At 36.0% G+C, this 72,089-nt stretch overlaps 5 protein-coding genes across 6 annotated transcripts in view; 2 read left to right on the top strand and 3 right to left on the bottom strand.

The window, feature by feature from the left end:
* The window catches only part of Src64B (Tyrosine-protein kinase Src64B), a 20,668-nt gene extending 18,452 nt beyond the window's left edge, over positions 1-2,216 (top strand). Inside the window, exon 6 of the mRNA XM_074173535.1 lies at positions 664-2,216. Coding sequence (XP_074029636.1) covers positions 664-1,586 — 923 coding nt within the window. The 3' untranslated portion in view covers positions 1,587-2,216. The remainder of the gene's footprint in view (positions 1-663) is intronic.
* A 9,595-nt stretch (positions 2,217-11,811) lies between these two features.
* On the bottom strand, positions 11,812-19,732 carry Arl4 (ADP ribosylation factor-like 4). 2 transcript variants are annotated; one of them, XM_023168941.2, is made up of 3 exons: positions 19,435-19,732; positions 15,104-15,441; positions 11,812-12,554 (listed from the first exon to the last, which is right to left on the bottom strand). In XM_023168941.2, exons 2-3 carry the CDS (start codon positions 15,372-15,374, stop codon positions 12,136-12,138), a joined length of 690 nt encoding a protein of 229 aa, XP_023024709.1. In that variant the 5' UTR covers positions 15,375-15,441; positions 19,435-19,732; the 3' UTR covers positions 11,812-12,135. The 2 variants fall into 2 exon arrangements, with proteins under 2 accessions (XP_023024709.1, XP_023024712.1); XM_023168944.2 differs by having other exon boundaries at positions 19,456-19,731.
* Positions 19,733-24,338: 4,606 nt separating this feature from the next.
* Positions 24,339-26,628, top strand: LOC111512788 (RNA-binding region-containing protein 3). The gene is made up of 2 exons (XM_023168946.2): positions 24,339-25,333; positions 26,013-26,628. The coding sequence occupies exons 1-2, from the start codon at positions 24,533-24,535 to the stop codon at positions 26,559-26,561; spliced, it is 1,350 nt and encodes a 449-aa protein (XP_023024714.2). The 5' UTR covers positions 24,339-24,532; the 3' UTR covers positions 26,562-26,628.
* A 4,769-nt stretch (positions 26,629-31,397) lies between these two features.
* Positions 31,398-42,632, bottom strand: LOC111512789 (uncharacterized). The gene is made up of 3 exons (XM_074173701.1): positions 42,547-42,632; positions 32,633-33,011; positions 31,398-31,623 (listed from the first exon to the last, which is right to left on the bottom strand). Exons 1-3 carry the CDS (start codon positions 42,556-42,558, stop codon positions 31,526-31,528), a joined length of 489 nt encoding a protein of 162 aa, XP_074029802.1. The 5' UTR covers positions 42,559-42,632; the 3' UTR covers positions 31,398-31,525.
* A 5,170-nt stretch (positions 42,633-47,802) lies between these two features.
* LOC111516431 (uncharacterized) lies at positions 47,803-52,314 on the bottom strand. The gene is made up of 3 exons (XM_023172593.2): positions 52,162-52,314; positions 51,495-51,792; positions 47,803-47,945 (listed from the first exon to the last, which is right to left on the bottom strand). Exons 1-3 carry the CDS (start codon positions 52,225-52,227, stop codon positions 47,911-47,913), a joined length of 399 nt encoding a protein of 132 aa, XP_023028361.1. The 5' UTR covers positions 52,228-52,314; the 3' UTR covers positions 47,803-47,910.
* Positions 52,315-72,089: the final 19,775 nt, after the last annotated feature.

The raw sequence follows: 72,089 nt of genomic DNA, 5'->3' as shown, positions 1-72,089 counted from the left end.
TATGAGACAAACAAAGATGACATATTTCTGAGGCGTGCTGTTCTGTTTACTTATGTTCCGAGACATTCTGTGACATATGACATTTTGTGCACCTAACCTACCTTCCTCTATATAAATCTGTTTTAAAATAGAATATCTAGGTATGTATAAATTATTTCAACTTGATATAGGCGCTGTTGCCAATATGTGAATTAGACACAAATCACTTTAAACATTAAAACATCAATTTGAATACTTTTCGAAGTGAATTTGAAAAACTCATGAAATAAACTCAACTTTATTCTGTTCAAACTTGCATTTGCTGTAATAACCCAAATTGAGGAACATTCCTCATTGTTTGAAAATGTCCTTATAGGACGAAGCTGCAGTAACATTAGTTACAAATAAAAGTGGTGAAAACATAGAACATTTAATTTCTCATTTTTCATGTTAACATAATTATTTGCGGAATCGAAACAGTGGTAAAGCAGGAATTTTTTCATCACATTCTTGATTTTTTAAGTTCTATTGATTTGATAGAAAGGGCATTGATAAGACTGGCATTCAGAGAATTTTTACTGATAAATTCGCCTCTTCCATATATTTCTTTCAAGTATTTACTCCATTGTCGGAATAATACTTACCTTTCGAGAACCAAATTTAAATAAAACATTTTTATTTCAGAGAATGCTTATGGTTTGTGTCATGTCCTTGCCAAGCCATGTAAGAAACCACAACCTACAATGTGGGATTTAGGATCCACTTACAGGGACAAATGGGAAATTCCTAGAATGGAAATTAGTTTGATAAGACGTCTCGGGAGAGGAAACTTTGGAGAGGTTCATTATGGAAAATGGAAAGACAGTATTGAAGTGGCTGTGAAAACCCTGAGAGAGGGTACTATGTCTACTGCCGCATTTCTTGAAGAAGCTGCTATAATGAAAAAATTTCGCCATAAAAGATTAGTAGCTTTGTTTGGAGTATGCAGTGAAGAGGAACCTATATACATTGTTCAAGAGTACATGAGCAAAGGCAGTTTATTAGATTTTTTGAGGAATGATGAAGGAAAACAGCTGGAGTTTGAAGAACTTGTTTACATAGCTTTCCAGGTAGGAAGTGGAATGGAGTACTTAGAGTCTAAACAACTCATTCACAGAGATCTAGCCGCCAGGAATGTCTTAATCGGAGAAAATAATATAGCTAAAATTTGCGACTTTGGATTAGCCAGGGTAATTGAAGATAATGAGTACTGTCCAAAACAGGGCTCACGGTTTCCAGTCAAATGGACAGCTCCTGAAGCAATTATTTATGGAAAATTCTCTATAAAATCCGATGTGTGGTCGTATGGTATACTGCTTATGGAACTTTTCACATACGGACAAGTTCCCTACCCAGGACTTCATGGAAGGGAAGTTATAGACTTGATTGAAAAAGGATATAGAATGCCAAAGCCCACATCTCATCACGTACCAGATGAAATATATCAAACTATGTTGAGTTGTTGGGATTCTAATCCTGAAAAACGACCCACTTTTGAATTTTTAACGCATTATTTCGAAGGTTTTAATGTGACGTCTGAGGTTCCTTACAGGGAAGTACCCGATTAATGAATTTTTACACATAAGTGAACTCAGATTTAAGAAATAGTAAGTTTGTCACAACTTATCTTTTTCCCTGAACTGTATCCTTTCAGATCTCATTTACTTTTTTTTATTCGCTTAACTAAACCCTTTTTTTTATTAGAGTTGATTATATACTCATGCTTTTCAAAATTTTGTGTCAAGAATTCAGAATCCATCAAAAAACCATCTGGACAGTTAAGTGGAAACAATTCGTTTTTGTGATATTTGTTTTACTAGTCACTCATGGTAAAGTTACTGACAATTGTAGTTAGGTCTATGTTTCAATTGAAATCATTTTTATATTGATTATTATAGATAGCCTCATGCTTTTTAAAATAATATATCAAAACATTTTATACTCTTATATTATTACACCTCGTACCTTTACTGATGTATATTTTTTATTTCAACATAACAAATTATTTGTCACTTAGGTTGATTAGTATAGTGTTAACTGCCACAATGGTAGAATAGTACAGAGTCCTAGAAATATGCTCTTGTGGAATGTAACTATATAATAATAATGAAATATTTTGTATGTCAGTAACTTTTTACACAATATATCATGAAAATGATAGTGAATTGGACGAGGACCAGTAAATATTTTTCAAAACATGTTGAATATTTTGTTCTTACAGTAGGTCACGATTCTCACCTCTGCCCACTCTTGAATAATAAAAACTGAAAACAAAATTTTAAGGTGATGAAGAAAAGAGAATTGAAACTTTCTATGTTTTTTACCACTTTTATTTGTAACTAACGTTACAGCAGTTTCGTCCTATAAGGACATTTTCAAACTCATACATTAAAAGTTTAATATATAAGTTTGAAAATGTCGTTATAGGACGAAACTGCAGTAACGTTACTTACAAATAAAAGTGGTAACAAACATAGAAAGTTTCAATTCTCTTTTCTAACGTAACTGAAGTTGTTTCAGTTAGTTGTAAGTAACTTTACTGCATTTTCATCCTATAAGACAGTTTCAAACTTATTCATTAAAAGTTTAACGTATAAGTTTGAAAATGTCCTTATAGGACATTAAAAGTTTAATGTATAAGTTTGAAAATGTCCTTATAGGACGAAACTGCAGTAATGTTAGTTACAAATAAAAGTGGTAACAAACATAAAAAGTTTCAATTCTTTTTTCTAACGTAACTACTGTTACTGCAGTTGTTGCATTTAGTTGTAACTGACGTCACTGCATTTTCATCCTATAAGGACAGTTTCAAACTTATTCATTAAAAGTTTAATGTATAAGTTTGAAAATGTCCTTATAGGACATTGAAAGTTTAATGTATAAGTTTGAAAATGTCCTTATAGGACGAAACTGCAGTAATGTTAGTTACAAATAAAAGTGGTAACAAACATAGAAAGTTTCAATTCTCTTTTCTAACGTAACTGAAGTTGTTTCAGTTAGTTGTAAGTAACTTTACTGCATTTTCATCCTATAAGGACAGTTTCAAACTTATTCATTAAAAGTTTAACGTATAAGTTTGAAAATGTCCTTATAGGACGAAACTGCAGTAACGTTAGTTACAAATAAAAGTGGTAACAAACATAGAAAGTTTCAATTCTCTTTTCTAACGTAACTAATGTTACTGCAGTTGTTGCATTTAGTTGTAACTGACGTTACTGCATTTTCATCCTATAAGGACAGTTTCAAACTTATTCATTAAAAGTTTAATGTATAAGTTTGAAAATGTCCTTATAGGACGAAACTGCAGTAACGTTAGTTACAAATAAAAGTGGTAACAAACATAGAAAGTTTCAATTCTCTTTTCTAACGTAACTAATGTTACTGCAGTTGTTGCATTTAGTTGTAACTGACGTTACTGCATTTTCATCCTATAAGGACAGTTTCAAACTTATTCATTAAAAGTTTAATGTATAAGTTTGAAAATGTCCTTATAGGACATTGAAAGTTTAATGTATAAGTTTGAAAATGTCCTTATAGGACGAAACTGCAGTAACGTTAGTTACAAATAAAAGTGGTAACAAACATAGAAAGTTTCAATTCTCTTTTCTAACTTAACTAATGTTACTGCAGTTGTTGCATTTAGTTGTAACTGACATTACTGCATTTTCATCCTATAAGGACAGTTTCAAACTTATTCTTTAAAAGTTTAATGTATAAGTTTGAAAATGTCCTTATAGGACATTAAAAGTTTAATGTATAAGTTTGAAAATGTCCTTATAAGACGAAACTGCAGTAACGATAGTTACAAATAAGAGTGGTAACAAACATAGAAAGTTTCACTTCTCTTTTGTAACTTAACTGCTGTTGTTTCAGTTAGTTGTAAGTAACGTTACTGCATTTTCATCCTATAAGGACAGTTTCAAACGTATACAATAAACTTTTAATGTCCTATAAGGACATTTGCAAACTTATACATCAAACTACAGGACGAAACTGCAGTAACGTTAGTAGTAACGTTAGTAGTAACGTTAGTTACTGCAGTTGTTGCTGTTAGTTGCAGTTATACATCAAACTTTTAATGTATAAGTTTGAAAATGTCCTTATAGAACAACTGCAGTAACGATAGTTACAAATAAACTGCAGTAACGTTAGTTACAAATAAACGTAACTAACGTTACTGCATTTAGTTGTAACAAACGTTACTGCATTTTCATCCTATAAGGACAGTTTCAAACGTATACATTAATGTATAATGTATACAGTTTAATGTATACATTTGAAAATGTACTTATAGGACAGCAACAACTGCAGTAACGTTAGTTACTGCAACAACAACAGTTACAGCAACAACTGCAGTAACGTTAGTTACTGCAGTTGTTGCTGTTAGTTGCAGTTATACATTAAACTTTTAATGTATAAGTTTGAAAATGTCCTTATAGGACGAAACCACAGTAACGTTAGTTATAAATAAAAGTAACAAACATGGAAAGTTTCAATTCTCTTTTCTAACGTAACTAACATTACTGCAGTTAGTTGTAACTAACTTCCTGTCCTGTAAGGACAGTTTCTAACTTATACATTAAAAGGACATTTTCAAACTTATACATTAAAAGTTTAATGTATAAGTTGGAAAATGTCCTTTTAGGACGAAACTGCAGTAATTTTGGTTACAAATAAGAGTGGTAAAAACCTAGAAAGTCAATTCTCTTTTCATTATGATTTCCTACCAGCAACGGCTACATCCATCGATTTATTGAAATTCTAAGGTATTTTCACAATTTTCAGCAAAAGTAACCCTGAATTTATTAAAAAATGAATTTTGCAAACACCTGCTTGTCACACTATTTATTTTTCATTCAGGAATTTTCTACAGTATTACAAATATCTCGTTTTGAAATATTGAATACGATTATATATTATGAATTCTCAGCTTGGACGACTTTTGTAAGACTCATTTTAATATCATTCATTTTAAACATTCATTTTCTTAAAAGTTAGTGTTTTCTGGGATGTTGACTTGGAAATCTTGAAAAGTCGTATGAAAACATATAGCTTGTCGAGCTTCTGACGGATAAATTAATTGTGCCTCATTGAATAAAAGTGCCGCACTGATTGCCTTTTTACATTTCCAATTGAAAACTGCTTTCGAGTACCTGAAAAATTATCTCAATTTTGAAAAACATAACTTGAATAAGTTGGTTATTTTGTAATTTATGATCACACATGTGATTTAAATTAGGTAGGACGAAATTTGTCTTCATATTTATTTTATAAATTTTCATAAAAAAATCACTCTAAATATTTACCTAGTAGCAGCTAAGTCTATTCGACTGCACTGCAACCCCCGAGGTTTTATTGTGGCTCATATCTATTCAAACTAGACAAAATAAATCAAGTTTCTTAATGAAGCCAATTATTTCATTTGATAAGTAATCTTTCAGGTTAGCTGGTAACAGCAGGACCCTGCCAAAAGCTGGAAATTTGATCCTGTTCACGGTGGGGCAGGCACAAGGTATGTGTTTTGCTACCGTGGCCTGAATTTCCTGGTGAATAATAATTCCCTCAAAGTTTTCAAACCATGGTACGTTTTCCTTTAGTGATAGTAAGAACCTCCTAGGTTTTTCAAGAGTTGGAGAACTGAGGATCTCTTGGTCCAATGTTTCAGAGAAAACGGTTAGAGTCAGCTCAAAAGCTAGAGAACTGAGAAGCTGTCTCTCATGATCCTCAGTTACAGGAAGGGCAGATATGTCTCCTAGTGACCTTTTCACCTTCCTGGAAAGGGCAGGATGGACGATGACCTAGAAGGACAACTTGGGAGGATGTACAATGGGTCACATGTGGCCTAAGTGCTGTGGATCTACACTCACCCTCTCTAGTCTTCAGATTTAGAGACATAGGAAGGGCACTTGAGGTCGTTTAGTTGACGTCCACCTCCGTAGACTATGTGCAGGACTTGCTTAAGGGCAGATTAGTTCCTTCTACAAATCAGATTCTGCTTCTTATTGTTCAAGAATTAGGTGCGAAGCAGATTCTTGAAATATACTATAACTGGGTGGGTGGTGAACTGCTTACTGGCTGCATCACCAAGCGTCCTAGGTTTGTTCAAGAGTATGAGAACTGAAAAGCTCTTCGTCTTGTTTCTTTGTTACAGGGAGGACAGTTGGGGTGTTTATTCGACTCAAGTCATTCACAGGACCTGCTCAGGGGTTGACTATATCCTCTACTGATGGTTCAAAATTGAGGGTTGAAGAAAAAGAAAGCATATTAGTTGAAATTAGAAGAAAAAACAACAATGGACCCATCATATGTATAATTGAAAATGTTCATGTTCCACAACTAAAATGCAGTATATCTTCTGCTAGTGCCGTTGCTAATGAAGCCTTTACAGTAGTTGCAGACAAAAATAAATCAAGACTATACTATTGAGTATGAACGCGAGGAAATTTTTCCAAACTTAAAATGGAACTTCAAAGATGACATGGTATATACTGGATCAGAAGAAAAGAAGTATTTGCAAAATTGCAGAAGTTATTGGTTCATCAAAATGTTAATCAATGCTGGAAATGTTTGACAAGTTACAGAATTGATTCAGGTGAAATCAAAGAATTGCAGTATGAATCTTGTACTCATGGAAAACAAACCAGAAATATGTTTCCTGAATCTACGACGGTAACCTCTAAAACCGGAGAAATGATCCATGTCGACATCAGAGTCCACATGGAAGTGAAATCAATTGGCGACTCTTTTTTTTTGTTCCCTAGGGAGCTGTCTGACTTGTCCATTTAGTCCAAGTCTCCAGAAAACACTGCAGCCTCTTGGGCTTATTGCGTTTATTCTCCCATCGTCTCATGACACCCATTCCATCAGTCTCGTTCCCTGTACTAGTTTGTACAGGTTTCATGTTGGATGTTCATCATATCCTTCTGGACGTAATTTTGTACATCCATATATTGCCTGCCTCCTGTGATTTGAGTGCCTCACATTTGCATAAGATGTGTAGAGCTGTTTCTATCCCTTCGTTGCATAATCTGCAGCTGAGGTCTTCGTTGCACAGCCCTATTTTATTCAGGTGTCCTCTAAGCGGGCAATGACCGGTATTGAAGTAGTTCTTCGGTTCATTAATCAGACGGTTCCCTAATAAAGGTTCTACTGTGTTTATTGCCACGTACTTTTGTCCAGTACTCTGTGTGCTTCTTATTGATCCATGTCCTAATCTGGTTTCGTACCAATGATTTTGGTACCCCCAGAGCTGGTTCAGGACCTATATATGAAGTTGATGATCCGCGTCTAGCGCATTCATCAGCTTTATCATTACCTGTGATTCCTGAATGCCCTGGCACCCAGTACAAAGTTAATTTGTTCCTGTCAAGTTCATTCAGTTCTTCATGGCATTCCCAGACCAGTTTTGATGTTACCTTCGGGTTTGTCAGAGCCCCTAGTGCGCTCTTGCTGTCTGTAAAAATATTGATCAGCTAATTTCTTTGAGGTCTCAATTTAATAAGCCTTGCACACTGCAAGATACCATACACTTCCGCCTGAAAGAAGGATGTGTATAGTCCTAGCGGATAGCTGTAGTTTAGATTTCTATCCGCTCGGTATATTCCACCTCCCGTTCCATGTTTGGTCTTCGATCCATCTGTTTTTTTCAAACTGTTTTCGGGATGACTAATCGTCGTCCACTCTTCACGGCTTATGGTTTTGGTCGTGAAGTTTGTGTTGAAGGTGTACTTCGGTGTCATGTGGTCCGTGCACATATTAAATATGTGCTCCTCCACATGTTCCGAAATTTTTGTTCGGTCCGATCTTTTGTAGTTCGGTGAGTTTTCCAGTCTGAATTGGCCCATTCTGGCCTCCTCCATTATCACATGTAAAGGAGGTAGATTCAAGAGTGTCTCCAATGCAGCTGTTGGCGACTCAGTTTATTTCCTCTTATTGTGATAGTGACAGAAGTTCTGAATTTATTGTTACGTTTTTCCCCGTGGGTTGACCAATAATTGAATATACTGAACAATAATCAAACTTAACGTTATTTTACTTTTAAATACAACAAAAAATATCGCCTTTCTAGATCGCTCTGCGTACCGCACTGTAACTTCCACTTGACTGTGTCGATAGGCGAGTGGGTGGCGCTTATATTTGGCAATCGAAGGCGCTAGAAAATTCTTCGGAATTCTATGGAAGCGGCTCGAACATCGAATATCCGCGAAACATCGGGAGCGTTATTCTCGAAGCAACGTCACGTCTGGAACGGCCTCGCTGGAGCATGTCGAGTTGGGCATGACCTTGGTCACGTAATAATTGAATTAAGGCAACCAGCGGCGGCCGGCGTTACTTTCTTTAGGGCATGATTTACATTATAGACAAACAAAAATAGACCAGGTGTTGAGAGATGAGAACTTTAGTTGAAGAAGCCAGGACTTTAATTGATTTGAACAATTACTTGACAAGTTCAATACATCAACTTGCAAGTCAGTAAATTCACCCAGACCAACAAAAGCCAGAGAAAGATTACTGACTTTGTCATCAGTGAGTCGACCGGATACATTTGCGGTCAACAAACTGAGCAGATATGAAGAAAGCCCACAACCAGAAATTCTACATCTGGGTTTGTGATGTTTTTCAAAGGAACGCCTATCAGATGGTATTCGGGGGTGAAATGAAAACAGTGGAAGAAACCACCGGACTGAGAAGTTAATGGGAGAATGGCACATCTCGTAACTTGATTCTCAACATTACTCCCATCGCGCCTAATCTTGTTTTCTTCCTACGAGAAAAACGATTTGGTATTCTCAGAGGTATGCAAACGATTGGAATCATTGGGGGAGAAATATACACTTGCTTATATCCATTTAATATGAACATTCCTAAGGGGCGCCTGATATACTATCCTATGTCGGTTTTTGTATTCGTCTTTGGTTTTGTAAAAGTTTCTTGTAAAAGAATTTGAATCACTTTCACAGCTTATATCATAATCAAAATATAGAGCTCTTGTAGTTTTTATCATTTTTGTATCTGCTGTAAAATGTAAATGTGTAGACAATCTTGCCAAAAATATACTAAAAGATTATTTGCCGAAAACCAAGATCTAGCCTCTGGAAATGTCTATCAAAAATCATCAAAATGTTCACATTGTCAAAGCAGTTATTTCGGATTTTTTTCAGAAAGGCTGGAAGCAGATATTACTTATCTAGAGTATCTCTCATAAGATGGAGGTTTGTAGATAATTCACGGAATATTTCATTGTCTAAAAAGGTGTTGACAGATTTCAAATCAATGAATAGAAAATGAATGAAATATCAAACTTTTTTTTTCTGATTGATTCGGCCGTTACTTGAAAGTTTGTAGAGATCTAATCCTAAGGTGTAGTTTATGAAATTAAACATATTGAAAAATCAGAATGACAATAGTGAAATTTCAATAATCTAATATATAAAAATGGATGTTTGTTGGTTGGTAAGTGATAAACTTCTACTATAAGTCTTCTACATCGCTCAACCGATCGTGATGAAACTTGACATGTATAAGTAATTTTTCATTGGGGAAGGTTTTTAGGCTATTAATTTTTCTGCAACTCGCCACTAGATGGCGCTGTAGAACAATTTTTGAAAGCACTGTTCTATAACGCTGCGCACGCCTAAGTTCGTTGATTCTGTCAAAACATTGGAATAGCAGCGATACAGCAACATAGTACCAACTAAAATAATAAAAATTAAATTCGAATAGAATGATATGAAAAAACTGAAGTGAGACCTTAATTTTCCAGGTATTGCTTGCCACTGGAATACTATAGGTACTACATTTTCTGTTATTAAATGAAATGAAATAATAAATATTTATTGAACCAAATTGAAATGATCCAATCAATAGGCTATCAACGGATGTTGGTATAGGAATGCTTTGGGTGGGTTGTGAGTAGGATTATTAGTATGGTGTATCTTTGTTATTTTTTGTAGAGATGTAGTTTCTGCAACCCTAAGATTATTTAAGGCTGTGTTCTTGCAATGGGGAATGTTCCTCAATTTGGGTTATTACAGCAAATGCAAGTTTGAACAAAATAAAGTTGAGTTTAATTCATGAGTTTTTCAAATTCACTTCGAAAAGTATTCAAATTGACGTTTCAAATGTTGAGTTTTAATTTTTAAAGAAATTTGTTTCTAATTCACATATTGGAAACAGCGCCTATATCAAGTTGAAATAATCTATACATACCTAGATATTCTACTTTAAAAAAAGAAAAAGTATCTTTATAAATCAACAATTAAGGCAAAATATAAATTATAGTTCAATACCACCTCCACAAGCCACATAAACAACAGTTGTTTCTTATAAATTGCAATAGTTTCTTGGCAATCCAAAAGATAGACTAGAAAACACAGAAAGGTCGGGGATTTACGAAATCAGTTGTCAAGATTGCAACAGCAAATACATCAGCCAGAGCCGACAAGCGATTAAAACCCGCTTCAAGGAGCATTGTGCACACATGAAATACAGAAGGATAGAAAAATCCAGTGTCGCCCAACATGCTCTAGACAAGGACCACAGAATTGGTGAAAACAATCTGAAATTGATTAAGCATGTGCATGACACCAGGCTACTCGATGCATGTGAGAGTCTAGAAATAGCAAAATGTAAGAACAGCATCAATGGCGATAAGGGACCCATCCCGTTTAACCCGCTTTTTAATCTTCTGTTAGGAAGAGAATAATTACCAAGAACTTGCAGGTAGTTAATTACCGAGAAATTCCATATTGGACTTCAGGTAACAAATTTTAGTATACAAGGATCAACCAGACTAGACTAGGTAGCAATTTTCGTCTCCTGAAGATGCTAACTTTGTTGGCGAAACGCGTGTAGAGTGCAAAAATATCAGTTTGGTGTTAGGTCAATTAATCTCGAAAAAAGTTATTCAACAGTTGTTTTGTTATTTATTTATATAGAGGAAGATAGGTTAGGTGTACAAAATGTCATACGTCTCGGAACTCGGAACATAAGTAAACAGAACAGCACGCCTCTGAAATAGGTCATCTTTGTTTGTCTCATACAGGTAACAAATTCATTGTCCTTTATTGGCTGTACTATAACCGATGTTGCCAAATGGTGAAATAGAAATGAATCCCTTTAAATGTTGAATGCATTATTTCATTCCTCTTTTTTAAGAATTCGTTTTTTAAAGAGAAAGGTTGAAATAATAAGTTTAATATGTGTTGTTTTAGAGCTCTTTTATGAAAACTACTTGATTTTCGTCAGAAGGAACATTTCCCATTCATGAAAATCATATGTCCATACTCAATCATTGGGCGACGAATAATCTTGTAAATGTTGATACCTTTTCCTCTAAGGGTGAGCTTTCGAAAGTATTTAGCCCTAGCAATTGTCTTCTTCTTTTAAAGTTGAGTATGCGCCTTGAAGTTCAATTTGTTATCGGACTGAGTCATGGCCTGTGGGATAAATCGCATCTGCGTGAAGTTTGGGTCAGTGTATGACAAAGAAAGTATTAGAAAAAAGGGATAGAAACTTTCGTTTGCAAGTAAACGGCTCAAATAATCTAACAGACTTCTACACATCTACTGCACATCTTGAGAGAGGGGCTTCTCACCGGCCGTGACTCAGTCCGGCAGCTGTACTAATCTTAAAACTGACTTATAGTTGTATATATCTAATTGTTAACAAGATGAACTATAAAAAAATATAGAAACCATTAGTAGGGAAGCAGGACGGCAAAGCTTGCACTCTATTTTGTAGGTACATGTGACAGATAATTGGAAGAACAAAATCAAATTGAATATTAAAACATTCTCAACAAAATATTTATTTGAGGATACTCTGTTCCAGATGACCAAAGCATACATAATTATTCTAGTGTAACATTCATAAAATAAAATATGTGGAGTTTCAATGATCATATGACTTTAGACTATATTAGTGATACAGATTCTTTATTTATTTAGTGTTCTCAGGAAATAATCCCATTTAACTTGCTCTCGTGAAGTTTTACTTGAATTTACGGAAACCATTCTACAACATGGATTTATTACCTTCTTTGAAAATATTATCAAAAACACTGTAAGCTTCTACCATGATTACTGACTACGAAAACATATTGACAGTAATCGAACTTCATCTACATTTTTTCTTTCGCTCTTTGGCTAGTTTTCGTCTTTTTAGTATCATTTCATATAAAACCTCCAATCCCTCGTGGAGGCCATCACCAGTAATAGCGCATGCAGGTTGCACATGCCATAAGTGACTCCCAACTGCTCCCCCGTTTCCCAATTCAGTTAGTCCTAAAAGTTTTTCAAGTTCACATGGTTCGCGAGCACCAGGTAAGTCTTGTTTGTTTGCTAGCACTAAAATAGGAACACTACTATTTTCTGGCGATTTAACTGTTCTTGTGAGTTCCATTTTTGCTTCTTCCATGCGTTCAGTGTCAACACTATCCAAAACAAACAATATACCATCTGTACAACGAGTGTAAGATTTCCACAGTGGTCTGAGCTTTTCCTGTCCTCCTACATCCCAAACAAGAAAATTGATACCTGCAAAATAATATTTTAATTAATTATGACAAACGCAAACGGAATTATCTCAATATTTTTAATGCAGAAAACAATGGAAAGTGTAGAAAAGCCTGAGGATGAAGCTTACTCCTCTTCCACAAACTCTTCCCAGTCAATGTGACCATCGGCTTCAGAGTATTTGCTATTCTTCAGTGACAGGTAGGTCATTCTGATGACACCATATTGAATTAGCAGTCATTCAATAGATACCTTTTCTACTAGCAGCCAAACATTAATGACGTCGGGTTTTATTGAACCTTTTTTTTTAATTATTTTTTTGGAAGCCAGGCGGTTCGACGTGGGCGCTTTGTTCACTCACTCGAATTGACTACCGTGTTGGTCGGTGGTTCAAGCAACAACCCGAACGATCAATTTACACTTGCTATCGTCCAACCCGTGTTAGGAATCACACGTTAAAAGGTAAGACATCGTTAATCCTTAGCTCGCACAAGTTTCGACTTCCAAGGATTGTCGTTGGTAGGGGTGCGACAGCTGGTTAACGGAAAAACAGATTTTAAACATTCTTATTAGTCAGTGGGCTATGCTTGAAGACTGGCAGTAAACAAATCTAAAGAAATGAACTTTAAACGTTCAAGCCAGTCTCGAATATACCTACACAGTAGGTTAAATGGACTGACGCCTATAAGAAAACAAACTACTTTCCTGGCTAATAGCACGAAGGACGTTGAATTATATCCGACAGGCGTCAGTGCAGTCTGTGATGATGAGCCCGAAACCGGTCTGCAAGTGTGCTTGTTTCAAAATTGAAGGTCAACTCTTTCAGTTGTATTGCTAATTGCATATGCAGGAAATTTTCTGTGATGATTCCTGCACTGACGTCTGTCGGATATAATCCAATGCCCTTCGTGGTATTAGCCAGGGGAGTAGTTGTTTTCTGATAGGCGTCAGTCCATTTAACCTACTGTGTAGGTATATTCGAGACTGACTTGAACTTTTAAAGTTCATTTCTTTAGATTTTAAACAGATAATATGAGAGATACGGCTCAATTAATAACAAAATGCCAAAAGACGATTTATTCTGAAGACGAATCACCAAATCATATACTTTTCTGAATTGAAAAAAAAAATCAGGACTGTTTTGTGAAGCAAATTAGTTCTTGGTCGATTGATTGTCCTGTCTACTCAAAATGTTTTGACTAAAAATTCCTAGAGATGTTATCCGAATTCTTTAAAATACTTCATACTTTTTCAAAGACGACAATGGCTGGAACGTTACTGTGAATAGCGAGAGATACCGTGTGATGATTGACGACTTTTTATTGCCCAAAATGAAAGAATTGGACATGCCTGACATGTGGCACGCGAAACAATGGCCCAATTAAGAGCCGCCTTCGGTGAACAGTTTATCTCACGTTTGGGGCCCGTCAATTGGCCGCCTAGATCGTGTGGATTATTTCTTGTGGAGTCATGTTGAGGCTCATGTCTACAGGGATAAACCAGCAACGACTGACGCTCTGGAAGCCAATATTGAAGCATTTAATACCGGTCAATATGTTAGAGTGTGCCAAAATTGGACCTTGCGCATGGGCCATCTAAAGCGGAGCCGCGGACAACATTTGCAAGAAATCATCTTCAAACATTAAACTATATTTATCGTTCTATCGACTCCAATGAAGATTTATCAATTTTTTAAAATTTTTTGTGTTATGAAAATTATACCTCTTAAAAAATCACCCGTTATTACCCTTATCTGCAGGAAGGTTTTTAATATTGCCGTCGAATGTTGGAGATTTAAGTGCAATACTTTCAAATGTACTAAGGTTACTTGTGGTGCAGTGTTTGGAGCCTTTGGTGTAGTAATGAATAATACTGGAGTTTTTTCCCAACACCAAATCGTTATTTTAACACCTCAACACGTGTTTTGATCTCCAACTGATCATTTTCAAGTTTAATCTTCCTCTTGAAGATGATCACTTGGTGATCGAAACACGTGTCGAAGTGTTAAAATTACGGTTTGAAGTTGGGATAAAACTCCAGTAATATTTACTGAGGTTACTTTCAGCTTGATATGGTTGAGAAATCAGATCTTATGTCACCAGCAATTTCTGCAGGTGAATTCTGAACTGTGGGTTCTGAAACTAATCAGATCTGAAGTTCCCACTGTTTTCGGAGCAACTGCAAAATTCAAATCTTCTGACGATGCCGTTTTTTCCACAAAGGATTGATTATTCAGCATACCAAAGAAAAAACGATTTTGTTTCTCATCAAATAGCTTTTGAAATTTTTGAATATGGATCCTGTTTGTAGTGTTGTAAAAATGAATATGAGATTGCTGAATGCAATTATAGAAACAATACTAATCTGACAGAAAGATGTTGAATCTGATTCTGTTCTGACCAACTATCATTTTGAAATATTACCTTCTTGTAACAATGAAACTGTATTCTCTCTCTTACATTGTGGTCTATTGAAAGGCTTTATCAGGTTCACTTGTTAAGTAGTTTTTAAGTTTATTCATGACAAACAAGGTAACCTAGTTTAGATAATTTGGATTATGAAGAACTAACCTTTGGCCTTTCCTACCATTCCTTTAACTTTTTCACAATTAAATCCTATCGTTGGAACAGTATTCAAATATTGATCGAACTTCAATCTATACAAAGCTGTTGTTTTTCCAGCCGAGTCTAATCCCAACATAACAACATGTAGTGTACCCTGTCCAGACGGTAGAGCATCTAATAGTGAGGCATTTTTGCCCATACTGGCACCCATTGATAAGAGATTTGACAGTTGAATCAGTCTTGTGTCACATTTTGGTATTACTATAAAATTATCCATTGACTGCTGGTGTGACTGGGGATAACCGACAGGGCAGCACGCATAGCTGAAGATAGGTCCAAACACCCTAGAAAAAAAAACCTCAGTTCTAAATCATGAAAAATATAAATTCCTGTGAAGTTTCAGAAAACAATCCGGTATAGTCTTACTTGAATTCCACCCCTGCAGAGATATCATTATTTTCATAAACAACAGCATATCTTTGAAAAAAGTTTTTATTGGTCGATTGAAATAAATCCTAGTAAATAACAGTCATTGTGATGAAGAACGTGTCTGCGTGAAATTAAATTTATATTTCGAAGTATCGCAAACCTAATGAAAAAGGTACTTCTTTGAAAAAATTCATGGTTTGAACTACAAAATAGTTTCTTTGATCTTGAGACATGTTTCTTTCCATGAATCTCCAACAACTATCAAAACAGTATCATTATCTTAGGAAAATGTATATTTAGGCTTTGATAATATTATTAATGTATATTTTACAAAGAGTACTGTTCATTGTGGACTCTATATGTTATATTTCATTCTCAACTACATTCACTCTGAAGCCAAAAACTATAAAATAGTTATATTTAAAATATGATACGATTCATTAATGTTACTGCTGATATATGCCAGGCTGAAATTGTACTCAAATTCGAAACATTCATAAATAAGTAAAGTAAAAATTGCAAATTTCGGACACTGAGATTGTCACCCTTTCACTTTGAATTGAAAGGAGTATATTTTTACTTCATTTGCACAAAAGTAAAGGTCAAATTATGTTAATGATTGCAGTTTGCTGAGCACGTATAGAGCTAAGGCAATCATCAAAGAAACATTGGACTCCACCCAATTCTCCCTATAAAGTTCAATCAAATTTTGTCCGAACTAGGATAGCAAATTATTTACAATCATTAGAGTATACTAGGAAGATAAATTCCAAAGAAACAAATTTTCTCTATTGGATAATAAGCTTTTAAATCCAGCAAACATTGCTATATTTTCAACATATTTTTAGAAAATTGATTATCAACGGGACTGGGTATGCACCTCACCTGAGTCAAAATGTTATCGTTGGCTTTCATTCAGCAATTACCAAATGAGAGCCTTATAAAGAGGTATTATGTATAAAATTATTATAGTGTCCTGGTTATACTACAAAGAATGTATATTTCCAAGTTGAATTGATAGCTTATAGAAAGTTCTTGGAACCAACTAACAACAAGAAAGACAAAACTCTGCTGAAGATGATTTAGCTCTAGTGTAGTTCAAATAAACATCAGCAAATATAGGTTTTTCTTTCTTTACATCTTCACCCAATAATAAAAGGCTGAACTACCCAAGTACCTTTCCTCAAAAATAGTTGGAAGGGACAATATTCACAACAGATCATTGAGGAACATAAACCATAAATTTTCTATTCCTATCCATTGTTCTTCATTTTCCTGACATCTTTTTCTCACTTAGTACCTTATCTGCTGGATAATAAAATTGTGGGGTGAGTACTACAACTAGGTATACTATGTTTCACTCTAAATGATATTGGCTTATCAACTGCAATAAACTACCTGATTTAATCTCATTGTGTAGGGTAGTGTAGTGATTGGTGTTTTACAACTCAAGGATCTAATTACTTTTATTATAATCATTTTGCCAATAACATATATTGTGAAACCTACTATAACTACAAATTTGGCAAAATATGGATAACTGCAAGGAAAAATTCTATTAGGTTAAGTGCACAACATACTAAAAGTAGGTAACTGTTGCATACAGTTTACAGGTGCTACTTAGAATTTTCAAAACTAGATAAGGTAATCATCAGAGAAAAAATCTATTCTACAACTAGGCAAGTTCACATAACTAGAAGAAGAAGAACTTTATTTCCAGATAGGCAAGCCTAATATAGATAGATAGATAGATCTTTATTTAAATAGGATATCCTAATAATATACAAATCAACTAGAATGGTAGAAATGAAAAAAAAAGGTATGTGTTACATCTAGAAATGACTTAAATGTATGACAAACATAAGTTCAATAAAATATTTTTGAAGACATTACTACAAAAACAGCAACATTATACATTCGAAAAATTTCAATGCAACATGTAGAAAGATAAATTACATAATTATTTGAAATATATAACGAACATTAGATGAATGGAATTATACAAATTACAGCTACAGGTAACAAAGACATAATACATATCATATTTGTTCATTTAAAACAAATTTCTTCAGTTCATTTTTGAACATGTTCAGAGATGGGCTATTTTTAATTGCATTAGGTAGTTTGTTGAACCGATCAAAACCCTTGAAAAACAATGAGTTCATAGTATTTTTGTTTTTTGTTCTGTTAATATATAAGTTATTATTATTTCGAGTGAAGTGGTGGTGAATATCGTGATGAAATACAATATACTGATTAAAATAAGATGGTCCTAAATTGTTCAATATTTTGTATACGAAGATCATTGTGAAGTATAGCAGTCTTTGGGAAATGGATTGCCAATTTAAAACATTGAGCATAATAGTGATAGGAGTATCTCTACGGCACTTCAAAATGATTCTCATACCACGATTCTGAAGTTTTTGGAGTTGAGACAATTTATTCTGATTGAATAGATATAGGATAGAGGAACAATAGTCGAAGTGTGGCTGAACAATTGACTTGTAAACTGTGATACTTGACTCCGTTGAAAGATTATTGGCAATTCTAGAAAAAAAGAATAATTTCTTTGAAATTTTTTTATGAATATACTCAAAATGTTCATCAAACGATAGAGTGTTATCTATCTGGAATCCCAGATATTTAGTTGAATTCACTATTTCAATTTTGTCATCATCAATGTTGAGATTAATAGTTTTAGAGTCTATTTGGCTGTAACATAAATAATGTACTTTATCTAAACATAATACATAAAAAACTAGTTGTTCAACATATTGATTTGTTTGCTGTTTTTATCAATTTGTTTTTGTAAAATGAGACAATTTTTGCAGTGCATTATTGTTGATACAATAATAGATTGCAAATAAACAATTAATTTTCGAGCCTGACTTATATTTACAAAATAAAAAAAAAATTCTTAGTAGTAAAACTAGGTAAGTGGTAGTAAAATGACATTTAATCAAGCCTCAACATTCTACCAAAATCGTGAAAAAACATCAATTTGAGATTTCTCCGAAACAGCTGATTTGTAGTTACCTAGTTGTAGAATTCACCCCAAGATATGCTCTCAGAGTATCATAATTTATCTTCACCTGCACTAGCCAATGAAAAGCCATTTTGAAAGTCAACCACTGAAGATGTCTGCCGCAGTATCAGACGAAAAGCTTGACCACAGCCTATCAGCCTAGATTTTATTCTTTCTAATCAAGTGATATTTATTGGCTTTTGAGTACCTGAATAAATGTGATTTCATATCAAATTATTTCAAGTCTCTTCAGTCCCACTAGTTTCAATCTCTCAATCATATTGTATCATAGACAATGGAAGTCCGAACTAGTAAAAGTCATCATGAAACATTGTCAACCACTTTTAAATAAAAGATTTTTTCCAGTTTTTTTCTTCTCATGAATTTTGGTGAAATGTTTTCTTTTAATTGGATTCTGCTAGCTAAACATTAACCCTCTCATATCATTGAATGAAAAAAATCGACAATAGAGCACAAAATTAACTTAAAACTATGATCTAAAAATATGTGTGAAAATTCAAAGTGGTTTTGCTTAGCGGTGGTTTGAATACTTAATTTTTTAGGGTTAACATCAAGTCAAGTCGAGATGTATATTTCGCACCTCACAATATCAATATGTATATTGTTGATCCCATTTTTGATTTATCAAGAGCTGTAAGATACACCTGAACAGTAAATTTATTAAAATGTATATGATATCAGCCACACAGGCAATGAAAAAAGTAGTCTGCGCTAAAAGGGTTGAGCTTTAGTTTACTTGGCTGTTTTTGAAGTTCTTTTGTGAAGGCCCCACTTCAATATTCAACTACAAAATTGTTTCAAAACTCAAGACACATATAACAGTCACTTTCTGGAAGAAATGTTTAAATACAATAAGACATACTTAAAATCCGTGGACACACACCAGAATAGTACCAATTTATCACTTTTCCTTCTGATTAAAGGGGTCACTATGAAGGTCACAAAAATAGATCATCCAATAATCTTTATTCTGACCACTGTGACACTGACACAACACCTTTAACATTTTACTTCTGATCACTGAACTTAGGAAACATATCATTTAAACAAAATTATTATTTTCAACTTCGATAATTGATTATTCATTTTCTGTATGCTCCAAATTTAGGCACATCTTTCCATTTGCACTAACGTCTACAGAAAACAGCCGTCTCCCATGTTACTATTTACATTCAGTGTTGTCAACACCATTATGGAGGAAAAGTCCATTCATATTGTTACGTTTATCCCGTGGGTTTGACAATAATTGACTACGCTGTACAATCAAACTCAACTTTATTTCACGATTACACTGACAATACAACACAAACACTTTAACTGAAACTTCAGACTGATATTCAAATGTCGATCGCCTTATTAGATCACTTCGTACCGCACTTTCAACTAGACTTCCCCGATATAACTACATATCGTAATGGTAGTCTCTGGAAGCCGGTAGGGAAGACTCTGGAAGTATCTCGAAGTGATGTGACACCTAGAACGATCAACAAATGCAAGTCGATTTTAGCGTGACCTGGGCCAAGTAACAATCGATTGACGAAGACCAAACAACTTTAGACTTGCTTCTCTACACCAGATCGTTTATCTTTTTGGTTTCCAGTCTCTTCTTCAGGTCATTCACATACTCTGAAAGGGATACCACTTGAGATTTATCGGATGGGCTGCAACACATTACGTCTATCGAAAGCTTCAGTTCTAGACCAGTTAACAACATGGATGTGTGTAACCTATCGCGTCATGATGGGAGCTCATGTACGTCAACAGAAAGAGAGGAACCAACTTATCCCAGTCTATTTGGTTTTCGGATACAAACATCGAGAGGTGCGATTATGCCTCTCAACCATTCCATTGGACTGTGGGTGAAAAGCGCTTGTTCTTGTCTTCTTTATTCCCAATGAAGTCATAACTTCCTTCCATGAGTCCCTTCGAAGTTGCGGGCCTGATCCGAGTGTAATTCCTAGGGTACACCGTGTCTAGTAATTACGTTCGACAACAGAGCTCCTGCCACTGTTTCAGCCTCTTGGTTGGGCTCTTCAGGCCATCACAACCATGAGGTATTTGATACCGAATATGATCATATGAAGTGGCCCCCGATTGTCAACTGCTATTCTCTCGAAATGGCACCCACTAAGATACTCCTTCCTTGAGGAGCCCAGGTCACAGCGCTACAGCGCTTACACCACTCTCCACGTCTCGGCGGCAAATGACCAAATAGTACCTCTCACGCATTCTCGCTAAAGTTCTAGTTTCTCCGAAATGCCCTTCAGTGCGACCTTCATGGAGCTGTCTGAGTATATTCGAGATACATGTCTTTGAAATGATTATCTGGAGTTTGTGGATTCTTTCATTCGGGCTCTCCCATTTCCGAGTGAGTAAGTCATCTTGAATGCACATCGGGGCCAATAACCCTTTCTCTGCTGGCCGTGCTTGAGAATCTCTTGCCATTCCGGTATCACTCCTTTGGCTCTATCAATGCAAGCCCAAGCCGCCAGGTCCGGCAATCTCCGTTGGAATGATTTTCTTGGTTTTGAGAGAGATTCCGGAATTTTCCAGTGTAACCACCTTGGCACTGACATAAAGCTGGGAGAGCATATCGAGTAGAATTACCTTATTTCCCAATTTCAATAGTTTGTTCCTTATGTCCACCACGAATCCGTGAAGGGACGTGATGCTTAGTCCCAAAATAAATTCTTCGACGATGTTGGACACTAAATACCTTAGTTTCTATTTCGCAATTTCTAAGCTTGATTCTAACTTCAGCTTCCCCATAGACCGCCAGTCCATCTCCAATGGCTGTTTCCAGAACGGGTAATACGGATACCCTTCTAAAAACTGATTCTGTTAGAAATTTCGGCTTTCATTACTGACCCCGTTGCTCCAGTATCAATGGTGGAAAGATACTATTGATTAATTAGAAATACGTCGATAACAAATCTGTTACTGTTGCGTCCTATCGAGGAAATCGAATACTTGGGGGCTTGGGATGCAGCAGCCAATATACTTACCTAACACTAGTTGAATATATTTTTCCTGAACCCCGACGCTCTAGTTCTAATGATCCCGAACGCCAGTCTCTTCTTGCCAGTCTCTTCGTTGAATGTTGAAAGAGATCGACACTCCCGCCTTAAATATCCTTCTTTGCCGCAGTTATAACATTTAGGCCGTCCTCTTGCCTTTGGTGCAGTTACATCAAATATTCCTTAGGCAGTTTCTCTAGACCTCCAATGAATCAATTCGTTCCTTCATCTTCCTTTCCGTTGATGGCCCTCAGTAGAACTTTTCGTTGTTGGCGCGAAGCATTTTTGGTAGCTTCGAATTGTATGGCATGACTGAAGGCTTCTTTAAATTTTTTATAAACTGCCTACCTCAGAGACTGCTGCAGCTCCCTGTCCCTAACTCCGTCGATAAAACTATGGATACCAATCCAACGAGTGAAGTTATCGGGTGTTTCTGTATAGGCGAGTCTTACCAACCTTTCGGCCAAACTCCTACAGACTCTCGGATGGACTTCGAGTTCTCACTTTCAGTTGAGCTTGGTGGACTTGTTGAAGGTGCTCACTACCATACCTGACTGCCATACCTTTCCTCGTAGTGCCAGTATGAGAGCTCTTGCTTTCTCATTATTTTGTTACCTATTATTTTCTGCAGCGGCCTCAAAAATTGCCTGCGATAAATCAACCATGAAGATTCGCCATCGAAGGTTGAAGTTTTAATAAAACTACTACTAGAAGGGAGATATGTTTTCGATTTCCATTATTCCACCTCTGCAAATTTTTTGTCGACTCTTTCAAGCTTTTCCTTCAAATTCCCTTTTTGTTTTCTGAAATACTTTTCAAATTTTTTCTAAGAACATTTTAATTCTTCAAATGGATGAAGGTACATTTGATTGTTTCTTTCTTATTTTTTTCTGAATATTCACCAGCAAGTATCTGTCTTTTTCCTGTTTTTTTCTGAATATTTACCAATAATTTACGATCGTCTTCTTTGTCTCTTGTTTTTCATAAATATTCAGTAGTAATTCACGGTCTTCATTTTGGCGTGATCGTTCTTCCTTCCTCCTTCTTTCATCTTCCTCTCTTCTGCGATCATCTTTCTCTCTTCTGAATTCATATTCTGCGATTTTCATTCTCCGCCAGGTTTGTTTGCAAAGCCTAGAATATTTTTAAGCTCTCCCGTCCCATCGCAATCGACACTCCTTGTTTCCATCATAAAACAGGAACTTTTCAGTCCATTATTCCACTTCCACAATAATTGACTACGCTGTACAATTAAACTCAACTTTATTTTACTGCTACACTGACAATAACACAAACACTTCAACTGAAACTTCAGAATACTATTCAAATGTCTATCGCCCTATTACTACTACTGTACGTACTGTACTTGGAACTGGACTTCCCCGATCTGCCTGTTGGTAGTGTTTATGTATTGTAATGGAAATATCTGGAAACCGATAGAAAGTTATTTGGTAGTCTCTAGAAACGACGCGCCACCTGGAACGATCGGGAAACGCAAGTCGAGTGGGGCGCGACTTTGACCAAATCACAATTGATTGACAAAGACCAGCAGCGCCCGGCGTTATTTTTTTTCAAGGGATAACGCATAACAATATTTTTATGTCCAATCCAGGGTTACTATATAGGGAGGGTGGCGAAATGTTATCATGTTCAATTGCCAATTCATCTGATTAGCCGAATTAATTGTCCAATGATACTGAATTGTTATGGAAAATAAGCAATAAATTATAAATGTAAGCCCTAGTGGGTATTTCCCGGACGGTTGTCTAAAAATATATTCTTCAGATAACTGCTCTCAAAAATCTAGGAATCACACGTTGAAAGGTAAGACCTCGTTAGTTCTTAGCTCGCACAAGTTTCTCAATTTCTGAGAGTTGTCGTTCGTATGGGGGCGATAGCTGATTAACGGAAAAACAGATTTTAAACAGTCATGAAAGAAGGTTATTTTTGGAACATATCCAGATTCAATTCTAGCGCCATTTTCAAACTTTCGATTTTTGGTTAATCGTTTAAATATACACTGGATTTATGTAAATATTAAAACTTGGTTGATCGTTGGAATAAGTCAATATGGATGCATATTTGTATCAATTGACAGTTCACAATAAATTCGACAGCAAGTGTAGCCAACATCATAACTTGAAATGTCTAGTCCGATTTAAGTGAAATGTGGTCCATCAATCATATTCACATAAAAATAGTTGTCGATCTCTTTCAGGTGGTTTATGATTGCCAGAACTGATTAGTTCTGGCAATTAGTCCATTTATCGCCTCTAATTGAGTAAGAGAGTATTTTGGTCAAATGACATATAAATCTATTTTAGGTGAAGTTGATTGATATTGTTCCTACCATGATGATGAAAATCTGTGAAATTTCCACTCTTCTTTATATCGTTACTTATAATACAGTATGCAACGATACCAACTACCAATGCGTTTTCAGTTGAAGTATTCATTGTCATTGGTGAACAAAATCAACATCGTATGCATTAGATATATTTCTTATATACTTGAATTACCGAATCATTTCAATGAAAGCGATGAAATTAAAAGTTTTGAATTGGAGTTACAATCTTCTTAATATCACGAATGCCGATCATGAAACGCCTAAAACATGTACAACCATTTTACACGAATATGGTCAATTTATTACTCAGTTATCTAAATACAAATTACAAAAATAAAAGATTGAGTGGCAACCCTGACTCTGATATTTCAAAAATAAAAATAAAGTGGCTATCCTGTCCTGATTTGTTTTGGAATTTTATTTTCATAACATTGTGCATTTTGCTCTTCTTCCTAATGTAAATTTAGTAGAGGTATCTTCATATTTGATTAAAAATTTTTCATAACAGAATAGTATGTAATAACAAACATAAAAATTTTACAAACCTTTATTTCTGGTGGTCAATAACAGATTAACTGGAGACTAGTCAAGAAATCATGGTTTGCAAAGATACCTTGAAAATAAAAAATTTACCCAAGGAATTATCTGACGCCCAGAAAGAAGATTTTGCCCGTCATTTTGGAGCAAGCAGTATAAAAGTAATAACTTCAAGAGTTAAGGAAAAGTCAGTAGTGTATGCCAAGTTTGACTCCGAGGAATTGGCAAAAAATGTTCTCTTTAGGCTTCATCAAATAAATGTACTTAATTGTCGATTGTGCATAGAGTATGCTGAAAATGATATATTACAGGGTAAGCCTAAGTGTAAAAAGATCGATGAAAGTGATATAAGTAATAAGAAATCATTCAAAACATTCATCAACAAATTAACATCTTTCAATGAATCTGTTGGATTTCACCAGCCACCTCCCTCTCATCTCAAATACTTGTACCCAAAACCAAATAGAGCAACAATCAATAATATTGCTCATGCTCTAGCTACCGTACCTAGATTTTACACTCAAGTCCTACATTTAATGAACCGAATGAATCTGCCACCCCCTTTTGCTGTTGAACAACCACCTGTTAGGACTATAACACCATCACAGCATCCTGTAATGAAACAGTCTCTGAAATCATCTAGTTTACCCGAAGAAGATAAAAAACCAGAGAGCAGTTCAGAATCCGAGTTAGAAAGTGATGATGGAGATTACTTCAGGAACAGAGAATTTACTCCATTAAAAAGAAAAACTTCACAGAAAAAAGTTGTTAAGAGACCTAAGTTTATTAAGCCTCCTGTGGCACAACTTTCAAATGCCGCTGCCAAACCCACTGAAAAAACTGAAAATGTATTTGAAAAGGTATGTACTAATTTGAATTCTAATAGTACAAATTATACAGGTGTCTTATCAAGGTTTGAACCAGGTAAAATTGTTTTAAGGTAATTTGGCTGGGAGTCAGCCACCTGAGTGATTTTCAAAGTGAAATAAATATAAAAGAACTATAACTTTTTACCCAAGGCATCAGGACCTTTAGAAGCGTTCAAATTAATTTATCAATTCTATGTACAGCTGGCTTGAAATTCTAAAAGTTGTATAGAAAAAATTGAAACTTTTTCAATCAAATTAAGTATCTTTAAAATTACCACATGTCTACGATCTAGGTCCTTTGTGACAACAAATGATGAGCGCTTAACGAATTCTGTTTCAAAATGCCCCATTTCAATGTTTATTTTCTAATGATTACGATCTAAGACCCTTCACAACAAATTGATGAGAATTGGTCAAATTTTTGTTTTCAAAATGCTCCATTTCAATATTTTCTAGTAATATTCGCAAATTATGCCTGAAGATCCATATATTATAGAATAATGAGGCAGTTGAGTGCTTTCTCTCTCTCTCTCATGTACACTTTTCCAGGTGAAGAATCTACGATAACAAAACGCGCTGCCAAAACATATACTAAGCGCTCTAAACTGTTCTTGATGTAGAATTCTCTGATTTTGATTTTGACTATATTACTATCTTGCATTTTTTCCAGGTGAATGTACAAGTTCCTAAGAAAATAGAAGTTAAAGTTGCCCCAGACTCATTAGAACAAAGGCCTGTACAAGAACCTGAGAAAACTGGTTCTTTTGGAATATTGTTGCCTCTGGTAAAACCTCCAACCTCTGAAAAAACAGAATCGTCACCAACTTCTACAAAACAAATAGAAAACGAGATTACTGCGATAACAGCGGAAGAATTGGCTGCCAACCAAATTTCTCATAAAGATCTTGGAGTTTTACCTGTTTTCAAAAACTACCATCCAGGGGCACCAACATGCCGACTGTACATAAAAAATTGTGCAAAATCGGTGGTGGTGGGAGATCTTGAGTTTATTTATAACAGGTACAGAATTCATGATGGAAATACTACAAGTCAATTTGATATCAGGCTTATGCAAGAAGGCAGGATGAAGGGCCAAGCTTTTGTCACTTTGGATAGTGTAGAACTGGCTCAGAAAGCTGTTAAAGAGACCAACGGATATATTCTGAAGGATAAGCCCTTAGTTGTTGTCTTCGCTAGATCTGCTACACAAAAAAAATAAATTCTACATACATACAAACAAAATATTTATTGAATGTTCTTCCAAAATATAGATATATAAATTTTTATTCTTTCAGTAGGAAATCCTAGTCATTACAATATAATATATTCAACTTTTGATGCTTTATGAAGCTCAGATCAGATCTTTGGAATATTGTTCCCGTGTATGTGGTATACCACATGATTGGATAGTATCATATTTGACAAATCGTTCTCAAGTGACAGTAAGAAATAATAGCAAATCTGACTGTAAGAGTGCTGAGTTAGGAGTGCCCCAGGGGTCTATATTGGGACCAACTCTTTTTATAATATTTTCAAATGACATCTACGATACCTGTACCACACCAAATAGAATGATACTTTATGCTGATGACACAAATATACTCTTAGCCCATAAAACCTTGGGAAGTCTGGTAAACTTGGGTAATTATGCATGTGAAGAATTCAGTAAATACTGTAGCGACAATGACCTTGTCTGCAATATGAAGAAAACTATGTTTATCAATTTTTTACCTAAGAACGGTACTTCGAATCCAGATCTATTGAACAACATCAATATGTGTGGTGAAACTCTGGAATACTGCCAGGTAGCTAGATTTTTAGGAATACTCCTGGATCAAAAGCTAACATGGGAGGCACATATCGACAGTTTATGTGTAAAGGTTGGCAGTGCAAACTATGCAATTCGGAATCTGCGAGACACTGTCTCTACAGAAGTTATAAAACTCATTTATCATGGACTGGTACAATCAAGAATACAGTATGGATTGATCTTTTGGGGTAACTCTGCATATACTGACCTCATTTTTAAGATTCAGAAAAGAGTCATTCGCTGTATGGACAAGTTTCGTCCACTGGATTCTTGTAAACCACTGTTTGAAAAATTCAACATCCTACCATTGCCGTGCTTATACATATTACAGCTAGTGTTATTTATCTATGATAATAAACACCTATATCCAAAAAACTCTGATATACATAATTACGCTACTCGGGGTGAACATACTTTATACCACCCCTACTCTCGCTTGAGTGTGAGTCAAAATTCCCCAAAATACTTGGATATCAAATGTTTCAATAAAATAACAACTTTTATAGGGATCAATAAAAGTAGAACTGTAATGAGGAATGAACTATTTGATTTCTTGTTGGATAACTGCTTCTAAAGTATGGATGAATTTCTTGCTTTTAGTGCTTAGATAAATGACTTAGTTCATTTTATACATGTAGTCTTCTCTTTTAAGTTTGTTCCAGATCAAACATTTTTGTTTTGCTTTTAGCGTTTTACTTTTGACTAGTCCAATAAGTTTTCTCACGTATTTAGTCTTGTAATTATGTATGTGTGAAAATTTTAGTGATGAATAAAACTATTTCTATTTCTATGGAGCTCCGCTTCCAAACGTACTCTGAAGCTGCTGGATTCCATCCAGAAAGGAGCTATCCACCTGATTGGCTATAACACTTGTTACTGTAGACCAACTTAGTAACACCGGGATAGGAGACATTTCAAGTATACCAATGAAATACAGTTTACTTGAGAACTTTAATAGGGGGTTGCATCCCTAATATTGAAACGAATGAGTAAAAATAGTGAATAATTAATATTGGATTCAAATTGCGAAAAATGAGAATTGAAACTTCCTATGTTTTAATACCACTTGTATTTGTAACTAACGTTACTGCAATTTCGTCCTACAAGGACATTTCCTAACGAAAACACTATTGTAACTAATGAGCTAAGAAGGACAGCCTTGTGCATTTGTTCAGCCAAGATATCCGCCTTTGTGCGATAAGCTGGCATGATGCCGAGATTTCGAGAGTGTGGGGCATAATCATATCTCCAATAATCGGAATAACCATCTCAACAGAGTAGTCTCGATAGAGCCTACAGATGATATTCTCTGCACATTTGTCTATTCTGAATATCATACCAAAAAATACTCTTCCATCACGGTAGCCTGGTGGTTCGAACCGCAAGGCCGGACGATCGATTTTCGCTTCCTATCGTCCAACCCGTGTTAGAAATCACACGTTAAAAGGAAAGACCTCGTTAATCCGTAGCTCGCACAAGTTTCGACTTTTAAGAGTGGTCGTTTGTAGGGAAGCGACAGCTGGTTAACGGAAAAACTGATTTTAACTTTTTAGCCACCCTTAAAGATTAATGGAGATACTTTTCTCCAGAAGCATAAAGTTTCAAGTCTTTCCAATTAATCAAATGTCTGATCTTTTGCCTCTGGTTTCCTGATGTCTTGCGGTTAGATACACGAGTATTCCTGAAAGCAACCGATAATGATAAAGATAATATTAGGAAAAGAAGGGGTCTGAGGGAATTCCCCTGAACCCTTTCTGAACGTGACCCTCTATGTTGTATCAGTTGTTCAAGGCAACTGAATATTTGTTCAGGTAACGTAAGACTTCTGAGTAAATGCACGAGTAACTCATGCTTTGTATAAAAAAACTTGCGGTTATCATATTATATGCCGGTGGATTAAAGAGCACCACAGGAGTAAAGGTAATCGCATTGCCGATGCCGACTCTTTAGCCAAGGAAGCGGCTGGACTAAGAATTTTAGGACCCAGTGGCACCTACAGCCTGATGACTTAGACAACTGCGACACTTATGCTCAATCCCTGAAGAGATGGGACCCTGGAAGCTGGCGCCGAAAAAATATCTGGCGATGACTAGGAAAACTCTACGCTTAACAGTAGAATTTCTGACTGGTCACTGTCAACTAAGGAAATATCTCCACAATATGGGGCTAGTGGACACACCTCTATGCAGGATGTGTGAACAGGAAGATGAAACTGTCAGGCATGTCCTATGCGAAAGTCCGGAGTTATCGTCAATAAGAGAGTGTGTGTTCGGCGAGTCTTGGCCTACACCTGCCGATAAAAAGGAGATGTCTCCCAGAGATCTGTCCACCTTCCTGGAAAGAACAGGATGGACGATGACCTAGGAGGGCAACTTCTCGGGAGGATGTACAGTGGGTCACATGTAGCCTACACTCACCCTCCTTACTATATAAATACATACAACACCTTGACGGGTGTTTCGATCACCAAGTAATTATCTTGGTGATTCTCTACAGATACAGACATACAGATATGTAGGTGAACAACTTATAGGCACAAATTCAAACATGTTGTAGGTGTGTAATTCTTTGAAACAGACTAATCTTCATTTTTGATTAGAACTGCCCGCCCCTGGATAAATCAAACAGGAATCTACTGGCCAAGAATTGTGAGTTCAAGCCAGGTGGTAGTGGATAATGGGGAATGTTCCTCCTGACGAAAATCAAGTAGTTTTCATAAAAGAGCTCTAAAACAACGCATTTTAAACTTATCATTTCAATCTTTTTCTTTAAAAAATTATTTAAATACTTAAAAAAGAGGAATGAAATAATGCATTCAACATTTAAAGGGATTCGTTTCTATTTCACCATTTGGCAACATCGTTTATAGCTAATAAAAGACAATGAATCTGTTACCTGTATGAGACAAACAAAGATGACATATTTCAGAGGCGTGCTGTTCTGTTTACTTATGTTCCGAGTTCCGAGACATATGACATTTTGTGCACCTAACCTAAATAAATAACAAAACAACTGTTGTTTATGTGGCTTGTGGAGGTGGTATTGAACTATAATTTATATTTTGTCTTGATTGTTGATTTATAAAGATACTTTTCCTTTTTTAAAGTAGAATATCTAGGTACGTATAAATTATTTCAACTTGATATAGGCGCTGTTGCCAATATGCGAATTAGAAATAAATCCCTTTAAAAATTAAAACCCAACATTTGAAACATCAATTTGAATACTTTTCGAAGTGAATTTGAATAACTCATCAATTTAACTCAGCTTTATTTTGTTCAAACTTGCATTTGCTGTAATAACCCAAATTGAGGAACATTCCCCATTGGTAGTTTCGTTCACCAGTAAGCATTTAGCCCATCCGGACCGGAGCAGCGAAGTTCTTAAAGGCCAAAAGGGCTTTTCCAATTGTTTGAGTGGTTATTGATGCCAGAGTTTGTGATATTTTTGTAATGGATGCTATTTCGTTTTTTGAACTAATGAAAAATTACCCATGCTTTGTTCATGGTTGTTTCCACCGTGATTCAATATCATCACTTTTCAGTTGAATTTGAAGTCTTTTCATTCGCGTAAAATACTTACTTCAACATCATTCCCAAGCGTTCAACTCAATCATTGAACTAACTGACAGTTTGTTTCAAAATACATAGTTTCTAACGAAAAATATGAACTCGGAAAGTGGAAGCAAGTCTGAATCACCAGAAATTTGTGATGTGGCGAGGACATTTATATTTTCTGAAGATTCGTCCCTTAATAATGAAATGAGTGTAGTTCCAAACTAGCCGTAAGTATATCACACTAATTTGTGAAAAGCTTCATAGAGAGTAGTTGAACTGATGATCGTCCGTTCAAAACATACGGTTTTTTGGTTTTTCAATCACACTATTTTTGAACTATTTGAAATTTATCGAAATAACAGAAACAGAGAATAATTTTGAAGGTTTTTTCTGGTTGCTTCTAGTTATCAAATTCAATGATTCAACTCTCATTCGTATTCATCCTCCATAAATGAATTTAGTTTTGAAATAATCTCAATATGAGTCATAGAGAAGTATTGTTTTCTATTTATTGACCGCTGAATAATCACATAGCCAATGCCTTCATGTTCAGTTTTACTGAACTAAACGGTTTTATCTACATTTGAATGTTAACTAGCTCAAGCTGGCAATTTATCGTATTTTTTTTTCTGAAAATTATTGTCACGCCAAATTACTATTTTCAAAATATTATTTATTAAAAGTCAACTTGAATTTTTTAGTTTTATTTCATTCATTGATGACATGATTAAATAAATAGAGAAAAATGACTGTGAAAATATAAATGGTTCAAAGGATCATACGAAATTAAGGCTCGCACTTATTTCAATGAAATTTCTACTTTCCCCAAGCAGCGACATTTTCGTTCCAACCATTTCCATTCCAACCCAAACTGTTTCTGTTCCAGCCTAGTCCATTTTCAAGTCCGAAGCCACCTTGAAAATAATTGATTGAGTTTTGTGTGAATGAAGTTATGTGTAAAGATATCATCAACCGAAAGAATAGTTGAAAAAGTATACAGAAAGCTAAAATTTGAAAAACATCAGATGAAAATATACATTCTGCAAGTATTTAAAACCTACTGGTTTTTATTATACTTTTTGCGAAAGTATAACATATGCACTTTATGCAGATTATACAGTGCATTTCTTTAATGTTCCCCCCCTTTTATTTTTTGAACAGGTCAACTAAAATGAATACTTTATTTTTAAGTGAAATTGACAGATGAAACTTTCAAGATGGCGACTGGGCGTCATTTGGGAAAAAATTAAATGGAAAGGGGGGTCTTGTGACAGACACATCATTTTGAAGCTCCTGACAAATACTTCACAACCCTAGAATATGAAGTCAATAACTTCACCTACTAGATACTAAATAGCGGAACATTTATTAACTTCCTGAAGACAAACACATTATTATCCATATTTCTGGAAATATTCCTTTTTTACTGCCATGTGGCAATTCCAACAACCCGATAAGGTTTGTTAAGTTATTTTTTGTTCATAAAAACGACAAAAATGTCAGTACGATAATGAACATCATTGTTCAGTTAGAATATTCTCATTTAATTTTCGGTTTTACTAGTAGAAAGGTACCACGTCAACAACTTCTAAAATGGTCAGCAAGTGCAAATAATTTGTCTACTTATTCCGTCGCGAATGTTTGTGAGGTGTCTCTTTCTACTGTGTGGATACTTTTGAAAAGGAATAGGTATCATCCATACAAAATTAAAATGGTTCACCAATTAACTGAAGATGACCCTGATTGAAGAACAGAATTCTACGAAATCATGACGGAAACCATTGCAATTCATATTAGATTTATATCAATAAATTCATCGATTTTAAGAAAAGATAAATCGATAAATGCCAAAAATAACTCATTCGTTTCTTTCGTTCGAATATTTCATTCAAAAACGGGTTTTTCTAATGTTTAAAACTTTACCATATCCGACATTGGCAACTCCTAAAGAAGCCACTTTGGTTAAAACTGGGGCAGCTACTCTAGTTACTACGGGGGCGGCTACAGCTACAGGGGCAGCAACTTTTGACACAACAGCTGTAGGATTCAAGCTGATACTATTACTATTCTGCCATGATACAGCACTGTGTGATGCTACGGCTACAGGAGTAGCTACTTGGGCTACAGGAGCAGCTACGTGAGTAACTTGAGCTACAGGAGCAGCAATATGAGTTACTTGAGCTACAGGAGCAGCAACAGCTACATGTCCGATATCTCCTAAACCAATTCCAACATTTCCAAGTCCAATTCCAGATGTAATAACTCCGGCTTTAACAGAGCATCCAAGAATGGCTATTAAAAACTGTAAAATAATAAATTACGTGAATTATTTTTTGTCAATGAATATACGCATCTTTCCATAATGTTATGAAGGAATCGAATGTACAAGACAAATCTCGAGACAGGTTAATGCAGTTAAGCTGCTGGGAAATAATTCCATGAAAATCAAAAGATAAATAGATAAGCACTATTCTGATCATTCCTATTATGACTTCATTTTAAGAGCCACCGGTAGACAGCTGTTTCAGCCTGTTGGGCATCGTCAATATCGAGCAGGCGGTCCTCGATTGAAGACAAAATGTGACGACGTTAACCATCTTGATTTTATTCAGGTTGAAGCCTGGCCTCCTTCCCCTTTTAACTGAAGTTTGTCAGAGAGACAAATGGGTCACAACTGATGTTTGATGGTGGCATGAAAGCCCTTAGACATCCATACCGCCCTTCGCGTTTTACCCCTACCTGGCTGGGGTGAGATAGATGAAGATATTATTCATCTGTTAACGGAGGACATAGGGGCCTCATACGACAGAGTGTCGGGGCCTTCTATATCGGGAGGGGTCGTCTACAGCGTAATCTATAGCTTCCCTGACTAAAGGATTTTCGTGAGTTTCAGCATAATCTAAAACTCGCCGATTCCTCAACTGAATGGACTGCTAAATGGAAGGCAGCTTCAAATCTCTGCGGATGGCTTCATTCCGCACGAACCACGGAGCATTCACAATCATCCGTAAAATTTTATTTTGTAAAGTCTCCAAGATGGAGATGTTAGTCGGAGCCGCTTGTCCCCAAACGCCTGAAGCATACATGATGACAGACTTGAACATCATGTTATAGATCGTGATTTTGTTCTTTAGGCTCAGCTTAGATCTTCTATTGATCAAAGGGTACAGGCTCGCCACCCGACCCTGGATCTTTGCCTTCACGCTTAACAGGTGCGGGTTCCAGGTGAGCCTACGGTCTATAATAAGACCTAGGTACTTGACCCGCGTTTGCCAATCAATCTCCCTTCCAGAGATTCTCACTTTCATGGCCGGAGAAGCTATCGTTCTTTCCATGGTTATTGCCTGAGTTTTAACAAAAAAAAAAAAAAAAATGTGAATAACCAAGAAAAGTACTTAATAAAAATAACTGCGTAAACGCAAACGAGGCATAAGTGGAACCACCTATTGGTGTGACATCCAAGTCAACTTGCTAAGTTTTTATGTCAGTCTTCAATCGAGGACCGCCTGCCCGGTACTGATGATGACCAACAGGCTTAAACAGCTGTCTACCGGTGGCTCTTAAATTGAAATCAATATGGAAATGATCAGAATAATGCTTATCTATTTATCTATTTGCTAAGAATCGTTCGTTCAAAGGTGTAATTTTCGACTTTTGAAGGTTGTGGTTCATATGAAAACACCTCACTTAGTTATAATTTTGAAAAGTACGAATGAACACCGGAGGGACCTATCAAATTAGAATTTTTTTTAATATTTGTAATTATTAACAAATATATTCGATACAGGAAAATACAAATGCATAGTTTTTCGAGTTGTTACAATAATTAAAAAAATAATCGAAAAAATTAATAAACTGCACTTTTTTGTAAACATCCAGTCATTGGTCATTGTCGATACTCACGAAGATTTTTAACACATACATTTCCAAAGCTGATTTATGAAAAAAAATCAGAATCTTTGCCAAAAATTTGTTTGAAGGTGATTGACAATGTTTCGTGATGAATTTCACTAGTTCGGACTTCCATTGTCTATTATATAAAATGATTTGAAATCCCTGAAACAAGTAAAAAAGAATAATTAAAAAAAAGAGAATAGTTGAAAATAACAATTATATTAAGCAACAATAAACCTGAAATGAAATGATAGTAAAATAACCTACAAGTAAAAATATAATATTTGAATAAATAAAAATTAAAGGAATGCAAAAAAGAAAATAATAAAAATAAAAAAGTGTAGAGATTCCAGGTCACGTTAGTTCACGACGTTTCGATTGTTGGTATCTACAATCGTCTTCGGGTGATGACGTCATCACCCGAAGACGATTGTAGATACCAACAATCGACTTGGAATCTCTACACTTTTTTATTTTTATTATTTTCTTTTTTGCATTCCTTTAATTTTTATTTATTCAATTATTATATTTTTACTTGTAGGTTATTTTACTATCATTTCATTTCAGGTTTATTGTTGCTTAATATAATTGTTATTTTCAACTATTCTCTTTTTTTTAATTATTCTTTTTTACTTGTTTCAGGGATTTCAAATCATTTTATCTAATAGACAATGGAAGTCCGAACTAGTGAAATTCTTTGCCAAAAAGTTTCGTTTATACCACACCGTAGATGGAACAAAATAAGTGAAAAAATGTTTTATGTCAGATGGTTTTATAAAAAAAAAAAGAATTCGGGAGGTCCTAGGGAGCAGTCATCACACCACTATACTTAGCAATCTACGGTATTGATCAGATTTGGGTAAATATGTAAATATTACGCCCAACGATATATCTACGACCACGTAAAACTTGTCGCCCACTTTTCCGGCACAGCACGGCCCTTCCCGCCAAAATACGGATAGGATTGGAACAATGAAAATGAATGGACAACCTCCCACTAGCTCGGCCCGGCACAGCCAAGAGCGTTCGCCGCCGGAAAGGATTTCAGCTTTCAGATCCGGCCCGGAAAATAACGGTATAGTCTATCCATTCCCAATTGGAACGGCAATAAAAATAAGAGCACTACGAGGGGTGTTCATAATCACTGCCCGGCAAATGAGAAATGTTATACTACCAGTGCCTTTATGTTCAAAGCGTCCCTTGTACAGTCATAAACATTTCTGGCCTGTGGCTCCTAGTCGCCCAGATAGTTAGTAAACGTGCTATCAGATGTAGTTGAGGAATAAAGGCTCGGCTAGCTGGACTGACTGAATACTAATTATTTGTCCGTTTCACAATATTTCTTTATCAGTGCCGTGTGTTCGTGGGGTTATGTGAGGTAGTGAGCGGTTTTGCAAACCGATTTTTGAAAACTTTTTCTAGAGATCAATTACCCTAACACCAAACTGATATTTTTGCACTCGACGCGCGTGTCGCTAACAAGGTTATTAGCATCTTCAGGAGAAGCAAATAGATAGTGAATGTAAAGATAAGGATTAGCTGTTTATATACCTAAGTTTTTTGGTCCGATGTGGACTTTGTTTGTTAAATGATGATTATCCTAATTGATTTTTCGGTAATTAACTAGTGGAACCACTACCTGCAAATTAATTTGTCAACAATAAATCAAAAAGCGGGCATTTGATTCATTTGTCGTACTTCCAAGGACTTCTCTAATATTGAATGTATAAAAATGCTGTATTTTACCCTGGTAAGATCAGTCTTAGATTATTGCAGTTCCATTTGGTCACCCACCTATGAAAGTCCTGCACTTAACATTGAACGGGTACGAAACAAATTTCTTAAATTTTTGGCGTTCAAGTTAAAAATGCCCTGAAGGACCATTCATTAGACGATATTCGTAGAGTTGCAGATATAATGAAGCTAAGTATTAAAACTCTTATTCCAATTAATAAATTATCTTATTAACTGCCCTACATTGCTAGCACAAATTGGCTTACATGTTCTTTCTAGAAGTACAAGGAATACAGAAACATTTGCAATAGATTTTCATCGTTGCAACTATGGTAAACATTCTCCCCTGTCTAGAGTTGCTATTGGTGGTAATACACTCGATCTGGACTTATTTTCATTGAACGAAACAAAATTTAAGTTTGCATTACGCTCGCTCAGAAATAAATTATAAATGGTAATAAATATAAACATAAACATTTTCAATTATTGAATTTTCCATATCTTAATCAGTCATTTATTTAATTGATATTTCAATTCAGTAAATTTATTTTCTTACTGTTATTCTTTATCAATAAATTAGTTTTATTTTCTGATTGATTCGGTCGTTACTTGATGAAGATCCATAGTAATTTCACAAACTACACCTAAACGATTTGATCTCCACAAACTTTATTGAAAAAATATATCACAACATGTTCCGCTAAACATTAGCTTTTTCAAGTGATTAATTGTAGTTTGTGAAAATAGTTTTACTTTTAGCAAGTAAGTTAGATGTAATTATTTGTTGTCTTCATATAATTTATTGTGAAATCTCTTAAACTTAATTGGGTGTCACCCTTTGATGAATAAATAAATAAATGAATAAATAAATAAATTTCATCAGGTAACTTATTGAAACTATTTAGACCTTTGAAGAACAATCAATTCATTCCACTGTAATAGTTTGTTCGGGATATATAAAATGTATTACATGTTCTTGTGTTATATGAATTAATTTCACTATTTCGAACTGAATATCTGCTAAGATAGGCTGGTTGTATCCCACTCGTAATTTTGAGAATAAAAATCATACTCAAATAATAGTCTTTTATGTACCTTCTGCCACTGTAGAGTATTCAACATAGATTCAATAGGGGTATACTGGTTGCATCTCAAAATGATTCTCATACCTCGATTTTGTAGTTTCTGCAACTATCCCATTTGATTTTGGTTGAATAGATACATCAGTGTGGCACAGTAGTCAAAGTGTGGTCTTATTATGCAGTTGTAACATGTTAGTCTAGCAAAGGTTGATGAAGATTTTGAAATTCTAGAGAAAAAATACATTTTCTTACATATCTTTCTAATGGTATATTCAGCATGCTTATTCAAATTTAATTGATGGTCTATAATGAATCCTAGGTACTTAATTTCATTTACAATTGTGAGTTGATTATTGAATATACTGATATCAATGTTGTTAGTATCGATCTTTCTTTGATTCGAATTTGTTGTAACAATCATTGCCTTAGATTTATTGATATTCAATTTGAGTTTATTCACTTGTAGATATAATTCAATGTTCTTTAAAGATATATTGATATTTTGTACAGCTTCTTTTAAATCACAGTTTTTTGTATATACAAGGGTATCATCAGCAAATAAATTAATATGGTGTGAACCAAGTACATAGTTTGTTTGAAGGTGATTGACAATGCTTCATGATGAATTTCACTAGTTCGGACTTCCATTGTCTACTATAAAAAATGATTTGAAATCCCTGAAACAACTAAAAAATCATTTTATATAGTGGACAATGGAAGTCCGAACAAGTGAAGTACATAGTTGATATCATTTATATAAATAATGAATAGCAGTGGTCCCAAAACAGCCTTGTGGTAGACCTATGTCATTTATAATTTGATCTGACATTACATCACACATTTTAGTCCTTTGACTTCTTTGCTCAAGATAACTATCTGACCAGTTTAAAGCTTTTCCATTTACACCATAATACTTCAGTCAATTGATTAAAGTTTTCCTATTGATTGTTTCAAAGGCACGCTTGAAATCTAGAAATATAGCAACAACATATTCTTTCCTATCAATACTTTTTTTCCACTCTGTAACTGTTAGTTGTAATCGCTCATGCTGTTTCGCATGAGCGATTCTTACGAAAACCATTTTCGATGAATAAATTTTCATTGAAGTATGTAACTAGTTGTTAATATACTGCCAATTCCAGTACTTTTTCAAACGTTGAAAGACTGTTAATTGGACGAAAATTACTTGCATCACTTGTATTATTTATTTTCTGAATTGGAGTCACTGTACTAACTTCGTACTGGTTTGGAAACAGTCCCGTGTACAGGGAAGTATTTACAAAGTTCAATATCATATGCCCAGACACATCGAAAGTTTCTTTTAAGAATTTACTGTTGATAATTTCACTTTTATTTATTTTATCAAGAGAAAAAATTATTTTATGTAAAGTTATCATGTTTATTTTCTTGAATTGAATCAACAGTTTTTTTTTTATTGTTAGTACTAACTGAAAAAACGGTGAAGCAATAGCACTATCGCTATCTATGTGTTAGGTTCCAGATTTTTCGGCCCATGTAGTAAATACATTGAGAAAATATTTCCAGGAGAAAATCATGTGCCGACAGTTTTTATCACAGATATCTAGGGGCGGTACAACGGGGATCACAAGGGTCACTACCCCCCTTAACACATTGCGTGCCAAGCCCTAATCGGAAGACTTACCCCGGGGGCACACTATTATTTTGCAGTAATTTATGTATTCAATAACAAAATACAATTTTTACCAACAAATTAATGTTTTTGTTTCATTTTCAGTAGGTTCCCCTACTTTTTTTGATGACTCTCATTTATGAAAGACGTGGCTCTGTAGAAAAAAAAATGTAGGTTTTGCGCTTGTGGCCACGTCTTTCAAATATGAAAGACACTTTTTCTCCATGATTCCTTTTTGTTGCAAGTCCTCAGTTTGAAAACTAAACATACCTACTTAGTTAGAGACAATGTCTAAACGTCGTCGAACCTTGACTCAAAAGGAGTTGGAAGAAATAGCAGCTGAAATAAATATTGATAATGAGAGTGACTTTGATTCTGATGATTTTTTGAGAGATCCGGATTTTTTTCTGGACACCGCATCTCCACAATTTAGATTCGATCCATTTGATGAAGAGGATGACGAAGAATCATCGGACATTGAAGAAGCCCTACAAGATTTGGCCATGGAAGAGGCTCTGAATGAAGATAATGACCAAATTGAAGAAGATAACGGGCTGCCATCATCTTCCTGTGATTGTAGCGAATATGTGGGACGCCATAAGAACTTTGAGTTTACTGGTATCAGTGGACCGCAACAAGAACTATTTCCTGAAATAACTCTGCTTGAAACATTCCTTCTGCTCGTAGGTGATGAAGTCATACACCTTATTGTTACAGAAACCAACAGATTTGCAGCACAAACTATAGCATCGAAGGGAGTGACAAAATATTCCCGCATAAAAAATGGGCATCTACCAATCCAGAAGAAATCAAAAAGTTTTTGGGATTGACAATGTGTATGGGATTAGTTCGACTGGGTGCACTACCAGATTATTGGGTGACTAAGGGAATTTATCGTCAAGACATTCCTAAAACTACTATGCCACTTAACAGATATCAGTTGTTACTAACTCTAACGCATTTCAACGACAACGAAACAATGCAAAACGTTGAACCTGATGAAGATATCGTTATAGATGAAACTTTGATACCATGGAGAGGCCGCCTGATATTCAGGCAGGATATCCCAAACAAGGCTCATAAGTATGGAATCAAGCTGTTTAAACTTTGTTCGACTGATGGGTTACACATGGGCACTTGAAGTCTATGCTGGGAAATCAGTGAATGGGCAACGTGAAATTGGATTAGCATCAAATGTTTGTTTGAAATTATGCCAGCAACTGCTCTATCGAGGAAGGACACTATACGTTGATAATTTTCACACAAGCTATGAGTTGGCCAAAACTATGCTCGAGAAGTTAACACATGTTGTTGGAACCGTAAGAGCTAACAAAAAAATATGCCAAAAGAAGTTCTTCACGCAAAACTAAAAAGAGGGGAGATGGTATCTCGCGAAGATGAAAACGGAATTGTTATTTTGAAATGAAGAGACACGCGAGATGTGAGGTTGCTCTCTACAAAGCATGCTCCAATTATGGTACCAACCAACAGAATTGCTGAAAATGATCTGCCTATAGCTGGTACCTCCAGAACCCCTAACGTTCAACCTTCTACTAGTGGAAGAGATTCCCCTTTACCAACTGAGAGACAGGAATCTGAGGACTCCCAAGATAGCGACAATAGACCATTGGTTACACTCAGGAAAAGGAAATCTCGAAAAGCAAAGGAAAAGCCAATGGCAATTTTGGCATACAACAAATCTGGTATTGATTTGTCTGAGCAGATGGCCTCATACACCACTACTCTCTGAAAGGGTGTAAAATGGTATAGGAAGTTAGGAATGGAATTGCTTCTGGGAGTAGCAGTTGTAAATGCATGGGTCCTGTATAAACGGGTCACTAAGAAGAAAATTCAAATCCGTGCATTCAGGAATATTTTGGCAGCAAACCTACTTGGTCATGAGCAACACTCAGAAACGCCAAGGGTACCTACATCTACAACTACATATCACCATCTAGCTGTGAGAATTGGTGAAAACGAAAAAAAAATCCGTCGAAAGTGTTTAGTATGTTATTCAAAATTACAGAAGACATCAGGTCATATAGTTGCAAAAAATAAAGCAAAAATGATGCACAATTATTGCAAAGAGTGTCCCGAGCAACCATAAATGTGTTTATCGTGTTTCAATGAAAAACATTGATTTTTCTTATTTTTGTTCTATTATATATTATGTATCATTCTCTGGAATAGGAATGCTTGTTTATTTTTGTAATTATTCATTAAAAAATATTAAAAATTTTTCTTTACTTATGATGGTTAATCTGAGTCACTGTATATAATGTACTACAAAATCTTCATAATTCCAGTTTTCCTCAAACCAAGGTTCACAATACTTTCCCCAGAGGTCACGCAGAAGATTCCCTATTTGAAATGCACGGCAGCGTCTTTCAGTTTTGATATACACTGTCAGGAAATATGACCGACGAAGCCCCTGCAGAAATGTTGCTGTCTTTCATATATGAACGACGTGGCACGCAATGTGTTAAATCGTAAACCTCAAATTGAACAAAACTTAAGAAAAATACAATTTCCTAAAATTTGACGAATCATTGAATTTCTGCCTGAATGTTCTGAACAATAAAATCAGAAATTGGTATTCAATATTAATTTGAAAGCGTTACGTAACAGTGTTGCATAGTCAATGAGTGATAAAGTGTTTTTTTACTGAAATAACTACACTAATTCAAGGAATGGTGTGTTTGTTGAATAACTTCCCGACACCACAATGGGGAATGTTCCTCAATTTGGGTTATTACAGCAAATGCAAGTTTGAACAAAATAAAGTTGAGTTAATTCATGAGTTTTTCAAATTCACTTCGAGAAGTATTCAAATTGATGTTTCAAATGTTTTAATTTTCAAAGGGACTTGTTTCTAATTCACATATTGGCAACAGCGCCTATATCAGTTTGAAATAATTCATACGTACCTAGATATTCTACTTTAAAAAAGGAAAATTATCTTTATAAATCAACAATTAAGGCAAAATATAAATTAAAGTTCAATGCCACTTCCACAAGCCACATAAACAACAGTTGTTTTGTTATTTATTTATATAGAGGAAGATAGGTTAGGTGCACAAAATGTCATATGTCACAGATATTCTCGGAACTCGGAACATAAGTAAACAGAACAGCACGCCTCTGAAATATGTCATCTTTGTTTGTCTCATACAGATATCAGATTCATTGTCCTTTCTTAGCTATAACCGATGTTGCCAAATGGTGAATGTTGAATGCATTATTTCATTCCTCTTTTTTAAGTATTCAAATAATTTTTCAAAGATAAAGGTTGAAATGATAAGTTTAAAATGCGTTGTTTTAGAGCTCTTTTATGAAACTACTTGATTTTCATCAGGAGGAACATTCCCCATTCACATCCAACGTAAATCGACATATTGGCATTTCCATATTGAAGCCTATATTATGATTGAAAATTCTCAAATATTCAACCATTAATACAAGAAACTACTACTTACCAATCTGAACATACTTGAGCTTCACTTCAGACACCAAGAAAGAAACTGATGATGTTACATATAACATGAGTTACATTTATATACTGGCTAGATACATTCCCACTATTAATGTCTAACAGAATCACAGATTTTTCTGTCGAGTTTTGCTTTAACTGGAACAAGGAATACAGCAACCACTCAAAGATATTTTTAAATCATTTTCAATGTTAGTGGCTTTAGCATTATGTATCATTTCTTCTGCAGGTACTTGACACTGATTAGTTGAATTCATAATTGTAAATACGGGTAATTTCTATAAACATGCAATGGTTTTGGATTAGTATCATTCATTAGTATGTTTCAATGAAATATTGGCAATCTGAATAATTTCTTCAGTAATATTTTGCAAATGACTGCATATGAAGGCTTGCAAATGAAAATTACAGGGTTTCTTCCATTTGAACACATTTCTATTCAATGAAAAATGTATTTTAGGGTTGATATGCATAAAATAACGACGAACTTTATCAGGTGGAAGCTAATTGGAATTGAATATTTCCAGAGGAAAAAAAAGGAACTACTTAATCCTTGAAGTTTTTCCACATCTATGAGTTTGAGATATTGTGCAAGTTAACAGTTTTCTGTCTTTGTGATTTTTCCAATTCATTTTATCTTTTACCCTTATTTATAGACTTATGATGCACTGTTTGGAACTTTTGGTGTAGTAATGAATATTACTGGAGTTTTTGCCCAACACCAAATCGTTATTTTTAACACCTCGACACGTGTTTCGATCACCAAGTGATCATCTTCAAGAGGAAGATTGAACTGGAAACTTTCCTAAGCTAACGCTATTTATGCTATACAGGTATACTATACAGGTACATCATACAGGTATACCACCCTAAATTAATTTTACAATTTGCCTTATCTATTATTTTACAATATGTCCTTATGTAGTGTAAAAATAACGATTTGGTGTTGGGAAAGAACTCCAGTAATATTTCTTATTCATAGACTCAATTCATTTCACCATCCCAAATTCGATGCTATCAGGATCTTCGATCATCTTGTTCGATTGATGACTCATTTATTTTGTAGAAATTCACATGTAATCTAGGATGAAAAAAATAACTTGTGTCAAATTTCTACTAACACTAGAATTGTTTTCGATGTTATCAGTCCCTTCTACTATCTTGTTCGATTGATGACATATTTATTTTGTAGAAATTTTTTGTACAACTGTCATTGAAAGTGGCATTTTTAATGGTTGTCGAGAACATTAAAAGATGATGTTCACAAAGTAGCGTGTTAAAAATATTTTCAACACTAGTGTTAGCAATAAACAAAACATAATTATTCAATTTTCAAGGAAATTTTATTATGAACAATAGATATAGATACAATTAAATTCTGTTGAATATGTATTGAATACATTAGTTACATTATTCTCATTATTTCTGAATATTAATACGAAAAGTACAATTAGAACAACTGGTGATATTCATAACTTGCGATGTTGAAGAACCTTGTAATTGTAATATATTTGAACTATCTTGAGTTGACAATTTCATGGGCATTATCATTTGATTTTTGAAGTGAAGAGGACGATGCTGTAACGCTAGAGCTAGCTGTTGGAATTATTCTTTCAGAAATAACCTTCTTATAAGAAATAGATTGATAGATGTAACCTTCAGCTACTGTTGTAGACTTCCATCCTTCGTACTTCTTAAAATCCGTTATATTTGCTCCTGAATCTGCTAGCAAAGAAGCAGAAGACCTTCTGAAACAGCGACCTGTACATTCCTTTGATTCCAAGAGGTTCAGAAACTCAGCAATGGTAGAGGGCATTTTCCCAAACGTGTTTATACCAACTGGGTTGGTACTGCATTTATAATTTGGGCATTTCAGAAAAAAACGTTGATGATTGATAACAGAAGGGCGTAATGCAACGTATTTATTAAAATGGTCAATGTTTTTTCCAACAATGCAAAAAGAACGACCTATTTTCGTTTTTGTATTTGGAATTTGAACAATCAATGATGTATCCATTGATTTAACGTCTTCTATTAATAAATGGCATAGCTCTTCATGCCGGCAGGTTCCATATATTCCGAAAATAGGAATATAGGGTTGTATGCAGCTTTGTTTCATGTTATAAATGTGCAACTAGAAAGGATTTTTGACTATTCCAACTAGGGAGTCAGCTGCGAGGACAAAAGGAACGTTCATAAAACAAAGTTACCTTTCATCAATGTTTCTCCATACAGGAATATTTTCGGAGGCTGAAATTTTGTATGTAGGTACGTTTTATATTGTAGATGTGAACATTTCGTTTACAACCAGTGGAACACTGGGTAAATTCCAACTGGGGCGCCAGCCACGGGGACAAAAGGAGCGTTCATAAAACAAAATTACCTTCTATTGCGGTTGCTGTATTTCTTGATATTGAAGGAGCATTTGACAATGCACTACCTAAATCTATAGGATTGTCTCTGGCTAGAAGGGGTATAGAATCGACCATAACTGGCTGGATCTATGCCATGCTAGTAAACAGAACTGCAACTACGACTCTTCAAGGCGAGGCTATCAGGTTCAGGGTCACCAGGGGCTGCCCTCAAGGTGGGGTACTATCTCCCCTTCTGTGGTCGCTCCTGATGCCCTGCTTAATGCCCTCGACAGATGAAAAGTTGATCTGCAAGCTTTTGCAGATGATCTTGTCATCCTGGCAAGGTTCACGTCGGGAAGGGGGAGCTTGTAATATCATCCAAAGCGCGTTGGACGTTGTTCACAGTTAGTGCCTGAGGGAACAGATGTCTGTCAACCCCAGCATAACTGTGTTAATTTCCTTCACCAAGAGAAGGAAATTGGACGATCTAACACCACTTTCCCTCAATGATGTGGTCATTCCATTTGGAACGAAGGTGAAATATCTTGGCATTGTCCTTGATAAAAGACTCACCTGGAACGATCACTTGGAAAAAGTTTTACACAAAGCCATACTGTCTCTATGGACATGTCGAAGGATTTGTGGTAAAACTTGGGGTTTAGGTCCTAAACAAATCCATTGGATTTATGTGATGATTGTCAGACCAATGATCACGTATGGTGCAATTGCTTGGTGGTCGAAGGCTTTACAGAAAACGGCCCAAGTGTAGCTCTCTGGCTCACAGAGACAGGCTTATCTGGCTATCAGTGGTGCCATCACTACTACACCGTCAGCGGCCATAGAGATCCTTCCAGATCTACCTCCTCTCCACATTTTTCTAGAAAGATGGACTGCATACAGACTTGTACACATTGCCAATTGCACAAATCAATTCAATGCAGAGTGCAACAGACTGTTGGTTGACATTGGAAGTCACAGCATTCTGGAAATGACCTCTGACTTTATGCCTCCAACTGTCAACTACGAACTGCCTTATAAAGTACTATTCCCGAGTAGAGAGGACTGGATTCTGCGGGAGAAGGAAATATTAAGAGCAGATAGTTGTTGGTTCACAGATGGATCAAAAACACCTTCCAGTTCTGGTGCAGGTGTTTTCAGTCGCAGACCCAGGACAAAGTTATCTACCTCCCTAGGAACTTATGCGACTGTATTTCAAGCGGAAATTTACGCTATTGAATTGTGTGCGGAGAGATTGGATAAATCCAACCTCACTCACAAGTCAATAAAAATATTCTCGGACAGTCAAGCGGCGTTGGAATCTCTTGGCTCCCACTGAGCAACATCTAAATTGGTAGCAAACTGCCAAAAAAGACTCTCCTCGATAGGAAGACTAAACAGATTGTCTCTGGTCTGGATTCCTGGCCATACTGTCCTGGAAGGCAATGAAGCTGCTGACTCTCTTGCAAAGGAGGGTGCTGCAAGCGGCTTCATTGGACCAGAACCTGTCATTGGCATCGCTTTGGCCTTTGCCAAACAAACACCTGGATGGCAAGAAGAGTTATGGACTTCTGGCAGAATCTTCCAGGATTGGCTCACTCCAAGGCGTTCATTCACCCTTCGAAGCTTGATTCCAAACAGTTGTTGGACTACAGTAGGCATGAACTACGATGTCTTACAGGCCTTCTTACAGGTCACTGTCATTTGAATCATCACATGCAGAGACTTGGACTGTCGGAAGACAGTGTGTGTCACCTCTGTTTGGAAAATGATGAAACTGCAGAGCATATACTTTGTGCCTGCCCCACTGGGGACCGAATCAGGTTCTTTGAGTTCGACAGATCCGTACTCTCACCATCAGACCTGAAAGACCACTCACCATACAAACTAATCGGCTTTGTTAAGAAGCTAGGTTTATTTGTCCGAGTGTGAATAGGTGTGAGCCACAATAAACCCTTATGGGTTGCAGTGGAGGGTCGAATAGACCCATTCACTTTAGACCTACCTACCTACCTTTTATCAATGTTTCTTCATACAGGAATATTTTCGGAGGCTGAAATTTTGTATGTAGGTACGTTTTATATTGAAGATGTGAACATATAGTTTACGACTGGTGGACACTGGGTAAATTCCAACTGGGGCGCCAGCCACGGGGACAAAAGGAGCGTTCATAAAACAAAGTTACCTTTTATCAATGTTTCTTCATACAGGAATATTTTCGGAGGCTGAAATTTTGTACGTAGGTACATTTTATATTATATTGAAGGTACATTTTACCAGTGGAACACTGGGTAAATTCCAACTGGGGCGCCAGTCACGGGGACAAAAGGAGCGTTCATAAAACAAAGTTACCTTTTATCAATGTTTCTTCATACAGGAATATTTTCGGAGGCTGAAATTTCGTACGTAGGTACATTTTATATTGAAGATGTGAACATTTCGTTTACAACCAGTGGAACACTGGGTAAATTCCAACTGGGGCGCCAGCCACGGGGACAAAAGGAGCGTTCATAAAACAAAGTTACCTTTTATCAATGTTTCTTCATACAGGAATATTTTCGGAGGCTGAAATTTTGTATGTAGGTACGTTTTATATTGAAGATGTGAACATTTCGTTTACAACCAGTGGAACACTGGGTAAATTCCAACTGGGGCGCCAGCCACGGGGACAAAAGGAGCGTTCATAAAACAAAGTTACCTTTTATCAATGTTTCTTCATACAGGAATATTTTCGGAGGCTGGAATTTTGTTTGTAGGTACGTTTCATATTGTAGATGTGAACATTTTGTTTACGACCAGTGAAACTGAGGCGCCAGCCGCGTTGATTGAAGTGGATTGAAGTTGATATGTTGGATTAATCGTAGGTTCAGATAAAACTAATTGCAAACTTTTTTATAAATTTTATTGTTTCTGTTCAATAAATTAATCCAAGATAATGTTGCTCATCTCATGCTCTCATACAACTTTTTGTTCATAATTACTCCAGTTCGTAAGTACACTTAATGGTATCCATAGGAGACTCCTTTTCCAAAACCTATAAATAAAAATAGAAAATTTGAGTAAATAATTTCCGAAGAAATTCATTCAAAAAATATTTCATTTTCATTGAAAAACAATAATTCAAATTGAGTTATCTTGATAAAATCATAAGAGAATTTGTTTCAATTTGAACTTTCTTTATAAATGATAATGATTATAAAAGTTTAATCAACTTTCTGAAATATTTAATTCCTAATAAAAATCAGTACAGTAATTGAATGTTGTTGAATAAACTTGAGCAGGATGAATTCCACTAAAATGAGTTTGTACTTAAAGGTTTTCTGGTTTTTGTAAACGTAACAACTGTGCCTGTACTGTGGAATAGACGTTAAGAACTAATTCATAATCATCATGAATTATTGAACCGAAACGTAACTACAATAAAACAAGATGGTGCGAAAGATCCCATACATCAAAACGATCTAACTACTTTGAAATATTCAATACGGAAAAATTTGAAATGTTAGCTATGTTTGATATTGACTACCGTTGATTAACTTCCAATCCAGAAGTGTCTCTTCAAGTTAAACAATGAATTTTTTGAATAATTTTTCAACTATATTCAGGAAATAGTTCAAAACGAGATGTTTCATATGTTTCAGGTGGAGGATTGAATATTTTCTATAATAAGTAAGATGAATTTAGAATGGTCACATTTCTTTAATTTTGTATTGTTTGGGCATATCTATTTCCTTTATATCTTGTTTCATATTCGAAGTTTTATGTTTTCAGCACAGATTCACTTTTGTAAAGTTTGCAAGGTGAGTGATAACAAGAATGATTTTAAATTTTCGTCGTGAGTTCGATCCCAACCTCGACCAGATATTTTTCTCAAGAGATTTTTATCTAGTTGAAGCTGGGATGATTCTGCAACGTTAACATGCATTTCAATGTTTTTGTAAAATTACTTTTGTGGATATTCGAGCTGAGGTGTCTATCTATTAGGTGTAACTGCTACGTATTTTATATCGTTTCGAGAATGTATACTACTTCTATATTTCTATTATGTTTGTCCAAGTTTGTCCAAGGTTAATTGGTAATATTTTTTAACAAAAAACAATTGAATTTGATTTTTAGATCAGTTTCTGTGCTGAAATTCAATTGAAATGTCATGCTCAGAGATATATTCTTCTGCAACTCTTATAATTACATATTATTTCGTATTTCACAGTTGAATGGGGGTATTTCAGAAGAGAAACTTTGTTTTGAGTGGGTTTTCCATTAACTGGATTCACTCTACTAGCGGTAACCCTCAAAAGTTCTGAAAGCTAAGAGTTAACGAGGATTGGCGTTAAGCCCCATTGCTTTCTTTACTTCTCAAGAAATGATTGAGTATCGAGCTCACATCCAGCAGAGATTTATTGTACCAGCCGACTACAGTACCGAACAGGAACATAACAGAAACACAACATCAAAACTGTTTTCGAACCCAACAAGAAGATTTAACAAAGTTTTGAAGACAAAAAGGATCCACTATCAGCAGCATACAGTGCACTTGTGGAAAGGTATACATCAGTCCCGCCAAAAGATCCATGACAAGACTGAAGGAGCACGTTATTGACAATTTACTGAGTCCAGGTACAGGTATCGTCACACCAGATTACCTGAATCAATATTACCATGCTTTACGTAATTTACCTACAGGTACAGGTATTAGCACACTAAACTACCTGAAGAGTTAACATAATTACGCGTTACGCGACACAGTCATCGGATATATTGACCCAGGATATTTAAACCTCTGAGGAAGGTAGCCACTCGCGAAAACGAAACGTCAAACCCGAAAAATGGTGATACTAAAAACTTTGGCTTCTAATGCCTCAACTATTTTGTCGACTACAGAATCGGTCAATATAACTGTCATATTACTCGTATTACTCAAATATATTTAGAACCATTTATCTGTTTGAAATCTGTGAGCCAAAAATGACAGCCTTCTGCAATTGTCCGGCTAAGATGTCTGCTTTAGTGCGGCAGGCCGGTTTGAATTCAAGATTCGAGAGTAGAGAGGGCATCATTCCACCAAGGACTCCAATAATCAGAACAATCATCTTGACACAGTGGTCTGGATAGAGTCTGCGGAGTTCGAAGAGAAAATCTCGATATTTTATCCATTTCTTCTCCTCTTTTTGGACGATATTCGTCTCGCTAGGAGCTGAAAACTCCACGACAAATATCGTCTTGCCCTGGTGGTCGTGAAGGACATCAATAGTTCCAATAATTCGGCAATTCTCGTTCCCCACAACGGATTCAATATCCCCCGGACCGTAGGGCAACACCGGTGTCTCGTTAATACCATAGGAGTGCCGTGGATGGTAATATAGCACTCTTAGGGCCGCGTTATGTCGATTGATATGGCCGAGACCGCATATGCTGGACATGTTGATAAAAAGTATATTAGCGTCTCGGACGCCTCGCGACAGGCCCTGCACTTTGTGTCAGGAACCTCTATACCCATCACGTGACTGCGGTAGACTAAGGTGTTGAAGACACCATCCTGGCAAGCCATGATGAACCCCTCAGTTTTCGACTTCAGCCCACTCGACCTGAGCAAAAGTCAGGCGCTTTGATAAGCCAAGGTCTCCAATGTTATTGAAGAAGACCCCATGCATTGGCTTCTGTGTTTCCACAGAAGTGGGGTTATCTCTGCGGCTTTCATATGAGCTTTTTGCTGAACGGGTTCCAACTCGGTGACAGAGTTGTTGTCACCTTGCTCAGCGTCGAGAACTTTACCGAGTTCATCAGCTGCTCGGGCAGCTGCCCTGAAGGAAAATGCTCCAATTCCTGCTCTCTTATGGTCACGGGCCATGCAGAGAAGGGGACCCGAACTCCTGACGACTTTACAGGCTGTATCCAGTACCATTCTGCCATGTAGACATTCCAAACTCAAAAGTCCACAGCCTCCCTGTTGTCGGGGGAAGTTCAACCGTGAAACGGACGATTCGAAATGCAAACTCCTAAAGAGATGCATCAATTTTTGGGTCTTTACGTTGAGTTGATACAGCTCCTCCCGAGTCCACTTCGCTACTCCAAACGAGTAGAATAAGATTGGAACGGCAAGCATATTTGTTGCAGCAACTTTGTTCTTCCCCGACAGTTCCGATGACCAGATCTGTCGAAGTTTGTGCTGATACTTGCCGCGAAGAGAGTTTTTCACTGCTGTCACCTCTTGTGAGTGGCGTTGTTCCAACCCGAGGTAAGTATACGTCTCTCCTGCAACCAGATGGTGTAGGATGCTTCCATCTACGAGCTGCATATTCTCTCCGTAGTCCCCGCATCGTCCTCTTTTGAGATGGATCATTACATTATTATCATTATTATTATTTCCATTTTCAGTTACCCTCAACTTTGAATAATTGTTCATTTCGTTAACGATTCTAAGAAACTATGACATTTCAGTGTCCAACTCATTTCGTTGAACTAGAGTTTGACACAATGTACTAATATTCTTCGCTTTTTCATATGCTGCTCAGATAAACGTTGAAGGTACCCATCTTGCCATAACTATGAGTGAAATCAATGATCTGTTACTCAAATATATTACCTAATCCAAGTCCTACAGGTGCTACACCATAAGCTATAGGAGCGGCTACTTTGGTTACAATAGGGGCGGCAACGGCTACTTTGCTAACAACAGCTGTCGGGTTCAAGGCGAGTAAATTGCTATTTTGGTAAGAGCTTGCTCCATGAGCAACAGCTACTGCTGGAGCAGCAACAGCCACGACTCCATGTCCGATTCCCAAACCATCTCCAAGTCCATATCCCCCATGTCCTCCATATCCTCCATATCCTCCACTGATGACTCCAGCTCTTGCAGCCGAGACGAGGGCGACAACAACGATCTTGAATAAATAAAAATTATTTTCTTGTTGTTGACCATTTTTCTCTTGTATCAGCAGTATTGAGTCACACCGTGATTTTCGAATAATAACTATGATAATTTACAAAATTGATAAGATAAAACTCGAAACAATTAATTTATGAAAGTGCAGCTCCAATAAATATATACGATATTCTGAACTTTCGGAGTTTGGGGGGAATGCAGAGTGAGGGGGCTTCAACGCGGTGAAGACTTGGAAGTGAAATATTAGAAGAAATATTTTTGAAAATTAACGACTGACATATGTTTACGAAATGATTGAATGAAATTTGCAAAAATACAACATGATATTTATTTCCATTGATTTTCTGTTTTCCAAATTTGAACTTACCAGTTTGAACATTTTGATTGGATAGTTAGTTGCTTCTACACTGTTGCTAGAATGATAATTGTCCATTTGATGGTCTATTTTATATCAAACCAGCCCCACTGAAACAAACGATTCAAAAGTAAAACATATTCGTTGGAACTAGAGCAATGTCCTATCACAATTGCCTCAAGGAGGGTAACTAAATTTTTAAATGCATTCCTCGACACTGCTTTCAAATGAAAAATAGTCTTTATTACACCGTTGAATGATTACGGGAGGTAATTTTAATCTGTACCCGGTGTTCACTTGACCGATATTTCATTTTTGTCGTTCCTGTCGGTTTACGCTAAAATTGTTATTCATTAGCAAACGAGATTATTGTGAAATAAATTACCAGTTTCAATTAGGGAATATGTATCTTTAAATATTCTTCTATCATCTACAGTTTGTTTTCCGGTTGATATAATAATATTTTTCAAACGCTAATTTATTCAGAAATATGATATTTCTACTCTAAACGTGTCGCTCTTGAACAAATAAATTTTTTAATGGCAGCAATATTCGAATGTGGTGTGTCTGATACAAAATTAATTTCAATTTGATTTTTGGTTTCTACTAATTTGGACGAACCGTTTAAAAGTTATCACGATAATGTTAACGTGACGTAACGCACTAGTGGCAGAGTTTATGTTATAATACCGATTGAAATTTTTTCAAAAACTACACCTCACGATTTGATCTCCACAAACTTTATTTGAAAAATATACAGGGTGGGGCACCGAAAACGAAACAGATCGAATGTTTCACGTATAGTCAGAGGGCATACTTGAAGACTGGCTATAAATAAAATCATTTAAAGAACAATTCGTTCAGGCCAGTTTCAACACCCTACACAGTAGGTTAATGTACTGACACCTATCAGAAAACACTGACGCCCTCGGATATAATCCAACTCCTTTCGGGGTATTAGCCATGGGAGTAGTTGTTTTCTGATCGGATATACCTACTGTGTAGGTATATCCGAGACTGGCTTGAACGTTTAACGTTCATTTCTTTAGATTTGTTTACTGCCAGTCTTCAAGTATGCCCACTGACTATACGTGAAAGATTTCTTTCCTTATACGAGGAATTGGGCAAATTTCGGATATGCAGTTGGTTACCTCGTTCACAGACAGATGGCGCGACGACAAACCTGTTGTTTGTTGTAGTCTTCAGCTTAGTTCGAGGAATGCTACTCTGACGGAATTCGATTTTCAATTATCGGAAATCATCGACTTTATGTTGATGATATACACTACCTTGTACTGACGAGTGGCCAAACAGCCCGAAACCGGTCTGCAAGTATGTTCCAATAATTGAAAATCTATTGCGGCAGTTATGTATCGCCAACAGCATATGCAGGAATAACTTCAGTGAAGAATCCTGCACTGACACCTGTCGGATATATTCCAACGCTCTTCGTGGCATTAGCCAGGGGAGTAGTTGTTTTCTGATAGGTGTGGCCTGAACGAATTGTTCTTTTAGATGATCAGATCGAATGTCTTCAAAACACTGTGTTCTGAAAAAAAATTAAAAACACGTCGATTTGTAATCCAAGGGGAACATCTTCCTATCATAACCTCAACTGTCATACCTCTTCTCCCACCCTTCGGTGACTATCACCCAAACAATTTGAATAGGGAAAATAGTAAGTGTGACACATCGTTGAAAAGGTAATTTCATGAGGAATTCAGCCATGTCAATTTTAGCTTACTAACTTTCGATTTTGGCGCCTTTCTTCGGAAAAAAAAACGGTTCCGTATTCCAAATTATGATACTTCATTCGCAAGCTTATTTGACTTAAATTCGGTGACAATACATTATGGAGTTTTTCTAGGGGAAAAACAAGATGGCGGCTTCACAATGGCGGACAAGGTTTGCAATTATGGTCCGATTTGATTCAAAATTGATAAGTGGTGGTTTTTAGGGTCGGAAATTATGAATTGTTTTTCAATGCAAAAAATCAAGATGGTGGCTCCAACATGTCGGACAAAATTTGTAATTATGGTTCGATTTAACCCGACACCGGAAACAAATTCTTCAAAACACATCTGTTATGAACATAATGCAAAAACACGTCAATTTTAAATCCAATGGGGACAAATCTAATCGTTACCTCAACTGTCAAACTTCTCTCCCCACCCCTAGTTTACTCATACAATTTGATTAGGGTAAGTACTAAGGGTGAAACAGCATTGAAAAGGTAATTCCATAAGGAATTCAGACATGTGAGTGTTCGTTAACTTTTCATTTTGGCGCTCTATCGCAGGAAAAACAACTGTTTCGTTTTTCAATTCACATTTTATTTGAAAGGTAATGTGAACAATTCACGAAGAAATAACGAAAATTGGAAAAATTACATAATCCAATCATCGCAAACTACTTTAATTCACAGTAAATGCTCAAAGTGTTCGCCATGAACCGTTTTCGGTGCCCCACCCTGTATATCAAAACATGTTTCGCTAACACAGTAGCTTGATCAAGTGATTTGAATACTTCAAGTTGTTTCTTACACTGATATTTATATACTACGGGTAGCCATAATTGAGACTACCTCCAAAAAATTACTTAAACCTCTACCTATGGTACCTGTTCAATGGGGAATATTCCTCAATTTGGGTTATTACAGCAAATGCAACTTTGAACAAAATAAAGTTGAGTTTGATTCATGAGTTTTTTCAAATTCACTTCGAAAAGTATTCAAATTGATGTTTCAAATGTTCGGTTTTAATTTTTGAAGAGATTTGTTTCTAATTCACATAATGAAAACAGGTGGCAAAGCCCAAAGCGATACCAATGACAGGTTTTGGTCCAATGAAGCCGCCTTGCAGCACCCTCCTTTGCAGCTTCATTGCCTTCCAGGCCAGTATGGCCAGGAATCCAGACCAGAGACAATATGTTTAGTCTTCCTATTGAGGAGAGTTTTTTTTTGGCAGTTTGTTACCAATTTGGACGTTGCTCGGTGGGATCCAAGAGCTTCCAACGCCGCTTGACTGTCCGAGAATATTTTTATTGACTTGTGAGTGAGGTTGGATTTATCCAATCTTTCCGCACACAATTCAATAGCGTGAATTTCCGCTTGAAATACAGTCGCGAACTTCCTAGGCAGGTAAATAACTCTGTCCTGGGTCTGCGACTGAAAACACCTGCACCAAAACCGGAAGGTGTTTTTGATCCATCTGCAAATCAACAACTATATTTCCTTCTTCCGCAGGATCCAGTCCTCTCTATTCGGGAATAGTACATTATAAGGCAGTTCGTAGTTGACAGTTGGATGCATAAAGTCAGAGGTCATTTCCAGAATGCTTTGACTTTCAATGTCAACCAGCAGTCTGTTGCACTCTGTATTGAATTGATTTGTGCAATTGGCAATGTGCACAAGCCTATATGCAGTCTATCTAGCCTCTCTTTTCAGGAAAACGTGGAGAGGAGGTAGATCTAGAAGGATCTCCATGGCCGCTAGAGCTTCGCTTGGGCCGTTTTCTGTAAAGCCTTCGGCCACCAAGCAATTGCACCATACGTGATCATTGGTCTGACAATCATCACATAAATCAAATGGATTTGTTTGGGACCTAAACCCCAAGTTTCACCACAAATCCTTCGACATGTCCATAGAGACAGTCTGGCTTTGTGTAAAACTTTTTCCAAGTGAGCGTTCCAGGTGTGTCTTTTATCAAGGACAATGCCAAGATATTTCACCTCCGTTCCAAATGGAATGACCACACCATTGAGGGAAAGTGGCGTTAGATCTTTCAATTTCCTTCTCTTGGTGAAGTGGATTAATATAGTTTTGCTGAGGTTGACAGACATCTGCTTCCTCAGGCACCAACTGAGAACAACGTCCAACGCGCTTTGGAGGATATTATAAGCTACCCTTCCCGACGTGGACCTTTCCAGGATAACAAGGTGATCTACATGAGCTTGCAGATGAAGTTTTCTTCTGTCGAGGGCATCAAGCAGGCTATCCACCAAGAGCGACCACAGTAGGGGAGGTAGTACCCCACCTTGAGGACAGCCCCTGATGACCTTGAACCTGATGGCCTCGCCTTGAAGAATCGTAGTTGCAGTTCTGTTTACTAGCATGGCATAGATCTAGCCAGTTATGCTCAATAGGTACTCACCTATACAATATTGAATAGCATTAGCAGAAAAAAACTGAAACGGTCAGAATGAAATACATTGGTTATCCTACTAATCCTACTCTTAATAATATTATAAATGCGTAGAGTTTGTGAGGATGGATGAATGTAATGTATTTATTTACAGCTCAACGTATTCAAATGTAAGTTGGTATATAAATATATCATGACCTGAAATAACTCATAGGGTATATTCCCAGCGGGGAACAGCTAGTATTGTATAAGTGGGTACCTATTGATTGACTGACACTCTTATATTAACGTACATCCGAGCCTACTGAACCTAGAATCTTGAAATATGGCAGTAATTCATATTTTTACTAAAATATGCCAACAGAACTAAGTAATGAATGGCTTCGTGAATCGAATTATGTTAACTACGAAGAAATTCGCAAAACAAACACAACCGTCAACGACGTCTGCCTTCACGCGTTTGCCCGCGTTCGGGTCGCGTTCTCGGCTATGGCGCTTCCTTGCTTAGACCGCCCCTCTACCTCCGCGCATCGTCCTCCGTCGTCTCACAGTAGACGCGACGCGTAGTGGCTTACTGCATTGCGACAAGTTAACCTTATCGTAATAATTTTTAAACGATTCATTCAAATTACTCAATGTAAAAGACACATTTTATTTATATTAAGTACCTAAAAAGACAATTGTATCAATTTTTATAAGAATTTGACAGATATTCTAAAATGTGCATATTGGAGACACGAACATCACTTGCAGCCTTGATAGCCTGGAACATCGAAGAATGGTTGGAAATTTGTCTCTCTTTTATAGATACTTTCCCAGAAAGGGTTCAAGTGACTTAGCAGATTTGATTCCATATCAGAAATACGCGACTGTCTGTGGCTGCTCATCGTTTTGAGGTTCAACTCAGTACACCTCGAACTTCACTGTTCAAGAACTCTTTCGTTTGGAGAACTGCGTTCATGTGAAATAAACTTCCTGAGAATGTTTTCTCGAATGGATTTCATCTGCAGCGATTCAAATCCAATGTGAATCGCTACTTTCGCACAGGCACCGCTCGTAGAGCGCCTGAAGGATTTTCCAGTAGTGCTTGTTTTGTCCTTAAAAAATTACTCCAATGTAAAGAGTGAATTATTTGAAACATTTCAATGGATTTGTTTTAGGTGTCTAGGTGGTTTCGTCACGGTCAGATATTTTACACTGGGTGAAAGTAGAACTGGAGCATTTGAAATGAATGTCCAAGACGTCCGCCTTCCATATATCACACAATCATTAAAAATGCCTTCAATGTGGTAATATCGCTTTAGCTGTTTTCATGAATATGGCGTCTTTAATGCGGGTATGAGTCTAGATAAATATACTCGCGGACAGGACTCAGAACGAATGGAATACTGTGAGTCGGATTGTTGCAACAATTTTTCTCTCGAAATCTGTATGGGTGACAAGAAAACGGTTTTCACCATATTGATCTACCTAAGATTCTATAACAGTTGTGTAATTTTCATGAACGCACATCTTCTGGTTCCAATTCTACAAGGTGTTTTAAGAAGTGAGTCTGATTGTTGCAACAATTTTTCTCTCGAAATCTGTATGGGTGACAAGAAAACGGTTTTCACTATATTGATCTATCCAAGATTCTATAACAGTTATGTAATTTTCATGAACGCACATCTCCTGGTTCCAATTCTACAAGGTGTTTTAAAAAGTGAGTCTGATTGTTGCAACAATTTTTCTCTCGAAATCTGTATGGGTGACAAGAAAACGGTTTTCACTATATTGATCTATCCAAGATTCTATAACAGTTGTGTAATTTTCATGAACGCACATCTCCTGGTTCCAATTCTACAAGGTGTTTTAAAAAGTTAGTCGGATTATTGCAACAATTTTTTTCTCGAAATCTGTATGGGTGACCAGAAAACGGTTTTCACTGTGTTTATATATCCAAGATTGTATGAGGGTTGTGTGATTTTCATGAATGCACATCTTTTGGTTCCAATTCCACAAGGAATCTCAAAAAATGAGTCTGATTGTTTCAACATTTTTGTTTTCGAAATCTGTTCGGTTGACATAAAAATTGTTATCACTACATCAATCTACCTAAGATCCCATAAGAGTTGTGCGATTTTAATGCACACACATCATCTGGTTTCAATTCCACAAGGGGTTTTAAAAAGTGAGTCTGATTGTTGCAACAATTTTTCTCTCGAAATCTGTATGGGTGACAAGAAAACGGTTTTCACTATATTGATCTACCCAAGATTCTATAACAGTTGTGTAATTTTCATGAACGCACATTTCCTGGTTCCAATTCTACAAGGTGTTTTAAAAAGTGAGTCTGATTGTTGCAACAATTTTTTTTTCGAAATCTGTATGGGTGACAAGAAAACAGTTTTCACTTTATCGATCTACCCAAGATTCTATAAGAGTTGTGTGATTTTCATGAATACAAGGAATCTCAAAAATGAGTCTGATTGTTTCAACAATTTCTTTTTCGAAATCTGTTTAGATGACAAGAAAATTGTCATCACCAAGTTAATATTCTCAAGAAACTATAGAAGTTGTGTAATTTTGATGGACGCACATCATCTGATATCATTTCTATATGGGTTATTGGAAAGTAAGTCTAATATTTACAATTTTATTATTCCCTAAATCTGTATTGTTGATGAGAAAACGATTATCGACGTGTAATACTAGTCAACAATGTTTTTGTAGTGTATCCTCAGTGAACATGAATTTCCACAAAATAAACAAGTCGTCAATCAAAGAAGCGAAATTCAAAACATTCACCTCTCCTAACGTCAACACCGAGTAGCTTCTACATTTTGTTAGATTCTTCTTTGCAAGGCACTCAAAGTACGCCATGGTATTAGCCAGGGAATTAGTTATTTTTTGGCAGGCTTTTGCGAAATAGTACTGTGAGAGAATGTTGGGACGGATGAAATAATTATTTCCTTAGTAAGATTGTATCTCTCCTCCACACAGTCATCAATCTCATTTTGATTTCTGTAAAAGTTTCACTTGGGGGATGCTTTTTTTCAGCTTGGAATTTTGTTATTGAGATGTGATCGTTAATATTTCACTGTAGTTGAAATAGATCCTGTTTCAGAGGATGGTTTCATGTATGTGGTCGAGCTTCAATGAAATCTGGGCACATTTCCAAAAAATTCGATCTATCCTGCATTAATATGGAGTAACGATCCGAAACCAAGTGAGTGTTCAATCGATTGATTTCAGCGAGGTTGTGTAGATGGTCAAACGAAGAAACTCTCACAAATGAACAGTTCACAAAACGAAACACGTGTTTCACTCTAAAAGAGCTCAAGCGTGTTCAAACTGACTAAATTCGACCTAATTAGTAACCTTCATATGACCTTCTACGTACCCAATGGGAGGCTGCTGACTCCCTTGCAAAGAAAGGTGCTGCAAGCAGCTTCATAGGACCAGAACCTATCACCTAACCTAACCTAACCTAACCTAAAAGTAGGAATGTACAACGATGTCTAACAGGCCTTCTCACAGGTAACTGTGCATAGACTCAGATTGTCGGATGACAGTGTATGTCGCCTATGTTTGGTAAATGATGAAACAGCAGAGCACATACGTTTGACCTAACCTAACTTAACCTAACCCAATTAATGATAATTATACCTGAATTCAGACACAAACTGATGGAAAAAATTTAAAAATTGTTTTAAAGATTTGACAAGCTCATCAAAGGGTTGTGTAATAAACTAATTACCAATTTCGACATTAGAAAACAAACTCAATCTGGAAAAAAAATTCGGTTTCATTTGGTCATTCAGTGAATTTAAAGATTTCTTGAACCTATTAATTTCCAAACATCCCGAAAAACTTTCTTTTTAAAAGGTTACACATCATGGTTGTAATTGAACTCGTGTCCTTCTGCTAAAAGATGATTTGCAAATGGGGAATGGGTATTTACATTCAAGAAACAGTTCCTTTTCTTTTTTGAAAAAAGGTTCTTACTGTTTCGCCAACATAAACATGTTTCGTATGTTGGGTTTTAATTTTTGAAGGGATTTGTTTCTAATTCACATATTGGCAACAGCGCCTATGTCAAGTTGAAATAATTTATACGTACCTAGATATTCTACTTAAAAAAAGGAAAAATATCTTAAAAATCAACAATGAGGCAAAATATAAATTACAGAAGTTCAGATACAGAAGTACAGCGAGGACACCCTGTAAATGTATTGTAATTCACGGATTTGGCGGAAACAAGTACAAAAGAGTGGGACATTTAAATTTCAATATTTGTACACCAAATTTTGTTTAATTTCGAAAAACATATAACCGATATAGGTTATAAATGAATGTCAGATGAAATCAAATTGATATCTGTTATGAAAAATTGGAAAAGACATAATAAACTAATTGTAATTATTTAGGAATGATGAAAAATTCAAAAATTATTGTTGTGAACCATTTCCTTAGATACGGACATCAAGTGATGCTTTTGATACATATTTGTATTTAGACATAAGTGAGGTTAACTATTTCTATACATAATTGTAAGTAAAATGTATCTAAATTTAAGAACAAATGTTAAAATCATAGAATGGATAATTTTTCTGATATTGAAGTTGAAAATTTGTAGTTATGAAAATTGAGGGGTAACTATGGAAAAGAGATTTTCAACTTTTTTGTCAACAAGCGAATTCTTCTCAAGACAACGAAGGGGAACTCCACGTGAATTTTCTGTCTCCAGAAATTACTGTTTCAATTCCAGGACTAATTTATATTGACGTTGATTTGTATTAGTTGCTTAGATAAAATGACTTTCTGAAAGCCGAGTGTCAAAGATTATTAAAGAAATCGATCATTCATCCTGATTTCAATCAGATAGAAAGTCTTCTAAAACGCCAAATTTCATGAATAGTTCTTCATTTAACATACTCACACTTTACATTTAGATATACATAAAAATCGTACTTACTAACAAAAATAGCAATTGAAAAAATATATTCCTCATTTAACGAAAATATATCAATACAAAATTCTGAAAAATTTGGCGCATATCTGATCATTGCATAAAATTTCGAGATGATGACACGCATATTGAAAAATCCTTATCTTCTCACTGAATTATACAAATCAAGATTTTGAGGTATACCAGCAGAATTTTTATTGCTGGATTATTATTCCAAAGACATAATAAATCACGTAAATGGCTGTAGTAATTACATTTTTCAAGTTGCTCTGATTGTAATCTTTGTTGATGTGACAATTCACTGAAAGTGCAGTCACAGATATGTTTCAATATGGCATTGACCCAGAAGTACCCCAGAACTACAATAGTTACTCCAGAATTGTATTTGGTATAAAAAGTGAACTGTTTCCTTTTAAGTTCATCAGTTGATCAGTTTCATCCTAGAAACGAAGTAACCACAGATTAAACATGTTCAAATTCGTAAGTAATAGTATTTCTATAAGAATAAAACGATAGAAATTTTCAATTGAAAAAAGTGTTGAATGATCGAATAACATGTAAAGTAAACGATTTTACGAAGTATGTTCTGTTGGATATATAGTACCAACAGAGTTTTTACATGGGTCCCAAAATGGGTTTCAAAAAACAATCACTTTAAAAAATATAGGAAACGCTATCAATAGAATATATCCATTCAAATGATAGAAAAAATAACATATCAAAAATAATATGAAACAGAAATTTAGTGAAAAACTTAACTAAAATTATACATATAGTAAGATCAATTTTGAATGAAACGAATAATCTCTTTTTTGAACTGTTTGAACGTTAGAAAAAATATATCTACACTAGGAATATTATTAATACTTCTAGATACAGTAGTTATGGGAGAATGAAAACGATGCAGTGTATTGGAAACCGGAATACGAAATGTGCTACAGAATCTAGATGAAATACGCAGCACACTGAATAGCATTTGAGACAATAGAGGCGAGCAATCTATCTGTACATGTATTATTTTATATGCAAAACACATATCTCGGCTTTGACTGAATGTTTATAGAGATATCATTTGGAACTCGTCCAACAATAGGTAGGTAGGTAGGTCTGAAGTGAGTGGGTCTATTCGACCCTCCATCGCAACCCATAAGGGTTTATTGAGGCTCACGCCTATTCACACTCGGCCAAATAAACCCAGCTTCTTAACGAAGCCGAATGGTTTGTATGGTGAGTGGTCTTTCAGGTCAGATGGTGAGAGTGCGGATCTGCCGAATTCAAAGAACCTGATCCGGTCCCCAGCGGGGCAGGCACAAAGTATATGCTCTGCAGTTTCATCATTCTCCAGACAGAGGCGACACACACTGTCTTTCGACAGTCCAAGTCTCTGCAGTCTTCCTATCGAGGAGAGTCTTTTTTGGCAGTTTGCTACCAATTCAGACGTTGCTCGGTGGAAGCCAAGAGCTTCCAACGCCGCTTGACTATTCGAAAATATTTTTATTGCCTTGTGAGTGAGGTTGGATTTATCCAATCTCTCCGCACACAATTCAATAGCGTAAATTTCCGCTTGAAATACAGTCGCATAAGTTCCTAGGCAGGTAGATAACTCTGTCGTCCTAGGTCTGCGACTGAAAACACCTGCACCAGAACCGGAAGGTGTTTTTGATCAATCTGTGAACCAACAACTATCTGCTCTTAATATTTCCTTCTCCCGCAGGATTCAGTCCTCTCTACTCGAGAATAGTACTTTATAAGGCAGTTCGTAGTTGAGAGTTGGAGGCATAAAGTCAGAGGTCATTTCCAGAATGCTGTGACTTCCAATGTCAACCAACAGTCTGTTGCACTCTGCATTGAATTGATTTGTGCTGTGCAATTGGCAATGTGCACAAGTCTGTATGCAGTCCATCTAGCCTCTCTTTCCAGAAAAATGTAGAGAGGAGGTAGATCTAGAAGGATCTCCATGGCCGCTGACGGTGTGGTACTGATGGCACCACTGATAGCCAGACAAGCCTGTCTCTGTAAGCCAGAGAGCTTCGCTTGGGCCGTTTTCTGTAAAGCCTTCGGTCACCAAGCAATTGCACCATACGTGATCTTCGGTCTGACAATCATCACATAAATCTAATGGATTTGTTCGGGACCTAAACCCCAAGTTTTACCACAAATCCTTCGACATGTCCATAGAGACAGTCTGGCTTTGTGTAAAACTTTTTCTAAGTGAGCGTTCCGGGTGAGTCTTTTATCAAGGACAATGCCAAGATATTTCACCTCCGTTTCAAATGGAATGACCACCCCATTGAGGGAAAGCGGCGTTAGATCGTCCAATTTCCGTCTCTTGGTGAAGGGGATTAACACAGTTTACCTGGGGTTGACAGACATCTGCTCCCTCAGGCACCAACTGTGAACAACGTCCAACGCGGTTTGGAGAATATTACAAGCTCCCTTTCCCAACGTCGACCTTGCCAGGATGACAAGGTCATCTGCATAAGCTTGCAGATCAACTTTTCTTCTGTCGAGGGTATCAAGCAGACTATCCACCAGGAGCGACCACAAAAGAGAGGATAGTTCCCCACCTTGAGGGCAGCCCCTGGTGACCCTGAACCTGATAGCCTCGCCTTGAAGAGTCGTAGTTGCAGTTCTGTTTACTAGCATGGCATAGATCCAGCCAGTTATAGTCGATTCTATACCATTTCTAGCCAGAGACAATCCTAAAGATTTAGGTAGTGCAACAATAAGTCATAGCTATGAACCCTCTCAGGATAAGCCACATGTTGTTTGCAATATGCATATTTCAAAAAAATGTTTTGAACATTTTTCTAATGTTTCATGTGAGACGGATTCCAAATGACACTGCAGTACTCTAATTTACTCCTGATCAGTGTTAAGAAAACTGTTTTCCAAGAATGAAAGGTCTTAAATTCCTTACAGTTGCGTATTAAGAAACCCAGACTCCGTGAATTTTTGATCGAACAAAACCCCCAAATCATTTTATTCCGTGATTCTTGTTAAACTTTCACCATCTAGTACATAGTTGAATGTTACCGGTTATATTTTACGTGTGAATGTCATTATTTCACATTTATTTGTGTTTTAGTACAATTTATTACGAATACACCAATTAGTCAAAGAATATATGTCCTCCTGCAATGTGAAACAGTCTGCTTCATCTTGCACTTTACGATATATTTTCATGTCATCTGCAAATAGCAATTCATGAGAAGTGATATCATGGACAATGCCATTTATGAATAGTATTAATAATAACGGTCCAAGATTAGACCCTTGTGGGACACCCGAACTCGCTACAAAGTTAGATGGATTGGCAGTATAAAAACATTTTCATCTGTTTCACAACCATGAAGATTTATTTCTCTGCATGATATTTCTCTATTGACGTTTTCTTCTTTCTCAGGTAGCAACCATGACATTATTGTTTGTCACGGCTCATGCCGGAATCCTGAGTAGTCCAGTTGCATATCATGCACCTTTAGTTGCAGCTCCAGTAGCCCATGTAGCTCCCGTTGCAATCAAGGCTGCCGTCCCAGTAGCAACTTCCTATCAGAGCACTGTACAGGTAAGACTAATGACCGCTAATGGTGAAGTCTCAAATTATTGAGAAATTTGGAATGTTTTATTGAGCACATTGAGCAGAGATACATGCGTATGAAAAAACAAATATGTAGCTACACAGTAGGTTCTGATAAATAATTGCCTGAGAGTTGATACTCCGAAGCCAGTCTGTAGGTGACAACTACTAAATTGATTTCTCAGATCAGATATTTCAGATATACGACGTTCTCCAAACGAAATAGTTCTTAAAAAGTGAAGTTTAAGGTGTACTGCGTTGAACCTCGAAACGATGAGCAGTCACAGTCCGTCGCGTATTTCTGATATGTAGCGCTCTTGGTGGAGTCAAATGTGCCAAGTCACTTGAATACTTTCCGTGAAAGTATACAGGGCCGTGTTAGGAATCACACGTTAAAAGGTAAGACCTCGTTAATCCTTTGCTCGCACAAGTTTCGACTTCTGAGGATTGTCGTTCGTAGGGGTGCGACAGCTGGTTAACGGAAAAACAGATTTCAAACAGATTTTTAAACAGATTCAAATTCGTTTCTGAACATGGGGATCTCGTAAACGATAAGAGATAGAGTATCGGTTAAATTGTGGCAAAGTTGTGTATTTTAGAGACCTATTCAATGATGTGAAGAAATCGAATATAGCTCTTTTGGTTCTGGGGATATACAGGAAAAACAAAAAAATCCCAAATAATTTTTTTGGCTATATCTTCTTCATTCGCAGACATATTGAAAATCAGTCCACATTTTGCTATTGGCAGTTGACGTGGGCTCTCAGAATATATCCATCAATCTTTTATACAGGGTGTCATCTGTATTTTCGTACGGACCTGTATTTTCTGTTGTAGCTTTTGGATTGTGGACGTTCACTTTATACTGGGAGATTAAATTAAATTTGAATAAAAACATAATAGCAACTTTCACGTCTCTCTATGTATCGTAGAGTTTTTCTAGAGTTTTTTTCATTTTTAGGTACCTATTCGTATTTTTTCCATTGCTCTGAGCGTTTTCTACAATGAATTTCGAATAAGAAAACCTTTTATGATTATTTGAAACATATCTACATCAAAAATATACTATGTGTTGTAATAAGTAAAAAAAGAAATGATAGCAATAATAACATCCGAAACGAACACTATAATTATAATGAAAATTGATATGAAGTAATTTATATAGGTACCCAAAAAATGATTGGCGCAATAAATGTTCGAATTGGAGTCCTTCCATTTCTAGACATTTTTAAACTCAGTTTTTCATATTATTTATTGCCCTTAACACACATATTTGCTGCATTGTTGCGAAATCATTCAAAAACCTCAATCTCGAGTCTTCAACATTTTCTATCTCTCTGCCAGCGTGATTCCTTTTTTTCAATGTCCCCCATAGAAAATGGCCCAAAATAGTAAGATCTGGTGATCTTGCAGACCAACTTATTGTCCCATTATTTGTCTCGAAATGAAAGGACTCCAATTCGAACATTTATTGCACAATTAATTTTTTTGTGTATATAAATTATTATTTATTATTTCATATTATTTCATTTCAATTTTCATTATAATTATAGTGTTCGTTTCGGATGTTATTATTGCAACTATTTTTTTTCTGCTCATCAAAACACATAATATATTTTTGTTGTAGATATGTTTCAGATAATCATAAAAGGTTTTCTTATTCGAAGTACATTGAAGAAAACGCTCGGAGCAATGGAAAAAATATGAATAGGTACCTAAAAATGAAAAAAAAACTCTCGAAAAACTCTACGGTACATAGGGAGACGTGAAAGTTGCCATTGTGTTTTATTCAACTCAGTCGACCAATTTCCAGGGCCGTAATTTAAAAGGAAATAATTCACACAATTATAATCGAATATTACCGAAAAATCCCGAAATATAAAATTGAATTCAATTTCTCAGTATGAAGTGAATGCCTACGATCCCAAAACTACAACAAAAAATACAGGTCCGTATTTAAAAATTCAAAGATGGGGGTGGCCCAAGTCAGATGACACCCTGTATAAAAGTGCCAATAGCAAAATGTGGACAGATTTTCAATATGTCTGCGAAAAAATAATTTGGGATTTTTTGTTTTTTCCTGTATATCTCAACAATCAAAAGAGCTATATTCGATTTCTTTACATCATTGAATAGGTCTCTGAAATACACAACTTTGCCCTGATTCAACCAACACTCTATCTCTTATCGTTTACGAGATCCGCATGTACAGAAACGAATTTGAATGGCCCTGTATATAGAACAGAAACAAATCTACAACATTTCTTGGATGTTCTAGACTATGAGGTTGCAAATGATGTTCACGTCTTCAATTAGGCAAATGAAAAAAAAACATTTAATTTGTGCAGTACAGAATTGGTTACTTGAAAAATCTTTTGAAATAAGTTAACAAACACATTTTAGAAGGTATCAGTCGATAATATCAGAACCCCTCAACGACAGTTGTACTATTGAATGAGTATATATTTTGAGTGATTTATAGAATTCATGTGCCAAAACAACGTTTTGGCACATAATATTCTCTATTTCTAGAGAATTTCTAGGGTAGAAATTAATAACAAACTCATTGTACGCGTGTGTCAGAACAATAACACTTAGGTTAGGTTAGGTTGGGTCAAAAGTGAGTGGGTCAATTCGACCCTTCGCCGCAATCCGTAAGGGTTTATTATAGCTCATAACTATTGACACTCGACCGAATAAACCCAGCTTCTTGACGAAGCCGATTAGTTTGTATGGTGAACACATAATGTGTTCCGACAGTCCGAGTCTCTGAATATGATGATTCAAATGGCAGTGATCTGTGAGACGGTCTATTAGACATCGTAGTTCATCCCTACTGTAGTCCAATAACTGTTTGGTATGAATCTTCGAAGAGTAAATAAACGCCATGAAGTGAGCCAATCCTGGAAGATTCTGCCAGAAGTTCATAAATATCCTTGCCATCCAGGTGTTCAATGTTTGTTTGGCAAATCCCAAAGCGATGCCAATGACAGGTTCTGGTCCAATGAAGCTGCTTGCAGCACCCTTCTTTGCAAGGGAATCAGCAGCCTCATTGCCAGTAATCCAGACCAGAGACAATCTGTTAAGTCTTTCTATCAACGAGGGCAGTATTGAAGACTTCTCTGTTGTTTTTTGTTTGAGAAATTTCCACTGATTGGCTATGGATTCTAATCGTTTCTGCACGGCTCCTTCAGAGCCAGCACTTTGACGCTTGTCTATAAGATTAGCACCATTGGGCAACACAGTTTGTATACGGTCAGCATTGGCCTCTAATTCAGCTTCAAAAGCTTGATGTTTCTGATGTTTGGACTGAATATTGGCAGGGTCTTCATGACTCTCCTCTTTGGCCAATTGAAGTTTTTCAGCAATTTAGTTTTTTATTTCATCGGCATCCCTTGAAAATTGTTGAAGTGTTTGAGCTACCAAGTTGAATATTTTCGTATTAGTAATTCAACATATAGACCACATCAAAATTTCAATTGTTGATAATGAATATTTGGATTCATTTACAGATTTCTCATGGTGCCGTTCCTGTAGTTGCTGCTACTCCTGTTCTCAAGGCTCCTCTAGTTGCTGCCCCAGTACTGCACGCCCCAGTTTACAAGAGCTTTTTGGTCCCCCATGGACATTTGTGAGAGCACCGACCTGTAATATTTAATGATGATATTTATTTTTTTCATTCGTCCAGTACTTCGCTTTTTGTGGTTTCTTTAAAAATGATTGTGAAATAAATAAAGTCCACGAATTTGATTTATTTCTCTTCGATAGTAACTACGGATCCTCCATCGAGTATTATAACAGCAAATAGTGCTGAAAAAAGTGAAATTTGTGGTTGAGAGGAACCTAAAGCATCAAACGTTTCGTCTACTACTGCGGCATATATCATCAGTTGTATGTCCGTTGACTGCAAGGACGAGGTTTATCCTCAAAGTATCACCAACAACTGTCTGACTGGTAAATAGTATGATTGTTTTTAAATGTCACTTCTACAACACCATTACTGAAAAAGGGACTCAGGGAGTTTTTGAAGTTTCAGGAAAATAGTGAGCGAATGATTCTGGCACTTCATTAAAACTTTGAGTTTCAAGAATGTGGAAAACTGAATTCAAGTAAGTATATTAAAGACCTAATGGAATGACTGAGTTTTCCTTATTTAACTTTTCTTCCATTGAATTCAGTGTTACTATCAAACTTTGAATGACAATAAATTTTCTCTGAATGACGTTTCGGGAAATCTCTGTCCCTTTCCGCAAAACATTGGCGAAAATCTGAATATTGTGAATTGTCTAAACAACATAGGAATGAATTGAAGGGGTTATATTTTTAGGAGTGATTAATTTTTGGGAAAGAAAGTTTTTGGCTTTCTACTACTTCATCTTGATACAAAAAAATTATTCACTTCTAAAAATATAACTCCTTCGATTCAAATAAGATTCCTCTTGGCTGGGATTTAATCAAATAGGTGAATGAATGTTATTACGAGAGCATCGATGACATAAGTAGATCATACTTATTCCGTGACATTAAAAATCGTAATTCATTAATGAATTGTGTGTATTTTCTATAATGTTATCCAATTTGGTACTGAAGAGCCTTAGGGCAAGTGTCTTAAGGCGAAACATCGATGTATACCAGTGGGGATGACAGTGTTCCATGTAAGTGCAATTTGTTACCATTCATTTAGAGTAGAACTCGTGTGGATGATATCTGAATTTCATTCCATAACGAATGTTTGAAATACAAACTGAGTAGAGAAAAGCATCTTCTGTATAATTCAGTGTTCATGTAAAAGCATTTGTTTCGAAAGAATTTTTTTCTTTCGTATAATTCAATGTTTATATGAAAGAACCTGTTTCAAGGGGGCATTCTTCCAGTTTGTGTCTGAAAGTTGCTTCTTTGCATGATCTACACGTCCATGTATAGAGTTGATTTTTTTAAAATGTATTGCTTCCTTCCTTTCTTTGAAAGATTCCCACATTTTTCTGTATCAAGATGGAGTAGTAGAAAGCCAAAAACTTTCTTTCCCAAAAACATAGGAATAATATTAAGTATACTTGGTGTAAAATTTTTGGAGGTAATGTCATATTCTAATTTCTATTCAGTACTAAAATATGTTTTTCCGTTAACCAGCTGCCGTCCCCTGAGAACGACAACTCTCAGAAGTCGTAACTTGTGCGAGATAAAGACTAACTGGGTCTTGCTTTCTAACGTAGGATTCCTAACATGGGTTAAACGATAGGGCATGATAATCGATCGCCCGGCCATACGGTTCAAATCACCGATTCACACAGCGGTTGATCGAGTGAGTGAAACAAACCACTCACGTCAACCCGTCCAGCTACCGTCCTACCGGGTCTTTCAACAGGAACTTTCAAACTTTGCCAATTAATAACGACTATCTTGTTGGTACAAAACAATATGTACAATTATCTCACATTGAGGATGATGGACAAAACAGCATACACTGCTCAGATTTGATATCGATAAGTGTAGGGGTACCGCAGGGAAGTGTCCTTGCACCTATATTGTTCTCTTTATATATAGCAGATATTGTTAAATACTTAGATGAATACAAACTAACACTTTACGCAGATATTTCATCAGCTCGGACTTCCATTGTCCAATATAATATAAATTGATTTGAGAACCCTGAAAAAATCAAAAAGATTAACCGAAAATAACAATTTTATTAAACAAAAAACTGAAATTACAAAGAAATAACATACAAGCAACAACCAAACAAATAAAAATTGAAATATTGATGAAAGCTGACAAAATTGAAAAATTAAAAATATTAACAAATATGAAAAAAATTAAAAAATAAAAATTAAACGATTTCAAATCAAGTTATGTCACGTTTCGATTGTTAGTATCCACAATCGTCTTCGGGTGATAACTCCCGCCAAACGGTCATCTCCTGCCAAAACCAATGAAGCGGAAAGAGGGAAGAGGGGACAGATGAAAGCACTCGAATAACCTATAAATAGTCTCAGAGGAATAAGTCCAGTTATCACCCGAACACCATTGTGGATACTAACACTCGAAACGTTGTGACATAACTTGGTTTGAAATCGTTTAATTTTTATTTTTTCATTTTTTCCATATTTGTTGATATTTTTAATTTTTCAATTTTGTCAGCTTTTATTAATATTTCAATTTTTATTTGTTTGGTTGTTGCTTGTATGTTATTTCTTTGTAATTTCAGTTTTTTTTTAATTAAATTGTTGTTTTCGGTTCATCTTTTTGATTTTTTCAGGGTTATCAAATCATTTTATATTATATTAGACAATGGAAATCCGAACTGGTGAAATACACCACGTTTTATTGTCAACCACCTTCAAACAAACGTTGAATACCCGGTACGGACCCGGAACCAGCGACTCATTCCGAGGATATGAGAAGATTATGGTCAAGCTTACAAAGAGGAAACTCACCTCAGTTTCTTGTGCAGAGCTAGAGACAACAACATCATACCCAAAGGTTTTTTGCTGAAATCACCAATCCCAGGAGAGAGAGCCAAACGCATATTGGAACGCGCCAGCCGAGCACTAATAAGGTCTCAAATTAATTACCACCGTTGGAAGAGGTCAACTCTGATGCAGGATGCCACAGAACGATTTGACGAAATGAGAAGAGAGACCTTGGAAGAGGATCATGGACCAATCTTTGCCAAGATTGAAAGCACGTGCTTGAAGATCCGACAAGACATGGAGAATACCCACAACAGGTCATTAATGTGTTGAACAAGTTCTGTTATGACCGTTTTGGTAGACAAGCAGGGGCGGAAGCAATGTTGGCCATTGGTAAGTATTTAATGCTTTGTAAATCAATCAAACAATCATATGCTTTATTGTCGGAAGATTAGTGTCTTATTGACAAACTCCTATATAAAAATAAAATGCATGTCATAAAATACAAAATATAATACATGTCATAAAATATAAAAAGTACAAACATGGCAATTTCACAAATAAATCATTAAGAAGACAGATGAGTTTATGTAAACATTGAAAAATCAAGTTGAATTTACAGGTTATCACTGTAGAAGAAAAGTAAGCTTTATCAGAATGGTAGGAAGGTGATTATATACTTTGATACTTTAATAAATCTGAGAATACTAGAATGTTGAATCAAGGCGAATTTTGGAACAGGTAGGCAAAGCATATGGTTCTGTCTGGTGTTGTGACAATTTGTTCCTGGAGTGTACATGCTAGTTTTATTTTTATGATTTGAGCATACTGTTTCCATTATTTATAAACAGGTGACA

The sequence above is a fragment of the Leptinotarsa decemlineata genome, unplaced genomic scaffold, assembly GCF_025532065.1.
Source record: "Leptinotarsa decemlineata unplaced genomic scaffold, Ldec_3_MD MMD2_tig00000251_RagTag_RagTag, whole genome shotgun sequence".
Taxonomy (NCBI): Eukaryota; Metazoa; Arthropoda; class Insecta; order Coleoptera; family Chrysomelidae; genus Leptinotarsa; species Leptinotarsa decemlineata.
The sequence above is the reverse complement of the archived record's forward strand: the minus strand, read 5'-3'. Positions and strand labels throughout refer to the sequence as shown.

Excerpts from the sequence above, each read along its gene's own strand:
- LOC111516431 (XM_023172593.2), bottom strand. The coding sequence starts at position 52,227 with ATGGACAATTATCATTCTAGCAACAGTGTAGAAGCAACTAACTATCCA. Across the intron at positions 51,793-52,161 it reads CAATCAAAATGTTCAAACTG|ATCGTTGTTGTCGCCCTCGT; the intron begins GTAAGTTCAAAT and ends TATTTATTCAAG. Across the intron at positions 47,946-51,494 it reads ACCTGTAGGACTTGGATTAG|GTTTTGGAAAAGGAGTCTCC; the intron begins GTAATATATTTG and ends TTTTATTTATAG.
- Arl4 (XM_023168941.2), bottom strand. The coding sequence starts at position 15,374 with ATGGATAATTTTATAGTAATACCAAAATGTGACACAAGACTGATTCAA. Across the intron at positions 12,555-15,103 it reads AATGGTAGGAAAGGCCAAAG|GTATCAATTTTCTTGTTTGG; the intron begins GTTAGTTCTTCA and ends ATTATTTTGCAG.
- LOC111512789 (XM_074173701.1), bottom strand. Across the intron at positions 31,624-32,632 it reads AGTTGCCAATGTCGGATATG|GTGGCTTCGGACTTGAAAAT; the intron begins GTAAAGTTTTAA and ends ATTATTTTCAAG.
- LOC111512788 (XM_023168946.2), top strand. The coding sequence starts at position 24,533 with ATGGTTTGCAAAGATACCTTGAAAATAAAAAATTTACCCAAGGAATTA. Across the intron at positions 25,334-26,012 it reads CTGAAAATGTATTTGAAAAG|GTGAATGTACAAGTTCCTAA; the intron begins GTATGTACTAAT and ends CATTTTTTCCAG.